This window comes from Syzygium oleosum, unplaced genomic scaffold (assembly GCF_021117445.2).
Source record: "Syzygium oleosum isolate NSW1041296 unplaced genomic scaffold, Sole_v2.1 Sole_v2.25, whole genome shotgun sequence".
NCBI lineage: Eukaryota > Viridiplantae > Streptophyta > Magnoliopsida > Myrtales > Myrtaceae > Syzygium > Syzygium oleosum.
In genome coordinates this window covers 4,360,093-4,424,233 of record NW_026607509.1, presented here as the reverse complement: position 1 = coordinate 4,424,233, position 64,141 = coordinate 4,360,093, and the positions used below count along the sequence as shown (strand labels likewise).

Here is a 64,141-nt window from a genome sequence, read left to right as displayed (position 1 = left end):
AATACAGACACCGCCTGGTTGGTGCCACTGCTGAATCCCTTAATCATCTTGTTCCTGTGGGTGAACGAATCGAAATGGGATTGCGTGAGGGGTGGTTTACAGACCCCACTTCCACAAGCAAGAAACTCGGCATGAAGAAGGAGAAAGAACCCCTGACATATGCGGATGTTGCATACACCCAAACCGTTCGTCCTTCCCCAATGATTCAGATGAGTAGTGGACAGCAACCGGCCTCAGGCCGCAAGTCGCCCCAAAGGTGAAATAACAAAAAGCAGTTCACGCCACTCCCTTTGCCTATGTCTCAGATCCTGCCTATTCTCCTGGAAAAGAGGTTGCTTGCTAAAGAGCCAAAGCGTGAAAATCCTGAGCGTTTCCCCAACTACGATCCCTCCAAAGCATGTGACTATCATTTGGGTGAAATGGGACATTCCGTCAATGATCGTGCTGTCTTGAAAAATAAGGTCCGAAATTGCCGGATGCAAAGATATTTTCATTCCGCAACGCACCACCCAATCAAGCAGGAGGCACGGATGTCGTCATTGAGTAAACTGTAGACTCAATTTTCCTCCTTTAGAATAGAGGCATATTTAATAGTTTGTATCCTCCTATGTAGGAGCTTTTCTTGCTTTCTAAAGTCCTAGTTGTTTTCTAAGATTCCCAGTTTTCTGAATTTGTAATTATGCTTAGAATTTTAGTATTGCAATTTCCATTCCAACAAATGTAATTCGCCTGAACTATTCAAAAGAATTACAAATGTTTTGTTTTGAGGGCCTGAGGAAGTATTCCAAACCGGCCCGTTGATGATATCCAGCCACGAAAAGAAAAGTGTTCTGAGGCCCGGGCTTCCTCATGCTTCCTTGTCTCTAAGCTTTTGAAAATAAAACAAACGTTTTATCATTTTTCAAAAGGACCGAAAAAGAACGGTGGTGAAAAAGCATGCATGCTCATAGCCCTGTTTGTCTTTCTAATTCGCTCACTTCGTGTCTCAGAGCATACTCCCTTTTGATTTATTATTACGAAAGGAACATTTGGAAATGACACAAACTGAAGAGCACATCAGACCCTGGTGATGATAGCGGACCAACTCATCTGATAGGGGCAGTCCGAGCGAAGATCATCCAATCTTCAAATGAAACATGGGGCAAATCTCACTACTACCAGTGGGTGATATCAACCCTAGAAAGTCAAAGAGAATGCTGACCATTCCTTGACCCCATGACGAGCGAAACATCATTTTGTACAAAAATACGGGGCAGATCAATAAAAGATTACCCCTTTTGAAAGAAAAAGGTATGTCTTATTCCTTAACAAATTTTGGAAATGACATTTCATCCCTTTTCTTTTGCAGATAATGAACTGGAGAACATGCTAGACTCTGACGTGCTAGCGAGCCGGATAGAGCATCAATGTTGGGACCTCTCGAATGAAACATGACGAAGAAGTGCTTAATTGGAAGAGTAGACTAGAGGGCATGCGATCTCCCAGTCCATCAAAAAGGGTGTATTTCGTTCCTAAAGTTCATCCACTTTAGCATAGAAAATGACATATCTTTTCCTTTTACATAGGACAAAATTGAGTAAAGAACACTCATGGTACAAGCAGCTGAAAAGGACTTTGCATATGACAAAATGGCATCAAGGCAAATCCTGACAACCATAGAAGTCTCGATGGTAGTCATGCCCATGTTCGTCAAAGACTTTTAAAGTAGAGATTGGCTTTGCTGCGAAGATCCCCATGCAAGCAATTGCACATACCCTGTGCATGTCAGGAATCATATGATTCCCGAGAAACTCCCCGACGTACCGGAGCCGCATTGACACAGCATCCGCTGACAATAGAACCCTCTATTCGGGAGCACCCCTAATTATAGAGGATTTCATTCGAGCTTCGAGACCGAGAATATGGAGGAGCAGACTGAAACAGAGAAGGCTTAACAAAGTAAAGAAGAGAAAAGACTCTGCTAGCTTTGAAGGCAAAATGGAAGAAGGGTAATTTGTATCGTTCTCAATTTACCCTCAATCCTCTCATTTCTAACATAAGCTCCTGTTTTTGTCAGAAGGGAATTATCAACATCTGAGAAAACTCAAGGAGTTGTCAGTTTGATCTCAAATGAAGGGAATCACAAAGGGTAATGTTGTATCGTTACCAATTCCTGTTCCCCAAAGAGCCATTCATTAACATGGTCTTTTTTATTACCTGCCAGGTTTGTCTCGCCGCCATTGCAGCACAGGTAAGTATCTCTTTCCCTAAAAACTCTTCTCATAAGAGTAGAACGAAACAAAGGAAGAGGAAACATGTTAAAGCAAATAAATGCTTAACCTTCCCCCAGGTGCATTGCATGTCTTTTGGAAAGAATTTCGCATGATAATTTTACCTGTTTAATTCACCAATTCCCTGTGAAAATTTTGACAATTCAACGAATGGTGTCGAACTGCTCCGATGTATTGAACGAGGTGTCTCAGGATGATGAGAGGCAATCCTTAGTCTATACACATTCTCACGTACCAAATCCATGTAAGATGAGCGAAAAGGTTCCACTTCTACAAGGTAAAGGGGTTTCTCGCATAAGGTACGGTAGCCAAAATGACGAGAGGCAGTTCATTTCTCTGCCCCATACACTTCCATTAATCCTTTGCTTGACCATTTGAGCCCATACACTCGGAAGTTCCTTTTAAATTACCCCTGTCAAGAACCACCACACATTGGGGCAGCTTGAGCTAAATCAGCATCACAGGGCGAATTCAAATTCAGAAGGAGCAAGAAGAGCATCCCTCCCTTTCGATCACCGCTCTCGTGGCTTCGGCCTCGTCGTCTTCACGAGTCCGACGGTCCTCGACAGAGTCTTCCAAGACAAGCACACCATCGACGGCCGGATAGTCGAGGCTAAGAGGGCCTTGTCAAGAGAGAAGCAGCAAACTAAAGCTTGTCCAAAATGCCAACATCTTATTGATAACAGTGATGAGCAAAACAAAAAGGATGAGGAGTTTGTAATAACTAAAATTTTCTATGATCATCAGCTACAACAGCTCGCACAAGGTGAAAAGATGAATAGAAATTTTCTTGCTCTCATTTGCATTAATCTTTGAGTGTTTTTATTGCAGATGAACTCTCACAATAATTTAAGTGCCTTAGGATGACGAAGAGCGGTTCTTCTTCTATCCCATACATTCATATCCTTGCTAGCCCAATTGAGCAGATTTCATTTCGTACTGCCTGGTTGGTGATCATCCCCCACACCGGGGCAAGGCAAAAGTCACAACAGCTTGAGCATCAGGGTCCAAAGTACCGAATCAAGATGAAGACTCCAAGATAATGATAATTTTTCATTCATTCGTTTTTACAAGCGATAAGATAAATCATTTTTCGAAATTTTTCTTTTTAAATTATTCACGAAACAGTCGGACCTTAAGACAGGCCAACTTGGCCCGTGCAATGAGAATGGCGCGTTTCTCGTACTCCCCCAAACACTCTCGCAACGCGCGGGAATAATATTCTATATTGGGCTATAGCTATTCGATCAGGCTCGTGGGAGCTCGGACGGATCAAAGTCGAGGCCCGAACGAAAAGTCAAGGAGGAGGACGAAGCACCAGTAGCGGGAGGTCATTGGAAGCAAAGATGGGGGCTGAGCTGAGCTTGTCGTGAACGGTGGTCAACCCACGTGGATAGCATCGGGAGCCGGGAGGGGTCCGCGTGGCAGATTGGGAATCGCTCCCCGAAATCACCTCCTTCCCCACCCCCACCCTCACGGGATCCCCATTCCCCCACCACCAGCACCACCGCCACCAGAAGATCACTCGCTCCATCCCTGTCAAATTGCCAAAACAAAATCCGCCAAGTTCGAACCCTCCTCCTGCCTTTGCTCCATCGCCTTTTCCCCCAACAATCCCCTCCCCCCTTCTGATCCCATGGCGCGCTCCCAACCGCGCGCCCGCGCCCTCCCTGCAGCCTCCGCCGCCGCCCCCGACCGTTGATCCGTTGGAGCCGAGCCGAGCCGAGCCCCCGCGCCGCCCGCCGCCCTCCGCCCGATATCCCCGCGCACCTCCGCCTCTTTCTCCGCCGCGTCTCGACTTTGCCCGATGGCCGCCCGGCGCCGCTGGATTGCGCTGCTCCTCGTCGCGCTCGCCGGTCTCGTCGGCTCCCTCGACGCCAGCGCCGGCGATGCCGATCCCGTTTACAAGTAAGCCGCCGCCGCCTCCTCCTGCTCCTCCCTCCGCCGCTACTTGTTCCGTTTCGCGCGATGCGGATTTGGCTTAGTCCTCGGCAGCTCTGTCGTCGTCGTCGGCGGCGGAGGTAGATGCGAGGTGTTTGGTCGGAACTCTTGGGGGCCGCGATGTTTCTGCTCGGTTTGACCCCCGGAGGTGTCCGGTTGAATCTGTTTCGGGATTAGATTTTTTCGTCCGTGTTTGAGCGTGCTCCAATCTTTGTTCAGCTGCTTCGGAGAGTTTTGGGGAGTTTTGGCGTTTTGTTGTTGTATTTGAATGGTCTTTATTGCATTGTTTTGAGCAACGGGGACTAGGTATACGGTGTTTTGGTCTTGAGGATGGGTGGCTGGTAACCTATCCCACTTTCAATGTGTTTGAAACTGATGTCCATTACTGTACGGTGTTCGTTGTGGACGAATCTGTTCTTCAAGAGTTTGGAGAATAAGGATTGGTCAACATAAGATCGTAACAGATCGGTGGGAGTTGATGGAGGAAATGAGATTGGTGGTGGTCGTTGGAGATGAGATGCGGATTGATCTCGAATAACAAGTGCTGGTTATCTTCAAGTGCTGACAATAGAAATAAAAAGTTGTTTGATCGTAATCGAATTTTATCGATGTCTTACCAAATAGAATGATGACCGTTGTAGGTAAGTTTTAACAACAGTGGTGGTAATTCAGTGGCTGTGGTGACTGCGATGGTTGATGGGTGGTGACGATGGTAGTGGTGACTAAATTATTAATGCTGACAAACATCCTTAATCTCACCAGTGTGGTGTCAATCATTCTCCAGAGTGATCTATACAAGTCTCCCTTTAGTCTTTGACCATGGAAATATTTTCCATTGACTGGTTTTTGTTGTTGTGCCAAACATCGCAAAATGATAAAAAAGGGAAAGTGAGCATGCAATTTGCATTGGTCAGATAGTATTCCATCGAAATCTGTTACTTGTCATTTCTTGTGATGACCTTTTTGCGAAACAACTGCAAGCCACCCTCTACTCCCCCCCCTCCCCTTCCCCTTTTTATGCTAGTTTTAGCAACACAGTTTCCTTTCTGGTCGATATGAAATACTTATGATTAAAGTGAGAGTCTTTGCCGAATTACTTTGTAATGTTATTAGGTCTTGTGTGGGGAAGTGTGAGCAATCTGGATGTGTGGGGGACCAATGCTTCCACCATTGTAAATTCTCGTCTGATGGGAAGCCTGTGGATGGTCCATGGTATATGCAAGAACCACTATACTTGCGGTGGAAGCAATGGGACTGCCAAAGTGATTGCCGCTACCACTGCATGCTCGCAAGAGAGGAGGAAAGAACGACTCTCGGTGGCAAGCCTGTCAAGTATCGTGGAAAGTGGCCTTTTCTTCGTGTTTATGGCATCCAGGTTTTCCCTGCTGATTCTTCGAAACACTACTTCTAAAAATTTCGTACACGTCGATGGATCTTAACCCCAGTGTATTCAAGCTTGTTATGACAATTTTTATCGTCTTTGTTAGGAGCCTGTTTCTGTGGCACTCTCTGCCCTCAACCTCTCCGTGCAATTTCATGGCTGGCTATCCTTTTTCATCCTTTTGTACTACAAGCTACCTTTGAGACCAGACAGGAAAACTTACTATGAATATACTGGCTTGTGGCACACATACGGCATCTTTTCCATGAACTCTTGGTTTTGGAGTGCTGTCTTCCACAGTCGGTAATATATAGTATTCATCAATAGATTTATGTCTGTGTTTTACTCTTCATATGTGTAGACCATGGCTCTTGACGGAGGTTCAGGCTCCAAAAATCTTCTTAATTCGACAACTCTGGCACTCTTCCCTCGAAAGAAGGATTTGCTTCTAATTTGTCAAAATTAAGACAACCTTAAAATATTTATGCTTGTCACTAGACTAATTTTTCCTTTTCTTTTTAATGGATACTATTATCGGCACTAGATACTAGATACGAGCTTTCTAATTTTACTGTTATTTTTCATCTTATCATGACCAAAATTGCTAGCTATTAAATGCTCTGCCACTTACTTTATATGAGGAAGGCACAAGATGTAAAATAAGAACAAGCTGCTTTAAATGATATCTTGGATATGATATTCTCTGATGAATTGTTGACATTGAGACCTCTTGTTGGACAAAGTATATTAATAATGCATCTCATATAACTTGACTATGCCTATCCAATCACCCTTCCATGGACATATTGCAAGTATGGTGTAATTGTTTTCTGTGATTTGGCTCAGCTAACATGTGCATTTGACTAGAGATGTTGAGTTGACTGAAAGGCTGGACTACTCCTCTGCCGTGGCATTGCTTGGATTTTCCCTCATTTTGGCTTTACTAAGAGCTTTGAACATAAGAGCTGAGGCTTCCAGGGTCATGCTTTCTGCCCCAGTTATAGCATTTGTGACAACTCATATCCTGTATCTGAACTTTTACCAATTCGATTATGGTAAATAACTTTCTCTAAAAGTTCCTTCTTCTCTCTTTGTCACTAATCACATTGAAGGTTTGGAATTATGAATAACCGTGCTTGTATGGGGTCCAGTGTACATTTATATGTGATAACCAACTCACAGATTATTGAAAATACCACATTTTTCTCAATCACACCTGCTCATTAGACTGGTAAGGCCTGCCACTGCCATGGGTTCTAGGCTGTAATTCATATTGAACTTAGACCCAGGAAACTAAATAAACTACGTTTCTTGCCTGGGCCAAGGTTGGTCACTTGCATAGATAGTCTCATGGTCAGTTTGACAGTGGGTCAAGTCTGGCAGGCAAGACATTATAACCAGCGATCTTATTCACTGCATCATTTGAAATAGGATTTCTAGGACCATCACGCATGGCACAGTGAGTACGAAATCTGGGAAATGGCAGTGATCTAATTGATGATTTTGCAGGTTGGAACATGAAGGTCTGCGTGGTCATGGGAATTACTCAACTTCTTATATGGGCAATTTGGGCAGGTGTTACCCACCATCCTTCACGTTGGAAGTTGTGGGTAGTAGTGGTGGGTGGAGGTTTGGCCCTGCTATTGGAAATATATGACTTTCCCCCCTACATGGGTTTTGTGGATGCTCATGCCCTTTGGCATGCCACCACCATTCCTCTATCTTACCTCTGGTGGAGCTTCATCAGAGATGATGCTGAGTTGAGGACAACAATTCTCCTAAAGAAGGTGAAGTAGACTTTGTCGTAAGATGCGCGCACTAATCAGATGGTAAATTGTGTCAGTAACGTGGATCGCTCTACCCAATTGTTTCATTGGATTTCCCTCTTATCTGATGGTGTATATGCTTTGCTGTACGTGAAATGCTTGTTTTCCACAGAGGGGTCATTTGCGTTTTTTTTTTTAAATCAATTTCTATAGGATCAGCAGTATCCTTATGTAATCATAACTTCTCATTGCTTTCTCGGGTTTTTGCTAAGAAAACTTCTTAGTTGGTCAAGGCTTGAGTGCCACGTTGGTCAGAAAAGTTTCGTATGAAGAGTATGTTGAGACTAGGAAGTTATGTGGCAAGTAAAGAAACTGATCTCCCTGAAGTTCAGGCATATTGCGGAGACAGGCTCCGTTGCAGAAATATCAAGTGAGTTGTGGATGAGTATCGGATGAATGATTCAGCATGTTCCGCATTAAAAATCTTGTCGGGTGGATTTCCAGAATCCTCAGATCCTGGCTTGTGTTAAAACTGTTGGATCCTTTGTGTTATTGTTCATTGAGATAACTGTTGCTGCTTTAGGTGAACACCAATGCCCCCAAGAAGACTCATTGCCAGCTTATAACAGTCTATCATCCTTTTTTTGTTTCTTTTGCCTCGTATGGTTAATAGATAGAGAGTCATGAGCAGGGGAGATGCCCCTCTTCTCAGAACAAGAAGACGTCAACCATTTTTAAGGCTCGCGGGATCAAACACAATCTGAGTCTCCAACAAATAATAAAACCATTTTCAATATGGATCATCATCATGTCTTCCAGATTAATGCACTTATATGGGATTGTCTTGTCTGTGGGTTCTGTCGGTTTCCTTTATCTATGAGCTCATTGCGAAGCGTTGAGATCAATTTTGCACGGAAACAGGGTCATTCCGTTAACCCTTGTAATGGGCCGTACGCATTTGCTGGACTTCTCTAGAATTTAGCCGAGAGCAAAAAGGACCTGAACCTAAAGAACCCATACGAATTTCCTGGGCACACTTTGGCCTTATACAAAATACATTCAAAGATCAAATTGCGTAAGTCTGAAAACTTCTCTCAAATTCATGATGACTCGGCAGTTTCTTTATCAAATATATGCAACGCCCGATGTTACAATGAACCCCAGCCTACTTTGATCTTCGTTTGCCCTTTCCTATCCGCTCTATCGGAGGAGGCCCAGCATCAGAAAAGCTGTGCGTCATCACAAAATGGCCTCCGAAAACATCTCCTGTTTTCATACCCTTCACCTTGTAACCACACTCTTATTAAAAAAAACTTATAAGTACGGCAGCAAAGTCGATCCCTATCAACAAAAACTACAAGTGGAATTGAGAAGTGATTAGATGGAATGGCTCCATAATGACACGTATGCGTCCAAATTCCGGTCATCCGCGCTGCCATATCCATCTCCGCTGCGTTGTGGCGGAGGCAAGAGCATCCCCTCCGCCATATTCGCAAGCAACCCCGGCATCCCGAAGATATCCTCGTCGTCATATGACACTCCCTCTTCTGAACGCAACTTCTTCTCGTCCCCGGACATCACGTCCTCGGACACTGCCTGCCGGAACCCCTCTGCGGCCTTGGCCGCCGCCTTCTGTATGTCCTTGGCATCCGACGACGCCGGCACGGGCAGCCTCCACGTGGAGTCCGCGAAGTTGAGGCAGGCAGACCTGCCCCTCAGCGCTAGTGCTGCCACGTCGTGCGCCCTCGCCGCCATCTCCACGGTGGGAAACGTGCCGAGCCAGATCCTCGACTTCTTTTTCGGCTCGCGGACCTCACAGACCCACTTGCCCGAGCTGCGACGCCGCACCCCACGGTACACGGGGTGGCGCGTCTCCTGGACCTTCTTCCTCCCCGCGCGCTTCTTCGGGTGATGCGACGCGAGGAGGAGCACCTCCTCGTCGGAAAAGTGCCCCCCGAGTGCCACTGCCGCCACGATCCTGCCATCGGACAGCGGCGACCAGGGCGAGGACGGCTCGGCAAGGTCGAAGAAGCGGTAGGAGTTGGGATCGGAATAGGAAGAGAAAGGGTCCATTGGAGCAGGTCTGCAGTGGGCAAGGGTGATAAGCTGTTGAGCGAGCGAAGTGGATAATGTGGGAGGGCTATTTATATGAGAGATGAAGCTGGAGTAGTGATGAATTAGGAGGGAGTGAGGTAGTGGTTCCATATATATACATGTGTGAAGAAGCGTGGGGATTGTTGCCACTTGAGGAACTGGACACTGGATAAAGAGGATACAGGCTGGATGGACTCTCGGTTCCTTCCTACGGAGCGGGAAGGACGCAGAGAATCTGAGTGAGTCTGGGACTTCGAAGTGAATAGGAGGGTGGTCGTACCAAGTTGGGTGCGATTCAGTGTGCTGACAAGTGTGAGTGGTGGGGTAGGGATTGTGACGTGGCAAGTGGATAGGTGTGGTGGGGCTGATATCTTTTGTCTTCTTTTTAAGGGTAAGATATTTTCTCGAGTAAAGAAGGCGTGGGGGGGCTTTCTGTTTTTCTTGGAGCGAACCGAACACAGGAAGCGGGAAGGAGGAGCTGTCGACGTGAAAGGTCCATTTTTTGACGCCACTCGTCCCACTCAGACAAGTTCGTTGTTTTATACCCCGTCAAAATAGGACATAATGAATCATATATAAATTATTTATAATCAGTAAATAAATCGGTATAAACATAATATCGGCGTTAAATGGATCATAAATGAATCCTAAATACGTCATAAATGGGTTTACAACTTATTTAAACTCAACTAATCTCTTTTACCCTCACTCAATCTCTTGCTCACTCACCCCGCACTTTCATCTCAGTTTGGGTATGAGTTATTTTAAATTGAGTAAAATATGGAAGTGTTTTAACAATATGGATCGGGTCGAATATGAATAATTAGATTTGTATTACATGAAAATTGGTGAAAACGGGTTAAATGAGTCTATTTGGGTCGGATCATGTTTGACCCGACCCAAACCAAACTCAACCCACCCGTTTAATAGGTCTAGTTGTACCTTTTGACGTATGGCTCCCCCGATTCACCATCCAACTCTATTTTGTTCTGCATCTCTCTCTCTTTTATTTTTCCAATCTTTGTTCAGGTGCTTCAGAGAGCATTTTGGGGAGTTTTGGCTGTTGTATTTGAAGGGTCTTTACTGCATTGTTTTGAGCAACGGGGACTAGGCATACAGTGTTTGATTTTTGAGGATGGGTTGCTGGTAACCTGTCACCCTTTCAATATGTTTGAAACTGATGTCCATTAATGTACGGTGTTCGTTGGGGACGAATCTGTTCCCTACGAGTCTGGAGAATTTGGAATGGTCAACATAAGATCGTAGCAGATCAGCGGGAGTTGGAGGAAATGAGATTGGTAGTGGTCATTGGAGATGAGATGCGGATTGATCTCGAATAACAAGTGCTGGTTATCTTCAAGTGCTGAAAATAGAGATAAAAGTTGTATGATAGTAATTGAATATGAACGGCTAAATTTTATCAATTTCTTACCAAATAGAATGATGACCGTTATGGATAAGTTCTAGCAACAGTTGTGGTAATTCAGTGGCTCTGGTGACTGCGATGGTTGATGGCTGGTGAAGGTGGTGATGATGGTAGCGGTGGCTAATTATTAATGCTGACAAAGATACTTAATCTCACTTGTGTCGATATCCTCCATAGTGATCCATACAAGTCTCCCTTTAGTCTTTGACCATGGAAATATTTTCCATTGATTGGTTTGTTGAGCCAAACATCGCAAACGATACAAAATGTGTAGAATTTGGAGTTATGACACCATGTTGGTTTTTAGAATTGCACGAAAGCATGATTTTGATCTCAATGATAGTTTGTAGTTTGAATGTGTGCAAGTGCATGTGTATAGGACAGGCGAAGCATTACTGGATTTATTTGAGGAGGTTAATTTCTCTGGTCACCATACTAATCAAACAGGGCATAGATTTCTCTCTCTCTCTGAAGACCGTTCTCCAAACAAGCTCGGCTAGCACGGGACCAATTGTGTCGGGTTGTACCGCGCTTGGGCTAGCATAACCCAATGGCCATTGCTAAGCTGTAAGTACATCAATCTCAAAAGAATAGACTATAGTACATATATTAAAAACATCGAAATCATTAATCATGTATATCTCATCACGGAATTCATACTATCAATAGCGATTTAGATGAACTTGGTCCGCATGATGTGCATCTGATACCATTTTTTTCCAACGACTAAAGAAACTATATTCTTGTCCCAAAAACCTTGCCTGTATTCCTCAAAGTATCCTATCGTTGTCCAACCTCGACCAAGTACCTTATACACTTGTACACTTGCACAAATCAAAACACAAATTATAATCGATACCAAAACCATGCTTCCACAAAATATCAAATACTAACAGTAGTATCTGATGCAGAATATATTAGTGGTGCGTTTCTGGACCAGTTGGACAGGCAGAAGTCCAAATGAAAGGCGAAACGGTGATGTGACTAGAACCGGCGGACCCGGTTGACGACATCGGATCGGGCTCAAATTCGGTCGTTTGAAGCGAAACGGCGATCTGAACAAAACTCACGCTTTTGGCCGTGACTAACGATGAATTTTAGCGATTCGGGATCGTTTACATGGGTTTTTCTATTATTTTAATATTTTTTATGGGTTTTAATTTTAAGGACAGTTTTGTAATTTTGATATTTTATGCTTTATAGTCCTAGTAGGGTTTGGTTTAGGGATATATAAGCTTGTTTTAGAGTTCTTTTTGAAGAACAGAACATTATCATTAATATTGAATTTCGAGATTTCTTTCTCTAAGCAAGGTTTTGCTTGAATTATTCGCTGAACGCTGCGTCAGGTGGTATCAAAGTTTATGGCGACTGGCTGTGGTCTTTGTGACGATGATCAGGAGACTGGAGCCCCAATCCTTGGGGACGACGCGCTGCAACATTTGGGAGTGAAGAACACTAGAAGTGCCAAAACTTGTGTATGGCGCTCACTTTAGTGCCAAAAGTTTGTTTCGGATCACTTAAGTGCAACTTTTTTGAAAAAACGATCACTTAAGTGCCAACTCCGATTTGGGAAGCCGGAAATCTGACGTGGCCATATTTTATTAATTTCTCAGTTCTACGTGGCACGTCGGCGCTGACGAGGACAATATTTAACAATATTTTTAAATTTTTTTCTGATTTTTTTTTTTTCTGTTTTTTCCTTTTTTCTTTTCTTTCTTCTTCTTCTTCGTTTGGCCGGTGATCGGACACCAGCTGTCACGCCCCGTATCCTACGGCACGCAAACATCCCTACTGGTTGGTCGATATGCGCGCGACGTCCCAGGAACCGTCGCCGACCCAATGCCCAAATCAGAGAACAAACACAAGCGGAAGCAATAAATAAACCCTGACAATTAGAATATGAGACAAAGGATAGCACTACATCAAAATCGAACAGCTGAAAATATGTACTTTTTGTATTACTACTAAAAGCTGTTTTACAACGGGTGTACATATCCACTACCAGACCAAAACAGTCAACAGCCACTACTAAACAAAAAGGTATAGGTGGCTAGGGTGAGTTGGGTAGATCTATGAGGAGGACCACAAACAAAAATGTACGGCCACTCCTGCCATGCATACAGCCTATCCTAAGGCTCCCAATCTGGGTCTGACGACCCTGCAGACTCTTCCGAAGAACTCTAAGAGGGCTCAGACTCTTCTGACTCCATATCTTGCGCTGCAGCCCACTCGTCCTCGGAATCCTGCTCCAACTCCGGATCTAAGTAAAGACCTAACTCGTCATCTGCTCCTAGATCTTCATCAGATCCTATCTCGGCGACTTCTCCGTCCTCGTCCGGGTCTTGGTCCATCGGCTCCGGCTCCGGCTCCTCATCCATCGGCTCAAGGTCCTCATACCAAATCTCGGGTATTGGATTCACCTCAACCTGCTCATCTATGATCGGGGGATCCACAATCTCGCCATCAGCCATCTGTGGAATCATCACCCCAGTTATATCTATCGGGACGTCAAATGTTCGGAGGGGTCGCCCAATGTTTCCGTCTGCATCTCTTAAGCACCAGGCCACATATTCTTGAGTCTGATGAAAATACTCACCCACATTTACAAATACTATAGAGCGATATCTTACATACGCCTTCCCATTCCCTGCCGGGTATACTCTAGTAGTGGTGTGGATCTGTGTCGGGATCCCAAAAAGCGGTGGCGGCTTCGGCATGCTCATGGCTGGAGGTCTGAAAAGTTGGGTTATTACAATCGTGAGACGAATCTCAGTAAGTATAACCCCTAATCCTAGGTTAGGCTAACATGCATTCTCCTGACCGACACAACACAATTAGCATAATACACAAATCACAATCATTTTCCGACCAGGGCCCTCGGACCCCGATCACTTACCTGGCTGACCCTGCAAGTTAAACATCTCAACACACTGATTAATTCATATACACGAACACGTTAATCATACGTACGTCATACGCATGCTCCCGCTCACTAGTGTTCGTATCACATGCAATTCATCGATTCTCGCACACTGGTCCATGCATTCTTATGCATGCATATGCTGTCATCATGCCATATTTATGTCTCGGCTTACTAGCCCACACTAGCACACTGATAAAGGTTCAATTTATCATTTATTACGACCCGTGTGAAAACGCATCAGGTCCCTTTTTTAATCACAACACTTCGTGGCCAACGTAAAAACGTTCCAGGCCCAGTGTCTCTAGCCCGCGTCAAAACGCATCAGGCGCAACACCGATCTCCTTACGAACCAGAGCCCGCGTAAAACGCATCAGGATGGTCGTCTTCCGGACGTACCGGGCATCGTCCTGCTACAAAGTGCATGAGGACGGCATACCCCGCGTAACACGCATCAGGGCGAAATGTAATCACACATACACACAACTGGTTATTATCTGAACCCCGCGTAAAACGCATCAGGGTATAATTAGGTGATCACATGCTCATGTCAGGCACGCATTCTCGCACAATCTCATCACACGTCTCATTCTCGGCATACACAATGCGTGGCCATGAAATGCAGCACATTGCACCATAAGCATTAAATATAATTAGGCACCCAGTCAATTTATGCCATAACAATCTGCTCACTTGGCCAATTAATACCGTGCGGCCCAATTCCCAATACACAATTTCATACTCAATTCAAGCCGTCAATTGGCCAATCACAATCCGCACGATTCAGCCACACAAGCACACAACATGGCATTTCACAATTAAGCACAATTAATCACAAATCAATCAACAGCCAATCACTCTGGGTAATCCCGGCCATTCAGCTAACAATTCTTACTGTCCGTTATAATCCAGTACATTCCTCAAAGTACGGACAGCCACTATTCCATCAATCAGAGCCCAATAATTATCTATAATAATCCCACTAAATTCCTCGGATTTTATTTCCACCCATAGGTCCTCAATCCTGTCCTAAATATACACCGATAATACCTAAGCCAGTCCAGAAAATGCACTATCAGTCCTAATCCGGGTTTAGGAAGTATACTCACTTAATTCTAGATCACGACGACGAGGAATGGCAACCGATCACCGGTGAATGGTGGAACCGACGGCGGCGTTCTGGCGGCGACGTACGGACGCAGCGTACGGACGGCGTATAGACACGTACGGACGACGTACGGACGGCGACGTACGGCGACGTACGGGCGGCTGGAGGGTCACGGCTGCAGCGGCTCGGCTGATCAAGCTCCGGTGTGGCGGCGGCTTGCTCCGGCGTTCCTTTGGCCGTAGAGAGCCGGCGATGGAGAGAGAGAGAGAGAGAGAGAAAAAAAAAAGAGGAAGGTGGAACGGGATGGGGGTGAGGCGAGGTCAGGCGGAGCAGCGGCACCGGCGAACGGCGGCGGCACGGCGGCGGTTCGGCGAGCTCCGGTGAGAATGGCCGAGGGACAGAAGGAGAACGGCAGAGGAGGGGCTGCTCGGTGGGGCTGGCCGAATGAGGGGGAGGAGAGAGAATCTGGTCCAAGCTGGTCAAATATTGGGGCTGATGGGCGCCACATGTCGCGATCTACGCGATCTTCCCATTTTGCCCTCGATCCAACGGTCCTCATTCGTCCTAATCCAATAATTGATGGGCAAAAGGGTCATTGAGTCCAATAATTAAGCTGATAATTAATTTTGATTATCCCAAATATTTTCTCAAAAATTCGGACTAAAAATGGGCTTAGGGGCAAAATGGTCATTTTTCCGGTCCCGGGGCGAAATTCCAATTTTTAACCGTAACCACTCCTAATATACGTGGCCACCCTAAAATGACATCGGTCTCGAAAAATAATCTCATACGGCCTCAGAATCAACGTCGAGATCTAGAGGGGCAAAATCGTCATTTTTCACTTCCGGGCTGAAATTCCCTTTTTCGATTGAAACTACTCCAAATACGCGTGGCCAACATAATATGGTGTCAGATCCGCAAAAATAGTCGTACAAGCCTTCGAAAGTCGATACCGAAATCCAGGTCCAATTTCGTGATCAAAACTCGCTGAATTTCCAATTTCAGAGTCCCTCACTAACGGGCAGCTGTTTAGGGGTTACGCTTATCGACCTAGGATTATCCGAATCATAACGGTCCCGATCATTGAGAATATGAGAAATTATCACTAGTCCCAGAGGTCGCGATCGTTCGGTTTAAGTTCAGGACTGGTTGGCCACGTGTACTTTCGGTCGTGCAGAATCACCTGCAATCCGATTGTACATCGTTGGCCTTGGCCAAACCAAATCCGTTACTGTTCCTAAGATCGGCCCACATCAGTCCAAAATATTCCCTCATAATTTCTCGTGATCGGTGTCCGATTCACGATCGGGTCCCTGGTCAACGTACCGGTTTCCTAGTTAGCCATACCCAATAGTTAGTATCCCGAGAGTGATCAACTATGGGCGAGACTCACTAAAATGAAATGCGAAATAATGTCGGTTTTATTGATCCCGGAATTACATCTAAATTCGGGCTGTTACACCAGCCATGGCTGGTCGCCTGGCCTCGCCTCGCCGGGGCTCGCCCTTGCCCAGGCGAGGCGAGGCCGGCCTTCGCCCAGGCCACGGTGGCCTTGCTGGGCGTCGCTCGGGGGAAGGCGACCCCCGGCGAGGCCACCGTGGCACTGGGCGAGGGCCGGCCCGCCGATTTGGCGAGGGCTGGCCCTTGTCTCGCCGGGGCTTGCCCTTGCCCAAGCGAGGCGAGGCCGGTCCTCGTTAGATCCGGCGAGCGAGGCCGGCCCTGCCCGAGCCACGGCGGCCTCGCCCGGGGGTCACACGGGGAAGGCGACCTCCGACGAGGCTGCCGTGGCACAGGCGAGGGCCGGCCCCGCCCGAATCCGGGCAAGGGCCGGCCTCGCCTCGCCGGGCCCTACCCGGATCCGGCGAGGCCGGTCTCACCTCGCCGGGCCTCGCCTCGCCCGGGCAAGGGCGAGCCTCGGTGAGGCGAGGCCGGCCTTCGCCAGATCCGGAGAGGCCGGCCCTCGCCCGGGCGACGGCGGCCTCGCCGAGGGTCGCCCGGGGAAGGCGACCACCGGCGAGGCCGCCGTGGCTTGGGCGAGGGCCGGCCTCGCCTCCCGGGGCTCGCCTTTGCCTAGGTGAGGTGAGGCCAACCCTCGTCGGGGCTCGCCCGCCCTCGCTCAGGCGAAGGTCGGCTAGGCCTCGCTCGTGGCAGGCGACGGCGGCCTTGTCCGGGCGAGGCCAGGCGGCCGGCCATGGCCGGTGGCCGGTGCTCGGTCACCAGCCAAATGAAGAAGAAGAAGAAAAAAAGAAAAGAAGGAAAAAACAGAAAAAAAAATTTTAAAAAAATTAAAAATTCGAAATTTACACGTGAAAATGCCACGTAGGACTGAGAAATTGGAAATATACACGTGGAAATGTCACGTAGATTAAAATTTTAATTAAAAAAGCCACGTATTAATTTGGCCGGAATTTCTCACCGTTGGCACTTAAGTGATTGTTTTTCTCCGATTTTGGCACTTAAGTGATCCGAAACAAACTTTTGGCACTAAAGTGAGCGCCGTGCATAAGTTTTGGCATTTCTAGTGTTCTTCTCCCAACGTTTGGAGCAGCGTTTAATGGAACGCTTGGATCAACGATTTGATCAAAGTTTTCATTGTTTCGAAGAACGATTTGACGAGTTAACATATCGATTCGAAGGTCTCGGCGTTGATGTGAACCGGAATCGGCGAAACGGCAGAAGACCAGGTGCAGATCTTGCTCGCGGTGATCCCGTTGATAGGCCTGTTCCTGTCCGCAGGCAGAATAACCCTATGTTTTCAGAGAGTTCGGAAGAAGAAGAAAACGATTATTTTGATGAGAAACGTGCTGATTATGGCAGCAGACATCGTCATAGAGGATTTCAACGAGGATATGATAGAAGAGATGGAAGACGACATTACGACGATCACGAAGGTAACGACTTTAAATTGAAAGTCGATATTCCTTATTTTAATGGAAGTCTGGGCATAAAAGAATTTCTGGAATTGATTGCTGATATAGATATATTTTTCGATTATATGGAGACCCCTGGTGAGAAAATGGTGCGATTAGTAGCCTGTAGATTAAATGGGGGGTGCGTCTACATGGTGGGAGAGATTGCAGAATAAGAGGGAGCTTTATAGTCCTAGTAGGGTTTGGTTTAGGGATATATAAGCTTGTTTTAGGATTTTTTTTGAAGAACAGAACATTATCATCAATATTGAATTTCGAGATTTCTTTCTCTAAGCAAGATTTGCTTGAATTATTTGCTGAACGCTGCGTCAGTATCGGAGCCTCAGAGCTCAAGAATGCACAATTGATATTAGAGCCAAGCACGTTCGAATGATTTTGGACATTTGTCATCACCATCCTCAACTAAAATCAAAATCGGAACCGGAACTAACAATTATAACTAAGAGCATTTTGATGGCTGAGGAGTGGAAGAATATAGAGTTTATTCTCTTAACTCCCCACGCCCTCATAACAATGAGAAGAGGCACTATTTATAGAGCCTCTCCACCGACAACAAGACAGCTCTCTGCCACTTATTTTTAATGAGAAGAGGCACTATTTATAGAGCCTCTCCACCGAGAACAAGACAGCTCTCTGCCACTTATTTTTACAGCAATGTGTACTTTTCTCAACCATAGAAGTTACTTTGTTGACCACAAATAGTGACTAAGATTTTTCTTCTTCAACGTGGCTTCTTGCTACCCATATTCGTAATTTCCGGCATATTCTTCTTTGCAAGTTGGTTTTCTCACGTTCTTCAGCTGTCTGCAACTCTTGCAAGATTCATCCGGTAGTTTCTAGATTGTTCAGAAAAAATGGATTACAAATTCCAACACTCTTTCTCGTTTCATTTCGCGGTATTCCAAGTAAATCTCTTAATGTCTCAAATGTACCTTGAAATTCTTCTATAGTTTGTCATATGCCTTTTCATGATCTTTGTTTCAAGATCCCTTGCATCTTCTTGTTGGAACACTTGCACTTGCCTTCAAATCAGCATGACTTTCTTCAACGATGTCCCATATGGCTTGAGCCATCAAAATGCTCCTAGTTGTAGTTGTTAGCTCAGGCTCAGACTCTGGTTATGGCTCTCGTAGGCTCCGACTCCGACTCCGGCTCTGGCTTTGTTGGCTCTAGCTTGGGTTTGGGGTTTAAGGATGGTGAGGAAAAATGCCCAAAACCATCTAACGTGACGAGCTCTGATACCAATTATAGAATTTAGAGCTCTAATACCATGCTGACTTTTAGAAATTGCACGGAAGCATGGTTTTGATCTCAATGATAATTTGTGGTTTGAATGTGTGCAAGTGCATGTGTGTAGGATAGGCGAAGCATTATTGGATTTATTACGATGCTAATCAGATAAGGCATAGATTTCTCTCTCTCTCTCGAGACCTTTCTCTGAACAAGCTCGGCCAACATGGGACCAATTGTGTTGGGCTGTACCGCGCTTGGGCCAGCATAACCCAATGACCATTGCTAAGTTGTAAGTACATCAATCTCAAAAGAATAGACTATAGTACATATATTAAAAACATCGAAATCATTAATCATGTAGATCTCATCACGGAATTCAAACTATCAATAGCGATTTAATGAACTTGGTCCGCATGATGTGCATCTGATACCTTTTTTTTTTTCCAACGACTAAAGAAACTATATTCTTGTCCCAAAAACCTTGCCTATATTCCTCAAAGTATCCTATCTTTGTCCATCCATGGCCAAGTACCTTATACACTCATACACTTGCACACATCATAACACAAACTATTATCGATACCAAAACCATGCTTCCGCACAACATCAAATACTAATAGTAGTATTGGGGCCTCAGAGCTCAAGAATGCACAATTAATATCAGAGCTAGGCACGTTCTGATGATTTTGAGGTTTGTTGTCACCATCCTCAACTAAAATCAAAGCCGGAGCCGAAGCCAAAGCCGGAGCTAACAATTATAACTAAGAGCATTTTGATGGCTCAAGAGTAGCAGGGATATAGAGTTTATTCTCTTTACTCCCCACGCCCTCATAACAATGGGAAGAGGCACTATTTATAGAGCCTCTCCTCCGACACCAAGACAGCTCTCTGCCACTTTTTTTACAGCAACGTGTACTCTTCTCAACCATAGAAGTTACTTTGTTGACCACAAATAGCGACTAAGGTTTTTCTTCTTCAACGTGGCTTCTTGCTGCCCATATTCGTAATTTCCGGCATATTCTTCTTTGCAAGTTGGTCTTCTCACGTTCTTCAGCTGTCTGCAACTCTTGCAAGATTCATCCGGTAGTTTCTAGATTGTTCAGAAAAAATGGATTACAAATTCCAACACTCTTTCTCGTTTCATTTCGCGGTATTCCAAGTAAATCTTTTAATGTCTCAAACGTACCTTGAAATTCTTCTGTAGTTTGTCATATGCCTTTTCATGGTCTTTGTTTCAGGATCCCTTGCATCTTCTTGTTGGAACACTTGCACTTGCCTTCAAATCAGCATGACTTTCTTCAACGATGTCTCATATGGCTTGAGCCATCAAAATGCTTCTAGTTGTAGTTGTAAGCTCATGCTCAGACTCTGGTTATGGCTCTTGTAGGCTCCGGCTTCGGCTCTGGCTCTGTTAGCTCTCGCTTGGGCCTGGGGTTTAAGGATGGTGAGGACAAGTGCCCAAAACTATCCGACGTGACGAGCTTGATACCAATTGTAGAATTTGGAGCTCTAATACCATGCTGATTTTTAGAAATTGCACAGAAGCATGGTTTTGATCTCAATGACAATTTGTGGTTTCAATGTGTGCAAGTATATGTGTGTAGGACATATTTGATAGAGGATAGACAAAGGACAAGGTAGGATAACTCAAGGATATGGTCATGGGATAATGGAAAAATAGTTTCATTAGTTGAACAAAATAGTTGTACAAATATAGTTGACGGATGAGTATCGGTGGAGGAGCTAAAGATGTGGAGTTTATTGTAATGCTCCCCGCACCTCTCTCTTTACATGAATGAGTTTGGGCCTTTTTATGGGCATTTCCACCGATTAAGAGTGCGTTTGGCAACTATTTATTTTCGAAAGCTAAGGGCGCGCGCATGATAATCATTATGTTTCTATCCAAAACTAGTTTTCTATTCCCGAGAACAGGTTTGGAACAGAAACCCGTTTGGTAACGCAATTCTATTTTTTTATTTCTAGAATAACTTTTTATTCCATAACTGGTTCTGGACCAAAAATCAGAACAAAAAAAAAGTAGGTTTTCTGTTTCTTGACGAGAAATGAAAACCATTTCTAAAAAAACCTGTTTTCTCTCTTCAAAACACATCTCTTCCTAAATTTGGCTCCGGTCTGACCTGGTCAAATCAGTCCGAACCGGTTTGGTCCGGTTTATTCCCGACGGGAAAATAAAAAAAATTCTAAAAAAAATTGGAAAAATCATAAAAAAATTTAGAAAAATCAGAAAAAAAATCAAAAAATTCAGAAAATTCATAAAAGAAATTAGAAAATCCGGAAAATTCCTAAAAATCTCAAATTTTTTTTTCCAAAAATCCATAATAATTGAAAAATTCCAGAAAAATTCATAAAAATTTCCAGAAAATAAAAAAAGTCAGATTTCGGGAAAATAGGAAATTTGGTGAATTTTTTCAAAAAAAATCAAAAGTTTCAAAACTTCACAGAATGGTTTAAATAACTTGTGGCCATCCATTTTGAGTGAAATTTTAATTTTTTGAGGTGCCCAAATGATATTTTTGAAGACTCCTTAGTTTAGGTATTTAAAAGGGGTTTTAACCCCTAAAAAACCCTAAAAGGGGTTTAACCTCCAAAATGGGTCTTTACCCCTAAAAAACCCTAAAACCGTAAAAAAACAACACGATCCTTTGAATGAATAAGCCTTTAAGGCTTTACTAGGGTTTGGGTATTTTGATTGATTTTCATTTTAGAGACCATTTCTAAAAAAATGGATTTCTGTTCCGAGAAATATAAATTTGTGTTGTTAACAAACGAGTTTATGTTCCAGGAAATAGAAGTTTTATGTTGTTATCAAACGGGTTTCTGTTCCAGAAATAGAAATTTTTTGTCATTATCAAACGGGTTTCTTTCCTCATAAACTCATCCTTGGAACAAAAATAGAAAAATCTATTTCTGTTCCAGGAATTGTTTCTGGAACAAAATGGTTATCATTCGCGCTCTGATTCTGTTCAGAAATGATTTTTTTTTATTCCGTACCCGGGAATAATTCTAAACATTTGAAGGCATTTGGTAACTGCCCAAAATTTCTATTCTTGGAATAGAAAAAGAACAGAAATGCGTTTGGTAACTACACAAGATTTCTTTTCATTAATAATATTTTGAATTTTTTTATATTTCTTTCTCTTTTTTTTTCTTTTTTTTTCCTTCCCCTTCCTTCGTCATGGCCGGTCGCCGGCGGTCGGCGGCAGGCCAGGAATGAAGAAGAAGAAGAAACCAAGAAGAAAGAAGAAAACCAAGAAGAAGAAGAACAAAAAAAAAATTTCTTTGTCATTTTTTATTCTTGTTCCTAGAATCAAGAAGCTTCTTGATTTTGTTTCAAAACTGATTTTGGGAATAAATTTTTGCAAATTTGTGCCTGGGAATAAAAAATTTACCAAACGGATTTCTGTTTCAAAATTGATTCTGTGAATAAAAAAATAAAAATAGTTACTATTTGCTAACTTGCCAAACGCAACCTAAATACAACCGCCGTAGAGGATTCTGGACTTCTCTTTATAGCTCATCTCTTTGACAACTTCTCAATTAGATTCCTCTTGAATGCTGTCCACGTAGTCTTCAAATCGCAGTCACAATTGACTTCTCTTTGAACATTTGAGAATTTGGTGGACTCTTCTAGACAGCTTCCTTTTTCCGCCCATATACCATATTTTTTTGTAAGATTTTTCCCAGTAGCAAATGCTCATCCTAGAAGACTCTAGAAATTGGATAAAAAATTCCAATAAAAGGGAAAGTGAGCATGCATTATGCATCGGTCAGATAGTCTTCCACAGAAATCTATTACTTGTCATTTCCTATGATGACCTTTCAGCGAAACAACTGCAAGTGGTCGGCCTACTTCGGTGCCCCCACCTTTTTATGCTAGTTTTAGCAACACGAAGTTCCTTCCGGTCGATTTGAAATACTTATGATCAAAGCGAGAGTCTTAGCCGAATTACTTTGTAATGTTGTTAGGTCTTGTGTGGAGAAGCGTGAGCAATCTGGATGTATGGGGGACCGATGCTTCCACCATTGTAAATTCTCGTCTGATGGGAAGCCTATCGATGGTCCATGGTATATGCAAGAACCGCTATATTTGCGGTGGAAGCAATGGGACTGCCAAAGTGATTGCCGCTACCACTGCATGCTCGCAAGAGAGGAGGAAAGAACGACTCTCGGTGGCAAGCCTATGAAATATCATGGAAAGTGGCCTTTTCTTCGTGTTTGTGGCATCCAGGTTTTCCCTACTGATTCTTCGAAGCACTACTTCTAAGCATTTCATACACGTAGATGGATCTTAACCCCAGTGTATTCAAGCTTGTTATGACAATTTTTCTCGTCTTTGTTAGGAGCCTGTTTCTGAGGCACTCTCTGCCCTCAACCTTTCCTTGCAATTTCATGGCTGGCTATCCTTTTTCATCCTTTTGTACTACAAGCTACATTTGAGACCAGACAGGAAAACTTACTATGAATATACTGGCTGGTGGCACACATACGGCACCTTTTTCATGGTTTTGGAGTGCTGTCTTCCACAGTCGGTAAGATATAGTATTCATCAATAGATTTATGTCTGTGTTTTATTCTTCATGTGTAGACGATGGCTCTTGACAGAGCTTCAGGCTCCAAAAAGCTTCTTAATTCCACAGCTCCGGCACTCTTCCCCCGAAAGCAGGATGCGCGTCTAATTTTGTCAAAATTAAGACAACCTTAAAATATTTATGCTTGTCACTAGACTAATTTTTCCTTTTCTTTTTAATGGATACTATTATCGGTACTAGATACTAGATACGAGCTTTCTAATTTTACTGTTATTTTTCATCTTATCATGACCAAAATTGCTAGCTATTAAATGCTCTGCCACTTACTTTATACGAGGAAGGCACAAGATGTAAAATAAGAACAAGCTGCTTTAAATGATATCTTGGCATATGAAATTCTCTGATGACTTGTGGACATTGAGACCTCTTGTTGGACAAAGTATATTCATAATGCATCTCTATAACTCAATAATGCATCTCATTTAACTTGACTATACCTATCCAATCAATGTCCCTTCCAAGGACATATTGCAAGTATGGTGCAATTGTTTTTTTGTGATTTGGCTCAGCTAACATGTGAATTTGACTAGAGATGTTGAGTTGACTGAAAAGCTGGACTACTCCTCTGCCGTGGCATTGCTTGGATTTTCCCTCATTTTGGGTTTTACTAAGAGCTTTGAACGTAAGGGCTGAGGCTTCCAGGGTCATGCTTTCTGCCCCGATTATTGCATTTGTGACGACTCATATCCTGTATCTGAACTTTTACCAATTCGATTATGGTAAATAACTTTCTCTAAAAGTTCCTTCTTCTCTCTTTGTCACTAATCACATTGAAGGTTTGGAATTATGAATAACCATGCTTGTATGGGGTCCAGTGTACATTCATACGTGATAACCAACTCACAGATTACTGAAAATACCATATTTCTCTCAATCACACCTGCTCATTAGACTGGTGAAGCCTGCCTCTGCCATGGGTTCTAGGCTGTAATTCCTGTTGAACTAAGACCCAGGAAACTAAATAAACTACATCCTGGGCCAAGGTCGGTCACTTGCATAGATAGTCTCATGGTCAGTTTGACAGTGGGTCGAGTCTGGCAGGCAAGACATTATAACCAACGATCTTATTCACTGCATCATTTGAAATAGGATTTCTAGTACCATCACGCAGGGCACAGTGAGTACGAAATCTGGGAAATGGCAGTGATCTAATTGATGATATTGCATGTTGGAACATGAAGGTCTGCGTGGTCATGGGAATTACTCAACTTCTTATATGGGCAATTTGGGCAGGTGTTACCCGCCATCCTTCACGTTGGAAGTTGTGGGTGGAGGTTTGGCCCTGCTATTGGAAATATATGACTTTCCCCCCTACATGGGTTTTGTGGATGCTCATGCCCTTTGGCATGCCACCACCATTCCTCTTTCTTACCTCTGGTGGAGCCTCATCATGTTGAGTTGAGGACAACAATTCTCCTAAAGAAGGTGAAGTAGACTTTGCCGTAAGACGCACGCCTTAATCAGATGGCGAATTGTGTCAGTTACGTGGATTGCTCTACCCAATTGTTTCATTGGATTTCCCTCTTATCTGATGGTGTATATGCTTTGCTGTACGTGAAATGCTTGATTTCCATAGAGGGGTCATTTGCGTTCTGTAACTTTCCTTTATCTATGAGCTCTTTGAGAGATCAATTTTGCACGAAACGGGTCGTTCTGTACCCTCGTAATGGGCCCGTATGCATATGCTGGACTCCTCCTTTAGAATTTAGCCGAGAGCAAAAAGGACCTGCACCTAAAGAACCCATACAAATTTCATGGGCGCACTTTTGCCTTATACAAGATACATTCGAAGATCAAACTGCGTAGTCTGAAAACTTCTCTATTATTCATTATGACTCGGCAGTTTCTTTATTAAACTATATGCAATGCCCGATGTTACAGTGAACCTCAGCCTACTCTATTCTTCGTTTCACCTTCCTATCCGCGCTACCGGTGGCCCAACATCGGAAAAGTTGTGCTTTATCGATATGCTATTTATCTAAGGAAACGCCACAAATTGGCTTCCGAAAACATCTTCTGTTTTCATACCCTTCACCTTGTATCCTCACGCTTCTAAGTACGGCATCAAAGTCGTCCCTAACGACAAAAACTGCAAGTGAAATTGAGAAGTGATTAGATGGAATTAGGGGTAAGCGATTTCAGGTTCCGTACAGGTTTCGGGAACTTACTTATTGAAGCATGTTCCTCATTTTTAGATCTTAGAATCTACTTGCATCCCCTAAAATCTGGAATCTACCCAATCACAAGTTCCAGGATCTACCGAGGTTCCATCTCTATTATTAATTGAACGATTGCAGTTAAACATCACATTTTATGCCCACCATTTGCTGCTACAATTTACTTATCATGATTTATATTTAGACATACTAAAAATATGAAACATTAACAAAGTAAAAGTCTCAGTTGTAAAATGGAAGCTCAGATTAGTGATTCAAGATTGTATACTTATCATCGGATGTCATAAAAAACCGCAAGATTGCACGAAAACATTAGACAAAAAAAAAATACAAAAACTTGTTCCAGGTTCTAGGTTATAGGCTGCCCGTTGAAACATGTTCCATAATTTTTTGAACCTGAAACCTATCATACATGCTTTGGAATCTTGAATTGGATCCGTGGAAACCTATCCGATTGAAGGTTCCAGGTTCTACCGAGGAACTATGCTTACCCCTAGATGGAATGGCTCCATAATGACATGTACGCATCCAAATTCCCGTCGTCCTCTCCGCCATATCCATCTCCGCCGCACTGTGGGGGAGGCAAGAGCATCCCCTCCGCCATATTTGCAAGCAGCCCCGGCATCCCGAAGATGTCCTCATCGTCATATGGCACTCCCTCTTCTGAACGCAACTTCTTCTCGTCCCCGGACATCGCATCCTTGGACACTGCCGGCCCGAACCCTTCTGCGGCCTTGGCTGCCGCCTTCTGTATGTCCTTGGTGTCCGCCGATGCCGGCACAGGCAGCCTCCACACGGAGTCTGCGAAGTTGAGGCAGGCGGACCTGCCCCTCAGCGCGAGCGCCGCCACATCGTGCGCCCTTGCCGCCATCTCCACGGTGGGAAACGTGCCGAGCCAGATCCTCGACTTCTTTTTGGGCTCGCGGACCTCGCAGACCCACTTGCCCGAGCTGCGACGCCGCACCCCACGGTACACGGGGTGGCGCGTCTCCTGGACTTTCTTCCTCCCCGCACGCTTCTTCGGGTGATGCGATGCGAGGAGCACCTCCTCGTCAGAGAAGTTCCCCCTGAGCACCGCCATTGCCGCGCTCCTGCCATCGGACAGCGGCGACCATGACGAGGACGGCTCGGCAAAGTCGAAGCAGCGGTAGGAGTTGGGATCGGAATAGGAAGAGAAAGGGTCCATTGGAGCAGGTCTGCAGTGGGCAAGGGTGATAAGCTGTTGAGCGAGCGAAGTGGATAATGGGGTAGGGCTGTTTATATGAGAGATGAAGGTGGAGTAGTGATGAATTAGGACGGAGTGGTTCCATATTTATACATATGTGAAGAAGCGTGGGGATTGTTACCACTTGGGGAGCTGGACACGGGAAAAAGAGGATACAGGCTGGATGGATTCTCGGTTCCTTCCTACGGAGCGGGAAGGACGCAGAGAATCTGAGTGAGTCTGGGACTTTGAGGTGAGTAGGAGGGTGGTGGTGCCAAGTTGGGTGCGATTCAGTGTGCGACACGTGTGGAGCGGTGGGGTAGGGTTTGTGACGTGGCAAGTGGATAGGGGTTGTGGGCTGATATCTTTTGTCTTCTTTTTGAGGTTTGACAGAGTAAAAAGAAGGCGGGGGGCACTTTCTGTTTTTATTGGAGTGAACCGAAGAGAGGAAGCGGGAAGGAGGAGCTGTCAAGGTCAAAGGTCCATATTTTTTGACGCCACTCGTCCCACTCGGACAAGTTCGTCGGTTGTACCCTGTCAAAATAAGACATAATGGGTCATAAATGAATTAGTTATAATCAGTAAATAAATCAATATAAATATAATATCGATATTAAATGGATTATAAATTGATCATAAATGAATTTACAACTTATTTAAACTCAACTCATATATCTTACTTTCACTCAATCTCGTGCTCACTCACCCCGTACTCTCATTTTAGTCTGAGTATGAGTTATTCTAAATTGAGTTAAATATGAAAGTGTTTTAGCAATATGAGTTGGATTGAGTATGGATTGTGTATGGATTGGGTCGGGTATCAGTCATTAGATTTGTATTATATGGAAATGGATGAAAACGGTTTAAATGAGTCTATTTGGGTCGGATCATTTTTTACCCGATCCAAACCCGACTCGACCCACCCGTTTGACAAATCTAGTTGTACCTTCTGACGTATGGCTCCCCCGATTCACCATCCAACTCGATTTTGTTCTGCATCTCTCTCTCCTTTATTTTTCCAATCTTTGTTCAGGTGCTTCAGAGAGCTTTTTGGGGAGTTTTGGCTGTTGTATTTGAAGGGTCTTTACTACATTGTTTTGAGCAACGGGGACTAGGTATACAGTGTTTTGATTTTTGAGGATGGGTGGCTGGTTCAATATGTTTGAAACTGATGTCCATTACTGTACATTGTTCGTTGGGGACGAATCTGTTCTCTAAGAGTCTGGAGAATTTGGAATGGTCAACATAAGATCGTAGCAGATCAGTGGGAGTTGGAGGAAATGAGATTGGTAGTGGTCATTGGAGATGAGATGCGGATTGATCTCGAATAACAAGTGCTGGTTATCTTCAAGTGCTGAAAATAGAGATAAAAGTTGTTTGATAGTAATTGAATACGAACGGCTAAATTTTATCAATTTCTTACCAAATAGAATGATGGCCGTTATGGGTAAGTTTTAGCAACAGTTGTGGTAATTCAGCGGCTCTGGTGACTGCGAAGGTTGATGGCTGGTGAAGGTGGTGATGATGGTAGCGGTGGCTAATTATTAATGCTGACATAGATACTTAATCTCACCAGTGCGGTGTCGATCATTCTCCATAGTGATCTATATGAGTCTCCCTTTAGTCTTTGACCATGGAAATATTTTCCATTGATTGGTTTGTTGAGCCAAACATCGCAAAATGATACAAAATGTGTAGAATTTGGAGCTGTGATACCATGTTGATTTTTAGAATTGCACGAAAGCATTGTTTTGATCTCAACGATAGTTTGTGATTTGAATGCGTGCAAGTGCATGCGTGTAGACAGGCGAAGCATTACTGGATTTATTAGAGGAGGTTACTTTCTCTAGTCATGATACTAATCAAACATGGCATAGATTTCTCTCTCTCTCGAGACCTTTCTCTGAACAAGCTCGGCCAGCACAAGACCAATTGTGTCGGGCTGTACCGCGCTTGGGCCAACATAACCCAATGACCATTGCTAAGCTGTAAGTACATGAATATCAAAAGAATAGACTATAGTACATATATTAAAAACATTGAAATCATTAATCATGTGGATCTCGTCACGGAATTCATATTATCAATAGCAATTTAGATGAACTTGGTCCGCATGATGTGCATCCGATACCTTTTTTTTCCAACGATGTCCCAAATGTCTTGGGCCATCAAAATGCTCCTAGTTATAGTTGTTAGCTTTGGCTCCGGCTTTAATTTTAGTTAAGGATGGTGATGACAAACGCCCAAAACGATCCAAACGTGTCTGGCTCCGATACCGATTGTACATTCTTGAGCTATGAGGCTCTAATACTACCATTAGTATTTGATGTTGTGCAGAAGCATGATTTTTGTATTTATGATAGTTTGTGTTTTGATGTGTGCAAGTGTATGAGTGTATAAGGTACTACTTGGTCGAGGATGGACAAAAATAAGATATTTTGAGAAATATAGGTAAGGCTTTTGGGACAAGAATATAGTTTCTTTAGCTGACAGAAATATGGTGTTACATAATTGTGGGAGGAAATGTTGGCGTGGGTGAAGGAGTAGAAGGATATAGAGTTTATTCTCTTAACTCCCCATGCCCTCATAACAACGAGAAGAGGCACTATTTATAGAACCTCTCCACAGACAACAAGACAGCTCTCTGCCACTTAATTTTACAGCAACGTGTACTCTTCTCAACCATAGAAGTTACTTTGTTGACCACAAATAGTGACTAAGGTTTTCCTTCTTCAACGTGGCTTCTTGCTGCCCATATTTGTAATTTCCGGCATATTCTTCTTTGCAAGTTGGTCTTCTCACGTTCTTCGGCTGTCTGCAACTCTTGCAAGATTCATCCAATAGTTTCTAGATTGTTCAGAAAAAATGGATCACAAATTCCAACGCTCTCCCTTGACTCATTTCGGGGTATTCCAAGTAAATCGCTTAATGTTTCAAACGTACCTTGAAATTCTTCTGTAGTTTGTTCCGTGCCTTTTCACGATCTTTATTCCAGGATCCCTTGCATCATCTTGTTGGAACACTTGCACTTGCCTTCTGAAGGAAACAGATTCCTAGAAATGCGGAAAGACGGAAACAAATTCCTAAACGACATAAAACTCGAACTAACGAGTATCGCCCAAAAAACGTATACGAAAAACGTACCCAGTATAAACTTGAATCACTGATCGTTAAAGTACATCACCAATAGGGACGTACCTTGTTTTCCACGGATTAAATGTTTCTTTTGCAACGTCGAGAGAGAGAACAATCCTTAGATCGTTGAACAAAATCCCTTCTTCTTTGTCCTTTTGTGAGAATAAGTTTCTGATAATAAAAAATGCAAAACCCACACACACTCTTACGTGTGTTCTCACTTTTTGTGTCTAGACAATAACTGCCGAGTGCAGTTATTTCCTTTCATAGGCTGGGTTAGCCCATCATGAGCGGCCCATTATTCACAAAGAAAACCCATCATCTCCCACTCGCATATGGTGGGCTAAACATTAACTCTCTCTTTTATGCAATGTTCATATCAACAAATAATCCGTGCGACCAGCATACTTCGAGAGCTCGTTGCTATGCATCTGTTAGGAACACATAGCAGCTCAAATTGGGCATTACGTTATCGAGTAGATATAGTATGTAATACCCTAGATCAATCAGTCACATTTATATCTCTCTTGATCTCTTTTAGTATCTCGTATATTGTATTCACAACTATGATTTACTCAAAATTATAATTGGTCGACCTGTGAATACAAAAAAAATATGACATCACAAATAAATTGATCTTCCCCTTTCCTTAATCCTCTCCATTTCAGTTCAATTCGCTTTTCTAGAAATGCCCCATTAGATCGAATTATTCATGATCATTGGCAACACCCTAAGATAGCGAACACTGAATAGAAATTTTGAGAATAAGTTAGAGTCATGAGGGCATTTAATGAGGAACTCTTATCCTCAAGAGTCTCACACGGCATAAAGTTGAGATCAAAAACTTTTGCCACTCTTATAGGTCGTCTTATGCATACGTAATATGAAATACGTATTACGGCATTCTCTCCTTCCCCTAGGAGCGCATGTCTTTATACTTAATGCCGTACAGATGATAGTTTAGATATACTTAATATCTAGACTTGAGTTCACGTATCTGCTCTTTTAAAGAATTCATCAGAACTCACATCTGGCATCATTGACAGATAAAGTAAAATATGTGGGTTATTTTACCTTCGGACATAGTAAATATTATATCCTCATCTTAATATTCAGTTAAGGCGACATTTGTAATTTAAGCTTGAGCTCTCAATTATCACCCAAATAATAAGCTTAAAAAAAATTGTCTCATCTCTATTTATCGCACAGTAAATAGAGGCGATTACCCGTGTAAGTGGGCTAATCTCATCTGTCAGACATACTTTCTCGATATAATGCACTAAGCATTGAGATGCATAAATATTAAATAAATTCATAGGCATTAATAATGAGAGAGCAACTTCATTAAATGTGAACACTCAGGGAAAAATACAATATTCAGTACATCACTTTCTATGCAGTCCCAGAGATTTTACATGACCATAGAAAACGTCTCTTGGAATTGGCTTCGTCATAGGATCAGCTATCATTTTTTTGCGTAGATATGTACTGCAAGTTCACATCTTTTCGTGCAATCATATCCTTGACAAAGTTATACTTGGTATCTATATGTTTGGTCTTGCCATGATATTTCGGATCCTTGGTGTATGCTATCGCTACTTGACTATCACTATTGACTAACAATGAGTTTTCAGCATTCTTAGCAACACCTAAATGATCCAAAAATCTCTTAAGCCAAACACCTTCTTATACTGCTCCTGACAACGCCACGAACTCAGCTTCCATCGTGGACAATGCTATACATGTTTGTTTCTTACTGCTCCATGATATGGCGCCATTATTCAGTAAGTAAACAAAACCAGAGGTAGATTTCCTTTAATCTAAATCTCCTCCCCAATCAGCATCTGAGTAGCCTTCAAGTCGCAGATCCTTGCCTTGATAACTCAGTGAATAATTAGCAGTACCCTTTAGATACCTCATGATTCTTTTTACGGCTTTTCAATGTGCTTGACCTGGATTGGATTGGTACCTACTTACCATCCCAACTGCAAAACATATGTCAGGTCTTGTACACATCATAGCGTACATTAAACTTCCAATAGCACTAGCATAAGGAACACATTTCATTTGTTCCTTCTCTTGTGGAGTCTTAGGACACAATCTATGGCTCAATCCTTCACCTTTTGTAATAGGAGTATCCATGGGTTTACAGTCTTGCATACAAAATCGTTCAAGAACTTTATTTATATAAGTCTCTTGCGAAAGAGACAATAATCTCTTGGAACGATCTCTTGAAATCTTAACTCCAAGAATATATGCAGCCTCACCCATATCTTTCATCTCAAAATTGGACGATAACCAACTCTTAATAGTATTAACCAACTCCATATTGCTTCCGGCAATCAGTATATCATCAACATATAATGATAAAATCACAAATTGATCTTTGGATCTTTTGATATACACGCAATGATCTTCATCAATCATTGTAAAATCAAACGCCACTATGGCATTATGAAAACGTATATACCATTGTCTCGAAGACTGCTTAAGGCCATATATCGATATTAGAAGTCGATATACTCTTTGTTCTTGGCCTTTCACAACGAAGCCTACTGGCTGCTCCATGTAAATTTCTTCTTCTAATTCTCCATTTAGAAAAGCAGTCTTTACATCCATTTGATGTAATTCAAGATCCATGCTTGTCACTATTGCCAGAATAAGGCGAATTGAGGTAAATCTCACTACAGGAGAGAAAGTTTCTTCATAATCAATTTCTTCCTATTGATTATACCCTTTCGCCACTAGGCGAGCTTTATATCTTTCTATTGAGCCATCGGATTTGCGTTTTATTTTGAGAACCCATTTATTCCCAATAGTTTTGCGTCCTTCTGGAAGATTAACCAGTTCCCAAACATGGTTTGACTTTATTGACTCCATTTCTTCTTTCATTGCAATCATCCATTTTTCTTTGTTAGGCAATTTAGAGCCTCATTTACATTCCTTGGCTCGTCTTCATTTTGTGGAGCGATCATGAAAGTTTCCCCTTCAATGTCAAAACGTCGTCGGGGAATACTTTTGCGACTTGTTCGCCGTATGGGAAATTGTACACGTGGTATATCATTCTCCATTATGCTCCCACTTGGATTAGATAATGACGGAATCGTCTCATCAAAAGGTTGCAATTGAGATTGAGTCGAATTCAATTCCTTACTTCTCACATTGCTTCCACTTGGACGAACTTTATCGATTTCACTATCAGGATCCAAAGTTTCAAATAGTGAGTAGTCATCACCTATTTCGCCCTTCTTAGGAAACTCATTCTCTAAGAATGTGACATCTCGTGATTCAAATTCAGTAATACTCCCACTTTCTTGCTCACCTATAAACACATACCCTTTCGAGTGCTCTGAGTATCTAATAAAAATACTCTTCTTGCCTCTAGGACCCAGTTTTCCATACTTGTGAGAGGGCTCGTGAGTATAAGCAGCACAACCCCAAGGTTTAAGAAAACTTAAATCGGGTTTTCTACCTGTCCATAACTCATACGGAGTGGAAGTAACTGATTTAGAAGGCACACGGTTAAGTACATAAGCAGCAGTTAACAAAATATCACCCCAAAAAGTGATAGGTAAGTTAGCTTATGCCATCATAGACCTAACCATTTCTAGTAGGGTTATGTTTCTCTTTTCCGCAACACCATTTTGTTGAGGAGTATAGGGAATAGACAACTGTCTTTCTATTCCCTTTTCATCACACAAATTTCTGAACTCATCAGATAGATATTCTCGACCTCGATCGGATCTCAATGCTTTTATTTTCTTATCTAATTGATTTTCCACCAAGTTCATAAATATCTTGAAGCAACTAAAAGCTTCAGATTTATGAGAAATCAAATAGACATATCTGAATCGAGTATAATCATCAATAAATGTGATAAAATAAATAGCCCCATATCTAGCCCTCACATTCATTGGACCACAAATGTCATAATGGATTAACTGCAAAGGAAATTCAGCTCTTGTTCCTTTTCTAAATGGTTTCCTTGTTGTTTTCCCAGCTAAGCAGTGTTCACAAGTGGGCAAATCGACTTTTTCAATATTGCCCATTAAGCCTTCTTTGGCTAATCTATTCATTCGTTGTTGGCCTATATGGCCAAGCCTAGCATGCCATACGTTCACATCATTGTCACACGAAGTAGAAGACGTGAAGTGGGAATAACAAATATTGACATTTACATAATCAACATCCAGTACAATAAAACCATCTAGAAAATAACCACAACCATAATAACTCGTACCTAAATACAAGTCTACACCATTGTTATGGAAGTTCAAATTAAAACCAAGTCGAATCAACACTAAAAACAGGACACTAAGTTCACGAATTTCCGGAGCATATAATACATCATGTAGGAACAAAGTGCGTCCACCACGCATAATTAATCGGTGCCAATTCCTTTAACCTCAGCTCGAGTTGTTCCCTACATAAATCCATTTAGTTCCCGTTGGAACTCGTCGAATTCTACGAAGGCTTCTCTATCCTTCGCTACATGGTCCTGTTGCTCCCGAATCTACAGTCCACAAAGGATTTGATTCAAGTTAAAAAATACAGAACTTGACACATAGGCAAAGTTCTCAAGAATGCAAGGAGTTTACCTTCTTTGGCTCGCCGCAATCGCGAGCGAAGTGGCCCTTCTTGCTACAGTTGTAGCATTTCACCCTCGACATCTTCTTAACAAAAGAACGCTTTCCTTTGTCTTGTTGATTAAATTTTGGTTTCTTACCCGAAGAACTTGTTCCCTTGCCTTTCCATTTCATAAACCTTTCGACACGCTTGCGCTTGGAGCTCGAAGCCCCATGTGAGCTAGAACCAGCATAATAGATATCGGTTTCTGGTTTCGCCGCCAGGAGGCGATCCTCTTCTAACTCAAGATGGCGCATGGCATCTTCAAAGGTTTTGATGTTTTCATTATGGGTCAGGTGCACCTTCATGTGCTCCCAGCTTTGAGGCAAGGAACGGATCATTGCTAGCACTTGCTATTCATCAGTCAGAATGTGTCCAGCATCCTTCAGCTCAACAATCATGTTCGACATCTTTCTCAGGTGTTGTTTCATGGACTGACCATGAGGCTTCTTATACGAGTCAAACCTTATAGTGAGCTGTCTCAGCTTGGTCACTGACGTATGACCAAATCTCGCTGCTAATACTTCACACATTTCCTTGGCATTCTCAAAACGCCTGAACTCTTGCATAATATCATTCTCCATGCTACTCAGCAACGTGATGCGAGCAAGCGAGTTCTTCCTCTTCCAAACAGCAAATGCATCTCTGTCTCTCTTTATGCTGTGCAGTGTTCCCATCATCAAGTTCTTCCATAAGTTGATTAAGAGCTTCTAGTGCTTCTTGTTCTTCTAGCACATATTGGATTTTCATGTTCCATATTTCATAATTTTCGCCGTTCAATTTCTCTCCTTTGTTCAATTCAGCCACTATGTTCTTAGTTGCTGAAGCCATGGTATCTGAACATTTCAGATATATAGCACGAATTATTAATGCCACTCATTTATACATCAGTTTTACACAAACTGATTATATTAATGAGTAATTTCACATAGTTTTTAGATTTGAAAGTTCACTATGTTCCCAATCATCATCTAAAAATCTTAATATGAAATTATCGTTAATATAATCATTAAGGTAAAATTACGTTCTTTAAAGTTACTAAAACTTTTAGAACTCCCACTCAACCACATGATTTTAATAAGACAGATATTATAATAGAATAGTACCATAAACTATTCATAACAGAAAATATCCATCAATATCTCTTTATTAAAAAAAATATTTACATAAGGAACCAATCCAGCATAGGAAAGAAAACATCAACATCAACATGAACAGTAATATCCACCTAGGATATCTAAAACCAAACTAAGATTAAATAAAGCCACCGATTCCTAACTTTCTTAAGAACTGGGAAAAGACTTAAGAAATTTCTCATTGTCAAAACCCTTTGAAAGATCGATGGTCGTATCGGGCAGCCATGAAAAGACTGTTGTAAATCCCTTGGGTTTTTCCCATGGTGCATTCATTCTGCGCCAGGATGAATTCACCCCAAGGGTCGACGTCTTTTTCGCTCCAATCCTTATGAATTCCTTAAGAAAATCCAAAGCAAACTTTTTGTATTCTGGAATCCATGGATCACCCCCGTCATCCCATCCACCATCTTCATAAAATATTATCTCCGGACCCTTCCACAAATCATCAATCAGCATTTTCCACTCATAAGGAAGAGTGGTTCTTAGGGCATCAATCTTTTCTGAATCCAACATATGGTATCCATTCGAGATTATAGCCCGCATCATCTTGTTAACCTTCATGATGTGCATTTCCATGTGGCATCCATCCCACCGATAGGCAGCTAAATCAGCTTTCAACTTCGCGAGTGTATTCATTTGTTCATCCATCCTCACAACTATCGATGTGTGTCAATGGCGCGCCTTTGTTCCTGCAACAAATGCAGAACAATTAAAGGATTAACACATAATCCATTGAACATCACAATAGACATTCCAGTATGCACATATCGTTGCCAAGAATGCTCCAGTTAGAGCTCCCACGATACTATTCAACCAGACAGAAACCCCCAAATATTTTTTTTTTTGGGTCAACTCTGGTCAATGCCGGTCAACGGTCAACGATGGTCAACGGTGGTCAACGCAGGTCAACGTATGACCAGTCAACGGATCGGGTCAAAATGGTCAACGGGTCGGACAACGGGTCGGATCGGAACACCCGGGTTGGGTCGGCCTGCCGGGCTGGGCCGGGCCTTTCGGCCCAAAAAGAAAACATAAAAATATAACCGACATGGCTGACGTCAGCCACGCCCACACGCGCACGCATGGCGCGTGCGGCGCACGTGTGCGGCGGTAACCGCTGCGCACATGCGACGCACGTGCCGGCGTAGCCGCCACTTGCGGCGGCGCATGGAGGCGCGTCCGGCTTCCCCCGGCGGTGTGCCACCCGTCATTTTGCTCGTATTGACGAGCACTACGACCCTATGCCTTCAAAAATAAAATTTATCGCACGAAATTTCGAGAAACGATCCCGAACAGCACGGTCGGTGTCGGTTTTCGTACCCGAGCATTCGTCGGCGCCGTTTCACGAATTCCAGCCATCAATCCGTGTAATAAGCATATTAAACGATCAGGAAATAAGAACACATGCTCTGATACTAATGAAGGAAACAGATTCCTAGAAATGCGGAAAGACGGAAACAAATTCCTAAACGACATAAAACTCGAACTAACGAGTATCGCCCAAAAAACGTATACGAAAAACGTACCCAGTATAAACTTGAATCACCGATCGTTAAAGTACATCACCAATAGGGACGTACCTTGTTTTCCACGGATTAAATGTTCCTTTTGCAACGTCGAGAGAGAGAACAATCCTTAGATCGTTGAACAAAATCCCTTCTTCTTTGTCCTTTTTGTGAGAATAAGTTTCTGATAATAAAAAATGCAAAACCTACACACACTCTTACGTGTGTTCTCACTTTTTGTGTCTAGACAATAACTGTCAAGTGGAGTTATTTCCTTTCATGGGCTGGATTAGCCCATCATGAGCGGCCCATTATTCACAAAGAAAACCCATCACCTTCAAATCAGCATGACTTTCTTCAATGATGTCCCATATGGCTCGGGCCATCAACATACTCCTAGTTGTTGTTGTTAGCTCAGGCTCAGACTCTGGTTATGGCTCTCGTAGGCTCCGACTCTGTTGGCTCTCGCTTGGGCTTGGGATTTAAGGATGGTGAGGACAAATGCCCAAAACCATACGACGTGACGAGCTCTGATACCAATTGTAGAATTTGGAGCTCTAATACCATGTTGATTTTTAGAAATTGCACGGAAGCATAATTTTGATCTCAATGATAATTTGTGATTTGAATGTGTGCAAGTATATGTGTAGGACATATTTGATAGAGGATAGACAAAGGACAAGGTAGGATAGCTCAAGGATATTGGTCATGGGATAATGGAAAAATAGTTTCATTAGTTGAACAAAATAGTTGTACAAATATAGTTGATGGAGGAGTATCAGTGGAGGAGCTAAAGATGTGGAGTTTATTGTAATGCTCCCCTCACACCTCTTTACATGAATGAGTTAGGGCCTTTTTATGGGCATTTCCACCGACTAAGTACAACCGCCTTAGAGGATTCTGGACTTCTCTTTATAGCTCATCTCTTTGACAACTTCTCAATTAGATTCCTCTTGAATGCTGTCCACGCAGTCTTCAAATTGCAGTCACAATTGACTTCTCTTTGAACATTTGAGAATTTGGTGGAGTCTTTTAGACAGCTTCCTTTTTTCCGCCCATATACCATATTTCTTTGTAAGATTTTTCCAAACTGCACTAGCAAATGCTCATCCTAGAAGACTCTAGAAATTGGATGAAAAATTCCAACAAAAGGGAAAGTGAGCATGCATTATGCATCGGTCAGATAGTCTTCCATCGAAATCTGTTACTTGTCATTTCCTGTGATGACCTTTCAGCGAAACAACTGCAAGTGGTCGGCCTACTTCGGTGCCCCCACCTTTTTATGCTAGTTTTAGCAACACAAAGTTCCTTTCCGGTCGATATGAAATACTTATGATCAAAGTGAGAGTCTTAGCCGAATTACTTTGTAATGTTGTTAGGTCTTGTGTGGAGAAGTGTGAGCAATCTGGATGTGTGGGGGACCAATGCTTCCACCATTGTAAATTCTCGTCTGATGGGAGGCCTGTCGATGGTCCATGGTATATGCAAGGACCGCTGTATTTGCGGTGGAAGCGATGGGACTGCCAAAGCGATTGCCGCTACCACTGCATGCTCGCAAGAGAGGAGGAAAGAACGACTCTCGGTGGCAAGCCTATGAAATATCATGGAAAGTGGCCTTTTCTTCGTGTTTGTGGCATCCAGGTTTTCCCTACTGATTCTTCGAAGCACTACTTCTAAGCATTTCATACACGTAGATGGATCTTAACCCCAGTGTATTCAAGCTTGTTATGACAATTTTTCTCGTCTTTGTTAGGAGCCTGTTTCTGTGGCACTCTCTGCCCTCAACCTCTCCGTGCAATTTCATGGCTGGCTATCCTTTTTCATCCTTTTGTACTACAAGCTACCTTTGAGACCAGACAGGAAAACTTACTATGAATATACTGGCTGGTGGCACACATACGGCACCTTTTCCATGGTTTTGGAGTGCTGTCTTCCACAGTCGGTAATATATAGTATTCATCAATAGATTTATGTCTGTGTTTTATTCTTCATGTGTAGACGATGGCTCTTGACAGAGCTTCAGGCTCCAAAAAGCTTCTTAATTCCACAGCTCTGGCACTCTTCCCCCGAAAGCAGGATGCGCGTCTAATTTTGTCAAAATTAAGACAACCTTAAAATATTTATGCTTGTCACTAGACTAATTTTTCCTTTTCTTTTTAATGGATACTATTATCGGTACTAGATACTAGATACGAGCTTTCCAATTTTACTGTTATTTTTCATCTTATCATGACCAAAATTGCTAGCTATTAAATGCTCTGCCACTTACTTTATACGAGGAAGGCACAAGATGTAAAATAAGAACAAGCTGCTTTAAATGATAGCTTGGCATATGATATTCTCTGATGAATTGTTGACATTGAGACCTCTTGTTGGACAAAGTATATTCACAATGCATCTCATATAACTTGACTATACCTATCCAATCAATGTCCCTTCCAAGGACATATTGCAAGTATGGTGCAATTGTTTTTTGTGATTTGGCTCAGCTAACATGTGAATTTGACTAGAGATGTTGAGTTGACTGAAAAGCTGGACTCCTCCTCTGCCGTGGCATTGCTTGGATTTTCCCTCATTTTGGCTTTTACTAAGAGCTTTGAACGTAAGGGCTGAGGCTTCCAGGGTCATGCTTTCTGCCCCGATTATTGCATTTGTGACGACTCATATCCTGTATATGAACTTTTACCAATTCGATTATGGTAAATAACTTTCTCTAAAAGTAACCCTTCTTCTCTCTTTGTCACTAATCACATTGAAGGTTTGGAATTATGAATAACCGTGCTTGTATGGGGTCCAGTGTATATTTATATGTGATAACCAACTCACATATTATTGAAAATACCATATTTCTTTCAATCACACCTACTCATTAGACTGGTGAAGCCTGCCTCTGCCATGAGTTCTAGGCTGTAATTCCTATTGAACTTAGAGCCAGGAAACTAAATAAACTACATTTCTTGCCTGGGCCAAGGTTGGTCACTTGCATAGAAAGTCTCATGGTCAGTTTGACAGTGGGTCGACTCCGGCAAGCAAGACATTATAACTAGCGATCTTATTCACTGCATTATTTGAAATAGGATTTTTAGTACTATCACGCATGGCACAGTGAGTACGAAATTTGGGAAATGGCAGTGATCTAATTGATGATTTTTCAGGTGGGAATTGAACATGAAGGTCTGCGTGGTCATGGGAATTACTCGACTTCTTATATGGGCAATTTGGGCAGGCGTTACCCGCCATCCTTCACGTTGGAAGTTGTGGGTAGTAGTGGTGGGTGGAGGTTTGGCCATGCTATTGGAAATATATGACTTTCCCCCCTATATGGGTTTTGTGGATGCTCATGCGCTTTGGCACGCCACCACCATTCCTCTTTCTTACCTCTGGTGGAGCCTCATCAGAGATGATGTCGAGTTGAGGACAAAAATTCTCCTAAAGAAGGTGAAGTAGACTTTGTCGTAAGACGCGCGCACTAATCAGATGGCAAATTGTGTCAGTTACGTGGATTTCTTTACCCAATTGTTTCGTTGGCTTTCCCTCTTATCTGATGGTGTATATGCTTTGCTGTACGTGAAATGCTTGTTTTCCACATAGGGGTCATCTGCGTTTTTTAAAAAAAAATCGATTTCTATAGGATCAGCAGTATCCTTATGTAATCATAACTTCTCATTGCTTTCTCGGGTTTTTGCTAAGAAAACTTCTTAGTTGGTCAAGACTCGAGTGCCACGTTGGTCAGAAAAGTTTCGTATGAAGAGTACTTTGAGACTATGAAGTTATGTGGTAAGTAAAGAAACTAATCTCCCTGAAGTTCAGGCATATTGCGGAGACAGGCTTTGTTGCAGAAATATCAAGTGAATGATTCAGCATGTTCCCCATTAAAAATCTTGTCGGGTGGCTTTCCAGAATCCAGAGATCCTGGCTTGTGTTAAAACTGTTGGATCCTTTGTGTTATTATTCATTGCGATAACTGTGGCTGCTTTAGGTGAACACCAATGCCCCCGAGAAGACTCATTGCCAGCTTATAACAGTCTATCATTCTTTTTTTTTTTTTTTGTTTCTTTTGCCTCGTATGATTAATAGATAGAGAGAGATTCATGAGCAGGGCAGATGCTCCTCTTCTCAGAAGAAGAAGACGGCAACCACCATTTTTTAAGGCTTGCGGGATCAAAGACAATCTGAGTCTCCCGCAAATAAAAAAACTATTTTCAATATGGATCATCATCATGTCTTCCAGATTAATGCATTTATATGGGATTGTCTTATCTACGAGTTCCGGGGGTCATTCTGTTAACTCTCGTAAAGTGGGCCCGTACGCGTTTGCAGGACTCCTCCTTTAGAATTTAGCCGAGTGCCAAAAGGACCTGAACCTAAAGAACCCATGCATATTTCACGGGCACACTTTTGCCTTATACAAGATGCATTCGAAGATCAAATTGCGTAAGTCTGAAAACTTCTCTCAAATTCTTGATGACTCGGCAGTTTCTTTATTAAATATATGCGACGCTCGATGTTACAGTAAATCACAGCCTACTCTATTCTTCGTTTGCACTTTCCTATCCGCTCTATCGGAGGGCCCAACATCAGAAAAGCTGTGCGTCATCACAAAATGGTTTCCGAAAACATCTCCTGTTTTCATACCCTTCACCTTGTATCCGCACTCGATTAAAAAAACTTATAAGTACGGCATCAAAGTCGTCCGTAACAACAAAAACTACAAGTGAAATTGAGGAAGTGATTAGATGGAATGGCTCCATAATGACATGTACGCATCCAAATTCCCGTCGTCCTCTCCGCCATATCCATCTCCGCCGCACTGTGGGGGAGGCAAGAGCATCCCCTCCGCCATATTTGCAAGCAGCCCCGGCATCCCGAAGATGTCCTCATCGTCATATGGCACTCCCTCTTCTGAACGCAACTTCTTCTCGTCCCCGGACATCGCATCCTTGGACACTGCCGGCCTGAACCCTTCCGCGGCCTTGGCCGCCGCCTTCTGTATGTCCTTGGTGTCCGCCGATGCCGGCACAGGCAGCCTCCACACGGAGTCCGCGAAGTTGAGGCAGGCGGACCTGCCCCTCAGCGCGAGCGCCGCCACATCGTGCGCCCTTGCCGCCATCTCCACTGTGGGAAACGTGCCGAGCCAGATCCTTGACTTCTTCTTGGGTTCGCGGATCTCGCAGACCCACTTGCCCGAGCTGCGACGCCGCACTCCACGGTACACGGGGTGGCGCGTCTCCTGGACCTTCTTCCTCCCCGCGCGCTTCTTCGGGTGATGCGATGCGAGGAGGAGCACCTCCTCGTCGGAGAAGTTCCCCCCCAGCGCCGCCATTGCCGCGCTCCTGCCATCGGACAGCGGCGACCACGACGAGGACGGCTCGGCAAAGTCGAAGCAGCGGTAGGAGTTGGGATCGGAATAGGAAGAGAAAGGGTCCATTGGAGCAGGTCTGCAGTGGGCAAGGGTGATAAGCTGTTGAGCGAGCGAAGTGGATAATGGGGTAGGGCTATTTATATGAGAGATGAAGGTGGAGTAGTGATGAATTAGGAGGGAGTGGTTCCATATTTATACATATGTGAAGAAGCGTGGTGATTGTTGCCACTTGGGGAACTGCACACAAATAAAGAGGATACAGGCTGGATGGATTCTCGGTTCCTTCCTACGGAGCGGGAAGGACGCAGAGAATCTGAGTGAGTCAGGGACTTTGAGGTGAGTAGGAGGGTGGTGGTGCCAAGTTGGGTGCGATTCAGTGTGCGACACGTGTGGAGTGGTGGGGTAGGGGTTGTGACGTGGCAAGTGGATAGGGGTGATGGGCTGATATCCTTTGTCTTCTTTTTAAGGGTTTGACAGAGTAAAAAGAAGGCGGGGGGCACTTTCTGTTTTTATTGGAGTGAACCGAAGAGAGGAAGCGGGAAGGAGGAGCTGTCAAGGTCAAAGGTCCATATTTTTTGACGCCACTCGTCCCCACTCGGACAAGTTCGTCGGTTGTACATTCGATTTTGTTCTGCGTCCCTCTCTCTTTTATTTTTTTTAATCTTTGTTCACGTGCTTCGGGGCCTAATTTCCTAAAAAGTCCCCAACTTTAAGTTAAATCTTAAATTTACTCCGAACTGTTGGTTGTATTAGAAAAAACCCCAAACTATAGGTTCAATTCTAAATCTACCTCGAACTTTTTTTTTGTCTAAAAAAAAATCCCAAACTTTAAGTCGAGTCCCAAATCTGCCCAAAATTTTGTGTTGTGTAAAAAAAATCACCAAAATTTAATTTATTTTAAAAAATATACTCCCATAATCCAGTTCCGACTTGACGTGGCACTTCCACGTTAATAATAAATCCACATCAACAAAGTAATGGAGCTTGTTTTTTACAAAGAAAAGTTCAGAGCAAATTTGGACTGAACCTAAAAATTTGGTTTTTTTTTAATTAATTTTTTTTTGGTGGATTTGTTATCGTTTCTAACTTTCATGTCCTAGAATGGTTTAATTTTGGAGAATTTCAAAAAAAATTATTTGGTTTGATTTGTTATTGAAGTGGAAATGCGACGTCGGTCTGTACCTATTGTTCCATTACTTTGCTGAGGTGGAATTTGTTATCAACGTTAAAGTGCCACGTCTAGTTGGGACTAGATCATGGGGGTTTATTTTTTAAAATAAATTGAAATTTACTGTTTTTTTTTTACATAAAACAAAATTCGAGGCAGATTTGGGAGTAAATTTAAAGTTTAGGGTTTTTTCTTAGACAAAAAAAATTTTGGGGCAAATTTGGGACTAGACCTAAAGTTTGGGATTTTTTCCAAGACCAAAAAAAAGTTCGGGACAGATTTGGGATTTGACTTAAAGTTTGGAGTTTTTTAGGGAATTCACCCGTGCTTCGGAGAGCTTTGGGGAGTTTTGGTGTTTTGCTGTTGTATTTTAATGGTCTTTACTGCATTGTTTTGAGCAACGAGGAACTAGGTATACTATTGAGATGCACGCGTGAGTTGCGGTAGAAAAGTCCTACATCGGAGAATTTGTGTAGTGTTGAGCAATTAATATATCATAATTGGCCTATAAATCATTAGCTTAAGATTTTGAGTGAAGATGGGTCCAATTGGATATGTTGACGAGCTCAAACTTGTGCTTTCTCTTGACGATCTCACATATATGGTGTTTTGATTGGTGGAGAATATGGATTGGTCAATATAAGATTGATGGATTGATCTCGCATAATAAGTGCTGGTTATCCTTTTTAAGTGCTGAAAATAGAAATAAAAAGATTTCATACCAAATAGAATGATGACCGTTGTAGCTAAGTTTTAGCAACAGTGGTTGTCATTCAATGGCTGTGAAACATCACAAAATGATAGAGATTGCGCGAAAGCATGATTTTGATATTAATGATAGTTCGTGATTTGAATGTGTGCAAGTGTATGTGTGTTGGACAGACGAAGCATTACTGGATTTATTAGAGGAGGTTAATTTCTCCAATCACGATGCTAATCAAACAGAGCATAGGCCTCTCTCGAGACCTTTTTCTTAACAAGCTCGGCTAGCATGGAACCAATTGTGTTGGGCTGTACCGCGCTTGGGCCAGCACAGAACATTGGCCATTGCTAAGCTGTAAGTATATCGATCTCAAAAGAATAGACCATAGTACATCTATTAAAAACATCAAAATCATTAATCATGTTGATCTCATCACGGAATTCATACTATCAATAGCAATTTAGATGAACTTGGTCCCCATGATGTGCATCTTATACCCATTTTTTCAACGATTTTCCATATGTCTTGGGCCATCAAAATGCTCCTAGTTATAGTTGTTAGCTCCGGCTTCGATTTTAGTTGAGGACGGTGAGGACAAATGCCCAAAATCATCCGAACGTGCCTGGCTCTGATATCAATTGTATATTCTCGAGTTCTGAGGCCCTGATTCCACTGTTAGTATTTGAGATTGTGCGGAAGCATGGTTTTGGTATCGATGATAGTTTGTGTTTTGATGTGTGCAAGTGTACGAGTGTATAAGGTACTTGGTCGAGGATGGACAAGGATAGGATACTTTGAGGATTATAGGCAAGGTTTTTGGGACAAGAATATAGTTTCTTTGGCTGATAGACATATGGTGTTACATAATTGTGGGAGGAGATGTTGGCGTGGGTGAAGGAGTAGAAGGATATAAAGTTTATTCTCTAACTCCCCACGCACGCCCTCGTAACAATGAGTGCATGCTCTATTTATAGAGCCTCTCCACCGACAACAAGACAACTCTCTGCAACTTTTCACTACAAAAAAAGTTGGTTTTAGCCACAAATTTTGCCACGAAAAATTTGGCAAAATTCGTCGCTAAACGAATTTGCGACAAAATTAGCGACGGAAAAAAATTCGTCACTAATAGGCCGTCGCAAAATTTTGCGACGGAAAATTTCAATTTTCGTCGCAAAATTCGTCACTAATTATTATTATTTTTTTGTAAGGTAAGATGTATATTGACTTTTTGACGCACCACTTACAAAGAGGGGATAGTCGAACACAAAAACCTCGTACCCAATGGGACACCAATGGTGTTCCAACGGGTAAAAGGTGTGCAACTATGCATAGCTAAACGCAATCTAAGTGGAACAAAAGAGAGCCAAAACAATGGCTAAGGGAGAACAAGAGAAACAAACAATCTAAAAAGGAAGATCACTCAAAGATTGTTGGTGGGATGCCCAAGTTGTTTTGGATTCTCCGGTTGCGGGGAGTGTCTTCCACGGGCTTAAAGGACAGCCCTCTATCTCTTGTGACCTTTTATAAGGTGGTTACGAATGGCCGGCAAGGAGAGATTCTTGTTTCTGAAAAAGATGTGATTCCTTTCCGACCAAATGATGTGACAGAGAGCACTGAAGGAAAACCAATTCGTCGCTAATTATTCGTGGCAAAATTCGTGGCTAATTTGCCACGAAACAAAATTCGTCGCTAATTATTCGTGACAAAATTCGTGACTAAGGTACCGCATGATAACCATTAGTATTCGTCAAAATTCGTCGCTAAATATTCGTGGCAAAATTCGTCGCTATTTTTTCAAAAAAAATTTTGTTGGTCGCGAAATTGCGACCGAAAATATTTTCGTAGCAAAAATCGTTGCTAATTATTCGTGGCAAAATTTATTACTAATTTGTGACGAACACATTTCAAAACTCGTGGCTAATTTGCCACCAAATTTTTGTCGGTTTTTTGCGACGAACTTTTCAGGTAGTCAAAATTCGTGGGTAATTTAAATTACCCACCAAAATGAATGTATTTCATTTTCTTATTCGATTTTAAATGTAATTTAAAGCAAAATTAATTTCTAGAATTTGTATTTAACATTGATTAAGCACTTAATAACATCAAAATATTATAATAATATGAAAATGAAATACATTCATCTACATTTTCCATGTACTTGAACATATAGCTCAATGTGATCGAAACTATTATAATAATATGAAAATGAAATACATTCATCTACATTTTTCATGTACTTGAACATATAGCTCAATGTACTTGAACATCCTTGGCAAATCTCCCCCTCCGCATATCAACACATAGCTCAATGTACTTAAACATAATCCTCTCAAGGGTATTTTGCCATGCTCGGGATCTCTTCGAGGTAATAAGATCGTGAAGTTCTTACAGAGCATCTTGCTTCTTCTAGGATCCATGCAGAGCATTTTCTGAATCCAGCAATTGCATCAGTGATAAGAATGCTGGATTGGCAATTTAATATCACTTCATACATTTCATTACATAGGTTCAGGGCACCAAAGGAGACATGATCTCGACCCTCATCTACAATTTTCAGTAGAGGATGGTCCATTACCAGTTTTTATAGGTTCACTGATAGGCAAAAAAATAAAAAAAGGTCAAAAATTTCAAAATTCACATAATTGCCTAGGAATGCAAGTGAAGTCACCCAGTGTTCTTGAACGAAATGAATAGCTGCATTGACAGGTTGCCCAAAAATAAAATAAGCAAAAAACAAAAGTTTTACAAACTAACAAATATCAATGGCATACCTTTGGCTTTGAATGAAATTTTATTTTTTTAGGTGCCGAAAAAGAAAAAATCAAAAAAAATTCAAAACTTCGGAATGACTTTGAATACATGTGCCATCCACTTTGAGTGAAATTTTAATTTTTTAGGTGCCAAAAAAATTTTAAAATCAAAAAAACCATTTGGACACCTAAAAAAATTTCTATTTTTAGCACTCAAAGCTGGGTGGTTAAAGGCATTTAAGTCATTTGCCTGTAAATTTTTTAAAATTTTTGATTTTTTTATGAAAATTCTATTTCAGGAACAAAAATCCATTTTTTTAGAAATGGAATAAAAATAATAAAAAATCCGAAAAATTCATAAAAATCTTTAAAAAAAAATTCAGAAAATCCCAAAAAATTGAAAAATTCTAGAAAAAATCATCAAAATAGAGAAAATAAAAAAATTTAAGATTTCGGAAAATAGGAAATTTGTTGAATTTTTTCAAAAAAAAAAAATTTAAATTTCACCAAAACTCCACAATGTATTGGAAACTACTCGGAATTTTTAAAATTTTTAAATTTAAATTTTTTTGGTGCACAAAAAAAATCAAAAAATTAAAAATTTCAAAACTTCACAGAATTTTAGAGTCATTCTATGACCCAGCTTTGGAAATTGTTGATTTTTTAAATTTTTTTGAAAAAATTCAACAAATTTCCTATTTTCTAGAAAAATCTGAATTTTTTTATTTTTTGGAAATTGTGATGAATTTTTCTAGAATTTTTCAATTTTTTTGGATTTTTTGGATTTTCTAATTATTTTTATTCCATTTTTTAAAAAAATGGATTTTTTTTTCCTGGAAATAGAATTTTGTGTTGTTTATCAAATGAGCCTTTGTTTCGTGAAATTTAAATTTTTTAGGTGAAAAAAACATAAAAAATCAAAATTTCAAAACTTCTTTTTTTCAAAATGACTTACAATCCTCTAGCCACCCACTTTGAAATAAAATTTATTTTTGCTTTAGAACTGCTTCCTAGAATGGTATTTTATTTTTATTTTATTTTTTTGCCACCTAAAGAAAATTAAATTTGGCAAAATTCAAAGTAATTTGCCACAAACTTAATTCGTGGCAAAATTCGCCGCTAATATTCGTATGCAAAATGTTTTAATTTGCTACTTAACTATATTCGTGGCAAAATTCGTCGCCATTTTTTTCAAAAAATTTTTTTGTTGAGTTAATACAATTGCGTACTCTAAATATTTTCGTAGCAAAAAATTCCGTTTTAATTATTCGTGGGCAAAATTTATTACTAATTTGGATTTGAACATATTTTCGTAATTTGCCACCAAATTTTTTTTGTCGCTTTTTTTTAACTTATTCGAGATTTCGGGGTAATTTAAATTACCCACCAAAATGAATGTATTTCATTTTCTTATTCGATTTTAAATGTAATTTAAAGCAAAATTAATTTCTAGAATTTGTATTTAACATTGATTAAGCACTTAATAACATCAAAATATTATAATAATATGAAAATGAAATACATTCATCTACATTTTCCATGTACTTGAACATATAGCTCAATGTGATCAAACTATTATAATAATATGAAAATGAAATACATTCATCTACATTTTCCATGTACTTGAACATATAGCTCAATGTACTTGAACATCCGTGGCAAATCTCCCCTCCGCATATCAACACATAGCTCAATGTACTTGAACATAATCCTCTCAAGGGTATTTGCCATGCTCGGGATCTCTTCGAGGTAATAAGATCGTGAAGTTCTTACAGAGCATCTTGCTTCTTCTAGGATCCATGCAGAGCATTTTCTGGAATCCAGCAATTGCATCAGTGATAAGAATGCTGGATTGGCAATTTAATATCACTTCATACATTTCATTACATTGGTTCAGGGCACCAAAGGAGACATGATCTCGACCCTCATCTACAATTTTCAGTAGAGGATGGTCCATTACCAGTTTTTATAGGTTCACTGATAGCAAAACATACAATAAGGTCAACAGTGTAAAGATCACTCGCCTATCAAGGAATGCAAGTGAAGTGTGAGTGTTCTTGAATGCCATGAATAGCTGCATTGACAGGTTGCCCATCACCTCCCTTGCAGCAAAATCCACAAGTTTTACAAGAGTAACAAATATCAATGGCATTCCTTTGGCTTTCTGAGCAACTAACTTTGCAGATGTAGCCCCTGCAAGAACAAAAGCAGATGATCTGAAATCTCATAAAATTTTCAAAAGATGCCTCCCATCTACGTCAACTTATTTTGCAGCTTCTCTGTCAAATGATACTCAAGGAAGTAGCAGATCAGAGCAACTATAAGTATAGACTCAACAATTACTAAACAAAATAACTGAAAGATACTGGTTGTCTCTCAATTTCTGTTGTTATCTGTTAGGGTGTCTAAAGATCTTGATGACAACTCCAACAGTAATGCAGTTGAGTTTACCAGCAAATAGGGTGAAACAGCCAAAGTAAGTTGTTCGGTCGAATAGGGCAGGATACACCCTAAATGCTACATTATTTCGTGGTACATAATGACAATTCCCAGTCTCCTAACTACAAGTTTAACATTTTTACAACCAGCTTCGAGCAGCCGCATATCAGAAGATTCAAGTTTATCTACTGGCATATCATCTACAGTTTTAAGCAAGTCCCAAAATTTTAACACATAAAGACACCATAATAATATAATGAAGGAAGAAGCAAATGTACTACTTTTACTGATCAAACTACACATTTATTCTTTGTAGAGATACATCAACAAGATGAGAATATGTTATTAGACCAGGTTCAAATCTTCAGAATCACCATTAGTGACTCTGACCAACAAGGTATTTCAACCGTGGATATCCAAGAATAAGTTACCTTTCTCATCAATCAGGCACCAATTTCATCACAGTTGAGAAACCTTTCATTTAGAGGTCCAGTAAAGCTTGTCTTAATCAAATACACAGAAAAAATCCCATAGTCAACTGAAAAGATATTGACAGCAAATTAGTCTCCATCTACAATTTCATTAAGAATAGTCAAAGATGTCTTGTGCAATATTCCTGAGGCAGTTACATGAAAAAGAAACTCAGAGTGACTCGAGAAGTCTTTGATTTCCCTCACCCAACTGCAACCTTTTAGTGGCCACTTTTTCTGCAACGTCATCGTGATATAACTGCAGTGAAGGCCGGGAATCTAAGACTTCAACAATGGCAAGTCTCTTGCTCGGAGAAAAGGATCTTTTGCAGTGAAGGATGGGACTCTAAAACTTTAAGAATTGCAAGTCTCTTGCTAGGAGAAAAGGATCTTTTTCACATTAGGACATTCCTTGAAGCTAAAAATATATATTTTCCAGAAAATGACATGACATCCAAATTCAAGCCACATGAAGAAACTTCACCTCTACAAGTTGCCAAATATCACGAATAAACAGATCAAAGCGGCAATCTCAGATGAACATAACTAGGTAGAGGTAATAACATAAGGAGCATAAATTAGTAAAGGCAACAAAAGAGCAAAGAACAAACGAGACTCACCACCTGAGTCCGATTGTCCATGCAGAACAACTTTTACATCTTCAGACTTTATTGAAGCCACGAAATAGTCAATGAACTCAGACCAAGAGCGACCAATCCCAATGTTGTCCCTCTGCACTTGCATTTCAAAAGGTATAGTATGACTACCTCACAGCTATATGAAAGATGGAAGTATTTAACTAATCGAACTGTCGGATAGTAGTTATGAGAATCATTAAGGTTATAAATAGTTTCTCACCAGTTGTCTCAAAATACAACAATACACTCATTTTTCTCTTCGTAGAGCTCATAGAGACTTTTGATGAGAATGACATTGACAATGACCTTGATCAAACAGTAACACCACTGTTCCCGGAGTAAGTGGGCCAGCTAGTTCGGTTTTGTAAAAAACAATTATCACTAGTTAGGCTCTGAATGTTAGTAGATATTGACATTTTTCATCAGCTCAAGTTGTTATTGTGACCTCAATATATCCACCAATGACTAGTTGAGAAACAGCAGGCTCAGGGACAAGAAAGAACCCTAAACAAATTAGAAATGACTGTGGATCCAGCTATTAAATCTTCAAACAAGGAGATTTAAGGACCTAAGAATTTTACATCCAATGCCAGGACAAGAGAAAGGAAATCATAGGGAGAATGCAACCATTTTTTCCAGGAAATTTCCAGCAAGAACACATACTATACCTTCTTTTCCATCAAATCAATCATAGCCACTACCTACATTCCACAAAATTGTGCACCACAAATACAAACTAGTAAAGAGACCTGCGATACCATTGAAGGACATCACGTACTCACAATCCCTTGTGGAGAAAAACAGGAATTGTTGACACGGAGCTAAAGATGCTTAATTCATACTGAGATAACCGGAAGTTCCAAGCTAATATAAATTCTAGTGAACCTGACATAAAGGATAAAGGCCAAGTAAAAGTTGCTTATCTTTTCAAAGACCCAACTACAAATCCTATCTCTTTTGCTCTAATTGCCGACCTCATACTAGATCTAGTTGTATTTTATTTTCTCCTTTATTCATCTCTGCTTGTTTTTTCTTTTTTTTTGCTTCTTTTACATCCCCACTTAACTCAGAGATCTGGAGATTGGAACCAGCCATAAGACGAATGCATTCCCAACAATTTACTCACTCAAAATAACTATTTGATTCCCAAAGAGGGTTTATATAAAAAAGGAAGAAAATTTGTGCCCCCATAGATTTATATGTTGGTCTCACTAATTTTATAATAAAAGCATACTACATTCATTGATCAATCAAACTAAGCACAACCCAACAAACGAGAAAATTTCGAAATCGACTCTTTCCCTCCTTCCCGTTCACAAAACACGCACCACAGCTAAAGTCCTTAAAATGAAATCTGTACCAATAGGAACAGAACCAAATAAAATGAAACAAAAAGGGGAATCAAAAGGCAAGAAGACAGACCATGTCCTCGAGCTGATGAACAGAGCGAATGGCCTCCCAAGTGTTGGAGTGGAAATCCGTGACGTGGATCCTGAGGTGAGAAGGGTCCGGAGCGTGGACATAATACAACAACCGCCGCAGCGGATGACCTCCTCCGCTCGACCATTCCACCTTGGGCTCCCCAAATATCGCTTCAAATTCTTCAAACAACATTCCCAAGTGAAAAATCTCGGAATGGGAACGTACAAATCTCGGAATGGCTGGAAACTATTGAGGCCCTCCTCCCACAGGTAGCCGTCCCTCTCGACGGTGGTGATGTTGCCGCCGACGCGGTCCCTGGCCTCGGTGACGACCACGTCGGGGGCCCTGTCGCGGTGCTTCGTGGCGGGCGCCTGGGCGATGCAGAGCCCGCTGATCCCGCCCCCGACCACCACGCAATCAACCAGTCCCCCGCCGGCGGCCCTCGGCTGGGAGATCGCGGGGCCCTCGGCGACGGAGCACCGGATCCCGACGGGAGCGCGGGAGGGCTTGTGGGAGCGGAACGGGCGGATGGCGGCGGAGGCGGAGGCGACGGCGGCGGTGGCGGTGAGGGTGGCCATCATGGCTGGTGGAGGGGAGGAGGGAGCGACGGAGAGGTGTTTGGCGGAAGGGGGGGATCTGAGGAATAACAGAGAGAGAGAGAGAGAAAATTGGGGTGAGGGCGGGCAAATTTGAGAGAGGGCGGGGAGCAAAATTAGGGAATTTTGCCACGGACATAAGAGTTCGTCGCTAAACAAAGCCACGGACTTACCAACGAAATTAAAAAAAAATCGGGAAAGTGAAGCAAGAGTTTATTTTCGTGGCTAAATCCGTGGCTAAAATATAGTAGGGAAAATGCCACGAGACTTTATTTTCGTGGCTAATTAGCTACGGATTTAACCACGAAAATAAATATAATCGGGATAATAACGCGAGACTTTATTAAATCCGTGACAAAATTTGCCACGGATTTAGCCACGAATTTAAAAAAAAAATGAGGAATGGCGTGTGTGGACATTTTTTTGAAATTCGTGGCAAATTTGCCACGAATTTAATTTCTACTAGCCTATTTATGAAATTCGTGGCTAAATCCGTAGCAAATTTGCCATGAATTTCAAAAAAATAAATTAGGTGTGTGTGGGCTTTTTTTAAAATTCGTGGCTAAATCCGTGGCAAATTTGCCACGGATTTAACCACGAATTTCATAAATAGACTAGTAGATATCAAATTCGTGGCTAAACTCCGTGGCAAATTTGCCACATTTGCTTAGCCACGAATTTCAAAAAAAAAAAATTCGGCGTGTGTGGGCATTTTTTTAAATTCGTGGCTAATTTGCCACGGATTTAGCCACGAATTTCAAAAATAGGCTAGTAGAAATTAAATTCGTGACTAAATCCGTGGCAAATTTGCCACGGATTTAGCCACGAATTTCAAAAATAGGCTAGTAGAAATTAAATTCGTGGCAAAATCCGTGGCAAATTTGCCACGGATTTTGCCACAAATTTCATAAAATATTGCCCACACACGCCTAATTCATTTTTAGAAATCAAATTCGTGGGCAAATTTGCCACGGATTTAGCCACAAATTTCATTTTTACTAGCCTTTAAAGAAATTCGTGGCAAATTTTTGCCATGAATTTAGACACGAATTTCATTTTTCCTAGCCTTTAACGAAATTCGTGGCTAAATCCGTGGCAAAATTTGCCATGAATTTAAAAAAAAAATGACTTAGGCGTGTGTGGGCATTTTTTTCAAATTCGTGACAAAATCCGTGGCAAATTTGCCACGGATTTAGCCACGAATTTCTAAAAAATGCTCACAATTCATTTTTTTCAAATTCGTGGCTAAATCCGTGGCAAATTTGCCACGGATTTAGCCATGAATTTCATTTCTACTAGCCCACACACGCCTAATTCATTTTTTTTCCCGACAATAATGTTTCAGTAACAATAATAGCAATAATAATAATAATCAACAACAACAACAACAACAACAACAACAACAACAATAATAATAATAATAATAATAATAATAATAATGGTTAATACCACGAAAAACCCTAAACTGGTACATTTGTGACAATTTTACCCCAAACTATTTTTTTTACTATAAAAAACCCCAAACTGGTACACTTGTGATAAATCTACCCCGAACTATTTTTTTGACCACCAAAAACCCAAAACTGGTATATTTGTGACAATTTTATCCCGAACTAATTTTTTAATATTATTTTTTATTTTTCGAATTTTTTTATTTTTTCTTTACTTTTTTTTCCTTTCTCTTCAACCTCTGGCCGGTCCGGTCCGGCGACCGGCCTCCGGACTGGCCAGAGGCGGAAGCAGGCGAGGCTCGACCTCGCCGGCGTTGGGCGAGGTCGGCCTCGCCCTGCAACGGCGAGGTCGAGCCTCGCCAGATCTGGCGAGGGCCCGGCCCCACCGGCCGCTGGCGAGGCACGACCTCGCCGGCGTTGGGCGAGGTCGGCCTCGCCGCGTGCGGGCGAGGTCGGCCAATCCGGCGAGGCTCGACCTCGCCGCTGGGTGGCGAGGCCGACCTCCCAACGCCAGGCAACCTCACCTAACGCCGGCAGCCGACCTCGCCTTCAACGGTGGGGCCGAGCCCTCGCCGGATCCGGCGAGGCTCGACCTCGCCGTTGCGGGCGAGGCCAACCTCGCCCAACGCCGGCGAGGGCCCGGTCCCTACCGGCCGGCGGCGAGGCTCGACCTCGCCGGCGTTGGGCGAGCCGACCTCGCCCAACGTCGATGAGGTCGTGCCTCGCCACGGCCCGGAGGCCGGGCCCTACTAGATCCGGCGAGGCTCGACCTCGCTGCTGCAAGGCGAGGCCGACTCGCCATCGCCGGCGAGGTCGAGCCTCGCCAAGGGGCCGGCGGGGCCGACCTCGCCAACGCCGGCGAGGTCGAGCCTCGCCAAGTGGCTCGCGGGCCGACCTCGCCCAACGCCGGCGAGGTCGAGCCTCGCCAGTGGCTAGCGGGGCCGACCTCGCCGGCTTCAGCCTCTGGCCGGTCGCCGGTCCGGCGACCGGCCAAAGGTTGAAGAGAAAGGAAAAAATAAAGTAAAGAAAAAATAAAAAAATAAAAAAAAAAATAATATTAAAAAATTAGTTCGGAGTAAAATTGTCACATGTATACCAGTTTGGGGTTTTTGGTGGTAAAAAAAAATAGTTCATGGTAGATTTGTCACAGGTGTACAAATTTGGGGTTTTTTATGGTAAAAAAAATAGTTTGGGGTAAAATTGTCATAAGTGTACTAGTTTAGGGTTTTTCGTGGTATTAACCCTAATAATAACAACAATACTAATAATTACGACAACAACAATAATAATAAATATGACAACAACAATAAACTCTTGTCATAATAATAATAATAATAATTACGACATAATTAGTAAAAAGTCTCAAAAATCTAAATCTTCATCTTCACGTTCGTCTTCATCTTGATCTTCATCTTCTTCTTGAGCATCATCGTCGTCGTCATCATCATCATTATCATCATCATCATCATCCTCTGTCTTAAAATCAGATTCTGCAACACGTTCTAAATTCGATTCGCAAATTTCAGTTAGATCTACATCATCATTGCTCCACATGGATCTCGTAGAGTTGGAATGTTATATTCCTCAGTTTGAACCGTGTTACAAACTTCCTCTTGTTGATATGCTGTATCCTTCCAGTGTTCCTCGATTTTTCTTCGTGCTTTGGTTTTACATACAGCCAACCAATCAGCTTTGTCACGTTTCAAACTAGGATATGATGCATAATATACTTGAATTGTTTGTTGTGCCAACACAAATGGTTCATATTTCATATACATTTTCTTGTGATTTATTTCAATCAAATTAAACTTCGTATGCACCTTCATTCCTTTGACGGGGTCGAACCACATGCACTTAAATAACACAACCCGCATTAATGGTCCGGGATACTCTATCTCCATGATTTTATCCAACAAGCCATAAAAATCATCTTTTGAACTGTCACCGTTATATGATCGAACACATACACCACTATTCATTGTGGCTTTTCCCATTCCATATTCTTGAGTGTGAAAATTATACCCGTTTATGAAATATGCTGGCCAAGTTCGTACTCTTGACTTTGGACCCCATGACAGATAATATAGCAATCATTGCTCTTCAACTTGATCATGATTACTGTGAACCTAAGGTCACACACGCAAAGTCAATAATATATATTTAAATGATGTATAAAATATTAATAACTTGGTTTTGGTCCATAGGCAACTTACATATGTTTTGAACCATGCTGCAAATTGTTCATCGCACAAACGGTCAAACTCATTTGGTGGTAGTCCATACATTGAAGTTTGAAAAATTCTATTAACAATTTACATTTATATATTAGTAAATATTTGACACGCAATACATATATTAGCGACGAATTTATTTTTCGTTGCAAATTACGTCGCAAAATTAGCGACGAAAAAAAATAAGTCGCTAACTCCGTCGCAAATTAGCAACGAATACTTTTTCGTCGCAAATTCCGTTGCAAATTAGCGACGGATTTTTTTCGTGGCAAATTCCGTCGCAATTTAGTGACGAATTTTTTTTCATGGCAAATTCCGTCGCAAATTAGCGACGACATTTTTTTTCGTCGCAAATTAGCAACGGAAAAAAAATTCGTCGCTAATTCCGTCGCAAATTAGCGACGAATTTTTTTTCGTGGCAAATTCCATCGCAAATTAGCGATGACATTTTTTTTCGTGGCAAATTCCATCGCAAATTAGCAATGGAAAAAAAATTCGTCGCTAATTCCGTCGCAAATTAGCCACGAATTTTTTTTTGTGGCAAATTCCGTCGCAAATTAGCCATGGATTTTTTTCCGTCGCAAAATTCGTCGCAAATTTGCAATGGAATTAGCGACGAATTTTTTTTTAGTGGCTAAATCCTTATTTTTTTTTAGTGTTTTTTTACAGCAACGTGTACTCTTCTCAACCATAGAAGTAGGGGTGTGCAACTGGACCGGGTTTACCTAAAAACCGGACCGGCCCACCCGAAAAACAGGTCCAGGTACCGGTTCTTGTTAGAACCGGTTCGGGAACCGGTTCTATTTTTTTGGAACCGGTTAGAACCGGTCCGGTTTCCGGTTCCAAGTAAAAATCAACCCGGACCAGTTTTAGAACCGGTTTTAAGATAATGTAAAAAAAAAAAACCCTAAATGACGATCACGATACCCTACCTCTCTTCTCTCTTCGCTCTCTTCGCCGCTCCTCTGTCTCAGTTCTCTCTTCGCCGCAAGAACGCAATTACGCAACCGAGGAGGCTCCTTGTTCGCTTCGCCCGTCCGGCTCTCACCGATCCGTGAGTCCTCCGTTCCCTCAGTCTCTCTTCTTCGTCTTTGTTGCAAGGTTAGATGGTTTCGAGCTTGAGCTTGTTCTCGTGTTGGGGAAATGTTCGAGTTCGAGTTTGAGGTTTTGCGTTTGAGTTTTAGGGGTTTTTCGTTGCGGGCTTGGGTTGGTGTAGAAGATTCTCTGAATTTTGATGATCAATGGAGGACTTGAGGGAAGAGACGCCATATGATCTTGCGGAATCCAGCTTGTCTGAGTTTTTTTTTTTTTTTTGAAACTTTTATCTCTTGCTTCTTGGACTTCTGAGTTTGTTTAATGGTAGAATATAAGCGTTGGTTGCATACCTGATTTCAGTGGTTCGCCTCAACTCGAAACTCTATATGTTGCAAGCTCCTTAAAGATCAGTTATTTTTGCATATTTGAGTTGAGAACCCCCTTGAGTTAACCTGATATGTTCATAAGGAGTCCCCCTTTGTTCATTCTTGTCGTTCTTTTGGTTTAGATGAAGAACTTAAATTCACTAAAAAGAAATTTCGCCCTTTTATCCAATATAGAAAAGAAAAGAACTCGTGCTTGTTAGCATGCAGATCGCTAATATTTTATGCTTGCTGCTTGTAATTTATGAATAGGAAGTGAATAATTCGTCACATATTAGTTTCGCATCGTTGACAAGAACATATATTATTTTGCTAGAAAAAAATGAAACTAGAAAAAAGGAAAAAAAAAAAAAACAGGTTCTCGGGTAAACCCTGAAACCGGACCGGAAAAACAGGGTCGGTTCCAAAACAGGGTCCAGGGAAAACAGAATCGGTTTCAGATTCCAAAAATTGAGAACCGATTATAACAGGGTTGGTTTCAGGTTCCAAGTCTGGACCCAACCCATCCTGAAATCGATCACCCCTACGTAGAAGTTACTTTGTTGACCACAAATCGTGACTTAAGGTTTTCCTTCTTCAACGTGGCTTCTTAGCCTTCTATCATCTTTTTTTTCTGTTGCTTTTGCCTCGTATTATTAATAGATAGAGAGTCACGGGCAGGGAACTTGCTCCTCTTCTCAGAAGAAGAAGACGTCAACTACCGTTTTTGAGGCTTACGGGATCAAAACGGGCGTCTTTTTGGGCTGTGGGCTATTTTTGGCCCCGACGGCCGATGAGATTAGGATGACTTGCAATCCGAGTGAATCTAGTTTGAAATAAATTCAAAAGTTAAAGAGTACAAGCCTGATCATATCCAGAACTCGACTATATCAATCATTTCGTATCTCTTTGGTTTGTACATTTTCTTTCCTGCCCAAAAGGTCGAACCGTCGTCCCTTTCTATTGACGATGCTTCTCACTGCCTTTTCAAGAGAGTATCGGCTGCTATTATTGGAAGTTATCTTTTCTGGCGCGTGTCTTCTCATTACCAATCCTGCTTCGTGCCTCAACACAATTTGTTCCGAGTTTTCTTCCGCAAATAATAAAAACAATTTCAATATGGATCATCATCACGCTTCCAGATTAATGTATTTATATGGGAAGCGTCTTGCCTATGGGTTCTGTCACTTTACTTTACTTATAAGCTCACTGCGAAACGTCGAGATCAATTTTGCACGGAACGGGGAAATTTTGTGCAGAACAGGGTCGTTCCATTAACTCTTGTAATGGGCCCGTATGCATTTGCTGGAGTCCTTTATAGAACTTAGCCAAGAGCAAAATGGACCTCAACTTAAAGAACCCATGTGAATTTCACGGGCACACTTTTGACTTATACATGATAAATTCGAAGATCAATTGCGTATGTCTGAAAACGACTTCTTTCAAATTCATGATGACTCGGCAGTTTCTTTATTAAATATATGCAGACGCCGATCTTACATCGAACCACAACCTACTTTATTCTTCGTTTCACCTTCCTATCCGCTCTATCGGAGGCCCAACATCAGAAAAGCTGTGCTTCATCGCTGTGCTTGTAGCTAATGACAAGCCACGAAATGGCTTCCGAAAACATCTTCTTTTTCATACCCTTCACCTTGTATCCGCACTCCATTTAAAAAACTTCTAAGTACGGCATCAAAGTCGCCCCTAACAACGGAAACTACAAGTGAAATGGAGCAATGATTTAGACGGAATAGCTCCATAACGACACGTATGCATCCAAATTCCCCTCGTCCTCGCCGCCATATCCATCTCCGCCGCATTGTGGTGGAGGCAAGAGCATCCCCTCCGCCATATTTGCGAGCAGCCCTGGCATCCCGAAGATGTCCTCGTCGTCGTACAGCACTCCCTCCTCCGAATTCAACTTCTTCTCGTCCCCCGACATCACGTCCTCCGACTCCGCCGGCCGGAACTCCTCTGCGGCCTTGGCTGCCGCCTTCTGTATGTCCTTGGCGTCCGCCGACGCCGGCGCGGGAAGCCGCCACGCGGAGTCCGCGAAGTTGAGGCAGGCGGACCGGCCCCTCAGCGCGAGCGCCGCCACGTCGTGCGCCCTCGCCGCCATCTCCGCGGTGGGGAACGTGCCGAGCCAGATCCTGGACTTCTTGTTGGGCTCGCGGACCTCGCAGACCCACTTGCCCGAGTTGCGCCGCCGCACCCCACGGTACACCGGGTGGCGCGTCTCCTGGAACTTCTTCCTTCCCGCCCGCTTCTTCGGGTGGTGCGACGCGAGGAGGACCACCTCCTCGTCGGAGAAGTTCCCCTCGAGCGCTGCCCCCGCAGCGGCACTCCTGCCGTCAGACATCGGCGACGAGGACGACGACTCGGCGAAGTCGAAGCAGTTGGAGCTGGGATCGGAAAAGGAAGAGAAAGGGTCCATTGGAGTACGTCTGCACTGGGCTAGTGTGATGATAGAAGTGGATAATGTGCTCGTGCCTGTTTATGAGTGATGAAGCTGCGGAGAAGTGTGCTCTGATTTGTGGGGGGGTTCGTGGTGAAGGATTTCTATATAGGGGAAGCGTGGCGGGGGGGTGGGTGATTGTTGGGAACTGGGACGTGGACGTGGACACGGGATTAGGAGGATACAGACTGGACGCCTCGAGTTGCTTCCTACGGATAGGACGCAGAGAGAGGTGTCGCGTCAGGGGAGCAGGACGGGAGAAGAATCTGAGTGACCGGGACTCCTTGGAGCGTGCCAGCTAGCTCCGTGACGTGAGCGCGAGAGTGGGGAGAGGGGCCCTGCCAAGTTGGGCGCGACTCAGCGTGCGACACGTGTGGAGTATGGGGGATGTGACGTGGCAATTGGATTGGGTGGCGGGCTGCATATACATAAATATATATATTTTATATTTTCTAGGGGTTTGACTGAGTAAAAGAGTGTGTTGCTTGTTTTTTACGAGGGGGGAGGGAATGAACGGAAGACAGGAAGGGAGGAGGAAGGGGAGCTTGTCAAGGTCAATGGTCCATACTTTTGACGCCACTTGGACGAGTTGTACCTTCTGACGTACCGGTCCCCGCGATTCTTACACGGCGATTCATTATGTCCAGTCCAGGACAGCTCGATTTCGTCCTGCTTCTCTCTGTCTCTGTCTCTCTCTCATTTTTCACACGCAAAAAAAATCGTGGCGCCTACCAATTTTAGGAAACACCCGCGACGAGATAAATGATACCGCGAAATGCTATCGGATAATTATATTATTTCGTTTGTTAAAAACATGGGCCCTTTTGCGCATGGACTCCTTCCTTAATCGGTGAATGAAAGTAAAGACGATGCCTTCTCTTGTTTCCGATTGAAATTTCCGATTTTCTTATTAGTGCTCGTGTTTTCTTGGTTTTTTTGGTAAGCTTGACCGTTTACTTTATGTTTATCTAGCTCTGTTAATAGATTCTATCTCACGGAATTCAATGAATGTTGAGTGAGGGCAACACGAACAAGCCGAGGAATTCATGAGCTATTTGAGCTCACTTTCCTCGGTTATTCAAACCCAAGTCGTAATCCTTATCACGTCCAAGTCGAGTTTTTAGTAATTTGAATCTCAAAACTACGCGAGCTTAAGTTTAACAGTGTTTGATTTGTTTACTCGCAAACTTAACTCGGTGGTCGGCTATCGCGGATGATTAGAGATGTATTTAAGTCGAGAATGAGCATTGAATCAAGATGCAGTCAAATTTCCTCACTAACTTTTTTTATATAATTTAGCAATTATCAATCAAATAAAGTCGTGGACTCAACATGTTATAGAGCTGAGATCAAATTTGAGAAACTAATCTGGAGATGATCTAGCCAAATTCAACATCAGATCTTTAATTTTTGAGTCCGAGCGCTAACGATAAACTATCACACACATACAGTTGATTCAATTCAAAAAAAGGTTCTCGAATGGAATAAATAAATAAAAGATAAAAAAAAACTGTGCACGCGGAAAATCCGTGGGAAGCTGGTAAAAATCGGCGAGGGGATAACGTAGCCGGTGGAAAGCTAAGGAAAGCCCGAACGATCGCGGAAGCCCCAGGTGGGGCCGACCCGCCCGACAGAGAGTCCGACGTGGCTCGGCGGATCCAGAAAGAGGGATAAAAAAAAACGCGAAACCCGACAAAGCGGGGCTTTCCACGGTGACGTCACGCCACTCCCGGGACACGGTTCGTGACAGTTGATTAACCGCTAAGCAGGGTGGGGGGGGGAGGGGGGGCTTTGGGCGGTGGCTCGCACGCGGAAACGCGTGGACCAGGTGGGGCCTCGCTAACTGTAATAAACCGAAGGAAGTTGACGAGGAAACTGCGCGCGTCCGTCGCATCACCATCTTTCCCCCTGTTTCTCTCTCTCTCTCTCTCTCTCTCTCTCTCTCTCTTCTCTTTTCTCTTTCAGATGTCATCTCTCCTGATAGAAACGAAACCAAGCGGGGACAAGTTGGCGGAATCCATAGCCAGACAGCGCAGCAGCAGCCGGAGATTCTTGAATTTTGGGGGTTTCCTGAGCGTCGACGTGGACGGACGTGAGGGTTGTGTTTGACCTGTTCAGCGGGAAAACGAGGGGCTCTCTCCTCGGGTTGTGAACACGTGACCCTTTGTGTAGATGATTGGGGAAAAGGAGCGATCCTTGGGATCTGCACAGGTTTGTCGCTTCTTGGCTACTTGCCATGTAGAGGTTCGTATCCATCCATCCATCAACTTGAAATGGGAACGGCGACGGATGGAGACAAGCAAGCAAGGACCAGTGCCGGGGAGGTCGTTTGACTACTACTAGTACTGCTTTTGGAGATCATGTTCAATTGACTCCGTCCAACTTCCTCTTATCTCCTCATTTTTTTCGTTTTTCTTGTGCTCGATTCTTGTTTCTGACAGTATGTTGTGCCGCTGGTCTACATTTCCTAAAGGGAAAATGATCGAGAGAGTCTTAATTCTATTGTAAGAATGCTAACTTAGTCTTAAATTTTTCAATTTGACAAATGTAGTCATAAACCTTTTGACGATTTGCCAATAGTTCTTCCGATTAATTTTGGCCGAAAATTGCTGACATGAATGCCGATCGGTACTGATGCGAACTTTAAATTCTTTTAAAACCTCAATCTACCACCAACGAATCTTAGATTTTGTACACCGTGACACCAATACCCGAACTATTTTTTGTCACCAAAACCCTTCAAACATGTATCAGTGTGACAAAAAAATCTTTGTTCTACCACCAAAAACCTTAAACTTTGCCCGTTGTGGCACCAAACCTCCAACTTTTTGTGTCACTAAAGCCCCAAAACTTGTATTAGCGTGACAAAAACACCCTTCGTCTACCACAAAAAAACCCTAAACTTTGTCCACTATACCAAAATTTGGGATATTGATGTTACAGTGACATAGTTTAAGGGTTTTTGTGACAAAAAAAAGATCAAAGTATTGATGTCATAGTGGGTATGGTTTTGGGTTTTTTATGATATTACGTTTGGGATATTGATGTCACAATATGCATAGTTTAAGATTAAGGTTTTTGGTTATATTTAAACCTAAAGAAAAATGATATTTGTCATTCTAAGATTATGGTGTCCCTTTGGCTCCTTCTTGGGGATGGATATGTTCAATATACTTAGTGAGATGATAATTACCCTTGATTATATGAATCAAAGTCACGATAAATTCTTTAATAACAACGAAATATTCCTCGACGAATTGTTTTTCTCCCTCAAAGCTTTTAGGAAAATGGTGATGGAACAAACTTCAGGCTAGACGGAATCGTGCCCAATTTTGACGAGTCTACGTAAGCATATTTCTTCCCAGGCCTAGGCCTGCGCACTCAAACCTAATCAGGCGTACCCAAGCTCCTATCGTTGTATGAAGAAAATATAATAGTCCTAATTTTTACATTATCGACAGGCCTAGCAAGGATTTTTAAGCCTAGTATTTGGTTCGGCCTGGGTCGGCCATGAGACACGTGAGTTTTCCTCCAAAAAGGCTTTAGGGACGAGGTTTTGCTATTTCACAATGCGCTTGTTTAACCACTAAAATG

At 42.3% G+C, this 64,141-nt stretch overlaps 6 protein-coding genes and 2 long non-coding RNA genes across 10 annotated transcripts; 1 reads left to right on the top strand and 7 right to left on the bottom strand.

Moving 5' to 3' along the window:
* Positions 1-4,021: 4,021 nt before the first annotated feature.
* On the top strand, positions 4,022-8,007 carry LOC130134909 (uncharacterized). The gene is made up of 5 exons (XM_056302829.1): positions 4,022-4,178; positions 5,325-5,586; positions 5,699-5,895; positions 6,460-6,647; positions 7,102-8,007. Exons 1-5 carry the CDS (start codon positions 4,078-4,080, stop codon positions 7,386-7,388), a joined length of 1,035 nt encoding a protein of 344 aa, XP_056158804.1. The 5' UTR covers positions 4,022-4,077; the 3' UTR covers positions 7,389-8,007.
* LOC130134912 (uncharacterized) lies at positions 6,103-24,155 on the bottom strand. Its single transcript, XR_008814437.1, has 2 exons — positions 24,044-24,155; positions 6,103-6,319 (listed from the first exon to the last, which is right to left on the bottom strand). It is a non-coding gene; the product is annotated as an uncharacterized LOC130134912 (long non-coding RNA).
* On the bottom strand, positions 8,673-9,700 carry LOC115665811 (dehydration-responsive element-binding protein 1A-like). Its single transcript, XM_030587639.2, has one exon. The coding sequence runs from the start codon at positions 9,561-9,563 to the stop codon at positions 8,736-8,738; it is 828 nt and encodes a 275-aa protein (XP_030443499.2). The 5' UTR covers positions 9,564-9,700; the 3' UTR covers positions 8,673-8,735.
* A 2,103-nt stretch (positions 24,156-26,258) lies between the features above and the next one.
* LOC130134911 (dehydration-responsive element-binding protein 1B-like) lies at positions 26,259-27,153 on the bottom strand. The gene has a single exon (XM_056302834.1). The coding sequence runs from the start codon at positions 27,040-27,042 to the stop codon at positions 26,350-26,352; it is 693 nt and encodes a 230-aa protein (XP_056158809.1). The 5' UTR covers positions 27,043-27,153; the 3' UTR covers positions 26,259-26,349.
* Positions 27,154-29,053: 1,900 nt separating this feature from the next.
* LOC130134913 (uncharacterized) lies at positions 29,054-37,918 on the bottom strand. Its single transcript, XR_008814438.1, has 2 exons — positions 37,798-37,918; positions 29,054-30,093 (listed from the first exon to the last, which is right to left on the bottom strand). It is a non-coding gene; the product is annotated as an uncharacterized LOC130134913 (long non-coding RNA).
* A 4,183-nt stretch (positions 37,919-42,101) lies between these two features.
* Positions 42,102-43,001, bottom strand: LOC130134910 (dehydration-responsive element-binding protein 1B-like). Its single transcript, XM_056302833.1, has one exon. It carries the CDS (start codon positions 42,888-42,890, stop codon positions 42,195-42,197), a length of 696 nt encoding a protein of 231 aa, XP_056158808.1. The 5' UTR covers positions 42,891-43,001; the 3' UTR covers positions 42,102-42,194.
* Positions 43,002-48,917: 5,916 nt separating this feature from the next.
* On the bottom strand, positions 48,918-53,087 carry LOC115667135 (uncharacterized). Of its 3 annotated transcripts, none has more exons than XM_056302832.1 (4): positions 52,415-53,084; positions 50,978-51,086; positions 49,470-49,638; positions 48,918-49,258 (listed from the first exon to the last, which is right to left on the bottom strand). In XM_056302832.1, the coding sequence occupies exons 1-4, from the start codon at positions 52,604-52,606 to the stop codon at positions 49,048-49,050; spliced, it is 681 nt and encodes a 226-aa protein (XP_056158807.1). In that variant the 5' UTR covers positions 52,607-53,084; the 3' UTR covers positions 48,918-49,047. The 3 variants fall into 3 exon arrangements, with proteins under 3 accessions (XP_056158807.1, XP_056158806.1, XP_056158805.1); XM_056302831.1 differs by having other exon boundaries at positions 50,975-51,086; positions 52,415-53,078; XM_056302830.1 differs by lacking the exon at positions 50,978-51,086 and having other exon boundaries at positions 52,415-53,087.
* Positions 53,088-59,706: 6,619 nt separating this feature from the next.
* On the bottom strand, positions 59,707-60,646 carry LOC115671387 (dehydration-responsive element-binding protein 1B-like). The gene has a single exon (XM_030592935.2). It carries the CDS (start codon positions 60,524-60,526, stop codon positions 59,834-59,836), a length of 693 nt encoding a protein of 230 aa, XP_030448795.2. The 5' UTR covers positions 60,527-60,646; the 3' UTR covers positions 59,707-59,833.
* Between the last annotated feature and the right edge of the window lie 3,495 nt (positions 60,647-64,141).

Coding starts and splice junctions, on each gene's coding strand:
- LOC130134909 (XM_056302829.1), top strand. CDS start 4,078: ATGGCCGCCCGGCGCCGCTGGATTGCGCTGCTCCTCGTCGCGCTCGCC. Junction 4,179..5,324: donor GATGCCGATCCCGTTTACAA/GTAAGCCGCCGC, acceptor TAATGTTATTAG/GTCTTGTGTGGGGAAGTGTG. Junction 6,648..7,101: donor CTTTTACCAATTCGATTATG/GTAAATAACTTT, acceptor ATGATTTTGCAG/GTTGGAACATGAAGGTCTGC.
- LOC115665811 (XM_030587639.2), bottom strand. CDS start 9,563: ATGGAACCACTACCTCACTCCCTCCTAATTCATCACTACTCCAGCTTC.
- LOC130134911 (XM_056302834.1), bottom strand. CDS start 27,042: ATGGACCCTTTCTCTTCCTATTCCGATCCCAACTCCTACCGCTGCTTC.
- LOC130134910 (XM_056302833.1), bottom strand. CDS start 42,890: ATGGACCCTTTCTCTTCCTATTCCGATCCCAACTCCTACCGCTGCTTC.
- LOC115667135 (XM_056302830.1), bottom strand. CDS start 52,995: ATGATGGCCACCCTCACCGCCACCGCCGCCGTCGCCTCCGCCTCCGCC. Junction 49,639..52,414: donor TTCATCAGCTCGAGGACATG/GTCTGTCTTCTT, acceptor TTGTTCTTGCAG/GGGCTACATCTGCAAAGTTA.
- LOC115671387 (XM_030592935.2), bottom strand. CDS start 60,526: ATGGACCCTTTCTCTTCCTTTTCCGATCCCAGCTCCAACTGCTTCGAC.